Source organism: Carya illinoinensis, chromosome 15, assembly GCF_018687715.1.
Source record: "Carya illinoinensis cultivar Pawnee chromosome 15, C.illinoinensisPawnee_v1, whole genome shotgun sequence".
Taxonomy (NCBI): domain Eukaryota; kingdom Viridiplantae; phylum Streptophyta; class Magnoliopsida; order Fagales; family Juglandaceae; genus Carya; species Carya illinoinensis.
Window position 1 is genome coordinate 30,399,081 of NC_056766.1, and position 72,089 is coordinate 30,471,169.

General features: G+C 36.6%; 2 protein-coding genes across 5 annotated transcripts; one reads left to right on the forward strand and one right to left on the reverse strand.

The window, feature by feature from the left end:
• Nucleotides 1-29,351: 29,351 nt before the first annotated feature.
• Nucleotides 29,352-34,092, forward strand: LOC122295586. Of its 2 annotated transcripts, XM_043104663.1 has the most exons (5): nt 29,352-29,721; nt 31,161-31,206; nt 31,282-31,949; nt 32,035-32,199; nt 33,858-34,092. In XM_043104663.1, exons 3-5 carry the CDS (start codon nt 31,693-31,695, stop codon nt 33,919-33,921), a joined length of 486 nt encoding a protein of 161 aa, XP_042960597.1. In that variant the 5' UTR covers nt 29,352-29,721; nt 31,161-31,206; nt 31,282-31,692; the 3' UTR covers nt 33,922-34,092. The 2 variants fall into 2 exon arrangements, with proteins under 2 accessions (XP_042960597.1, XP_042960598.1); XM_043104664.1 differs by lacking the exon at nt 31,161-31,206.
• A 2,696-nt stretch (nt 34,093-36,788) lies between these two features.
• LOC122296073 (serine protease SPPA, chloroplastic) lies at nt 36,789-48,710 on the reverse strand. 3 transcript variants are annotated; one of them, XM_043105477.1, is made up of 13 exons: nt 48,196-48,705; nt 47,747-47,930; nt 46,457-46,594; nt 44,584-44,754; nt 44,406-44,509; nt 43,747-43,814; nt 42,886-43,052; nt 42,200-42,269; nt 41,028-41,182; nt 40,135-40,240; nt 37,801-37,888; nt 37,560-37,703; nt 36,789-37,312 (listed from the first exon to the last, which is right to left on the reverse strand). In XM_043105477.1, exons 1-13 carry the CDS (start codon nt 48,676-48,678, stop codon nt 37,082-37,084), a joined length of 2,109 nt encoding a protein of 702 aa, XP_042961411.1. In that variant the 5' UTR covers nt 48,679-48,705; the 3' UTR covers nt 36,789-37,081. The 3 variants fall into 3 exon arrangements, with proteins under 3 accessions (XP_042961411.1, XP_042961412.1, XP_042961413.1); XM_043105478.1 differs by lacking the exon at nt 46,457-46,594 and having other exon boundaries at nt 48,196-48,706; XM_043105479.1 differs by lacking the exons at nt 36,789-37,312; nt 37,560-37,703 and having other exon boundaries at nt 37,838-37,972; nt 48,196-48,710.
• Nucleotides 48,711-72,089: the final 23,379 nt, after the last annotated feature.

The following is a 72,089-nucleotide window of genomic DNA, read 5'->3' on the forward strand; positions in this document are numbered from 1 at the left end:
TTGGAACTGTTGAGGGCTTGGGAACCCTCGAACAGTTCGTGAGTTGCACCATTTGGTGCGTTCTAAGTGCCCGAACTTTGTTTTTTTAATGGAAACAAAGTGTAACAGAAAAAAGGTAGAGAGTATTCGTAGTAAGCTTGGTTACCAGCATAGTTTTGTTATTGAGAGTAGGGGACTAAGTGGAGGGATTTGTGTCCTGTGGAAAGACCAAATGGAGGTGGAATTAGTGACTTACACTCATCATCATATCTCATTAAAGGTGACTTGAGAGGGAGAGCAAAGTTCTTTTTTATTAACAAGATTTTATGGCTTTCCTGAAGTTGCTAGAAGGGAAGCTAGTTGGGAGCTCCTTAGAGCCATAATGCCTTTTGATAATATGGCATGGATTTGCATTGGAGATTTTAATGAAGTCCTACATAGCTATGAAAAATTTGGTGCTGCAGATAGGCCTTTCAGATTGATGGAAGACTTTAGAAGTGCTCTGGAAGATTGTACTTTGAGAGAGGTTCCATTCCATGGAGATTTTTTTACTTGGAGCAATAAAAAGGAAGGGGATCCTTTTACTAAAGAAAAACTGGACAGGGCTTTGGGTAATCAAGTTTGGTTTGATGTTTTTCCTGATTGTTCTGTGTTGACACTTGCTGCTCAATGTTCAGATTATGCACCAATTCTTCTCTCATTTAACAGTGAAGCACCAGTCAGAGGTTCTGGTTCAAGACCATTCAGATATGAAGCCAGATGGTTTTTAAGAGATGGTTGTGAGGATGTGATTAAAAGAGCATGGGGAAATACCCTCCTACTTCAAGGATTAAAGAATTTATTCAAGGTCTTAAAAGATGCAGAGAGGAACTTTCCAAGTGGAGCAAGGTTAATGGCCAAAACATCAAGCACTTGATCCTTACCAAAAGAAACCAGATTCAACAATTGCAAAATATTAATCAAGGGGACAGAAACTCTAAAATTTTCCAGCTCAAGAGGGAAGTTGACACATTATTAGAGGAAGAGGATTTAAGGTGGAAGCAAAGGACAAAGCAACAGTGGCTGAAAGAGGGTGACAGAAATACTAAATTTTTTCACAAGTGTGCTTCTCAAAGAAGGAAAGTCAACTCTATAAAATGTATAACAGATGATGAGGGGCGTGTGGTTGAAAATCCTGAAGAGGTGAGCTCCTTATTTCAATCTTTCTTCAAACATCTCTTTACTTCTACTGATCCTGCCAATTTTGAAGAATGCCTCCAGAATATGCAGCCTGTGGTCACTCCTGAAATGAATTCTGTTCTTACACAAGGAATTTCTAATGAAGAAGTTGAAAGGGCTGTATTTACTATGAATGGTCTTGGTTCTCCATGCCCTGATGGTTTTCCTGCTATTTTTTACCAAAATCATTGGGCAGTGATTGGACCAGACATATGTGCAACTGTCAGGAATGCTTTTCTAGCTGCTGAGTGGCCTCAAGATTTCAATGCAACTTATATTGCTCTGATTCCCAAAGTGAAAAATCCTTCAAGAGTAACTGAATTTAGGCCCATAAGCCTTTGTAACGTAATATACAAGATCTTAGCTAAGGTTCTGGCCAACAAACTGAAACTTTTCTTATCTCAGTTGATCTCAAACACTCAAAGTGCTTTTGTTCCCAACAGACTGATTACTAATATTGTTGTGGTGGCTTTTGAAGCTATGCATTCTATGCAAACCCAGATCAAAGGTAAAGCAGGATTCATGGCTCTAGAGTTGGATATGAGTAAGGCATATGATAGGATTGAATGGTCCTTTCTACAAGCTGTCATGATAAGGATGGGATTTGACTGTAAATGGGTTGAGGTGATTCTGAGATGTGTTTCTACTGTCTCATATTCTATCCTTTTAAATGGGATCCCACAAAGCCCCTTTACTCCTTCTAGAGAGATTAGGTAAGGAGACCCTCTGTCTCCTTACCTTTTTATTCTTTGTGCTGAATCACTAAGTAAACTGATTCAGCATGATGAAGGATCTGGTGCTATTACAGGTGTTCCTTTGGGCAGAAATCAGGTGAGAATTAGTCATCTGTTTTTTACAGATGATTGTCTTTTTTTATGCAAAGCAAACCCTTTGGAATGGTCCAGGTTATCTTATCTACTAGACACCTATGAGCAGGCAAGTGGTCAAAGACTAAATAAAGAAAAAACCTCAATTCTGTTCAGCAAAAACACAAAGGCTGAATCTACAGATCTAATCACTCAAATTGCAGGCATTCAATCCTCTCAACCTTATGACAAATATTTAGGACTTCCTATGGAGGTTGGAAGATCAAAAACCAAAACCTTTAGAAGTGTTATTGACAAAGTTAGAGGGAGAATCAGAAACTAGAAAATGAAGTACTTATCTCAGGCAGGCAAAGAAATCCTTATCAAATCTATTATCCAAGCTATCCCTACTTACAGTATGGGTGTGTTTAAGGTTCCTAAGTCCCTCTTATTAGAAATTGGTCGATTGGTTCAACAATTCTGGTGGGGTCAGAAAGCTGAGGAGAGGAAGATTCATTGGTGTCATTTGGGATAAAATGTGTAAGGCTAAAGTAGTTAGTGGGTTAGGATTCAGAGACCTTGAACATTTTAATTTGCTATGCTGGCTAAACAAAGGTGGAGATTGCTTCATTTCCCTGATTCACTTACTACAAAGGTTCTCTCCTCTAAATATTATCCTGATGGCCAATTTCTCAAGGCTACAATTACAAGGCACCCATCCCTTATATGGAGAAGTATCATGGCTGCAAAACCATTGTTAGAAGAATGATTATTTTGGCGTATTGGTAATGGTGTAGATACTAAGATTTGGCACCATAAATGGTTGCCTATTCCAACATCATTCAAAATTCAAAGTCCTATTGATTGGTTGGATCCTGAGGAGACAATTTCTGCACTTATTGATCATGAAGCCAAAACCTAGAAGACAGAAGTAATTGATCAAGTTTTTCTTCAAAGGGAAGCTGAGATAATTCGACAGATTCCAATAAGTTTATGCAATAGTCCTGATAAAGTTATCTGGAGATGTACTTCTAATGGGATTTTTTCTATTAGAAGTGCATATCATCTGCAACTTAAGCTTCATCAAAGAGATAAAGGTCAGAATTCTCAAGCCTTTGTTGACAAAGAAAACTGGAACAAGCTTTGGAGGATTAAAGTTACAAATGCAGAGAAATTATTTATGTGGAAAGCATGTCACAATAGCCTTCCAACAAAACTGAACCTTTTTAAGAGAAAGGTTGTTAAAGATCCTTGGTGTCCAATTTGTAATTAACAATAAGAATCTGTGGAACATGTCTTGTGGGAATGCATGGCAGCTAGGGATGTATGGTGTCTTAGTTCCTCAAAATTGCAGAAACAAAGTATGAACCAGATTAGCTTCAGAAATTTTTTGCTGCAAATGATTCAGGAACTCGAAGATGAAATTTTAATTGAACTAGTTGTGGTGGCATGGAAATTATGGAGAAGAAGAAATGATTTGGTTTTTAACCAAACTTTTTCTAGTCCTCAACTTATTATGAGACAGGCTACATAGAAAATTGAAGATCTTGTTGTTCTTTCCTCTCAGCAGACAACTAATCTTACAACTACTACTCCTCAGACTATCCAGTGGAATGCTCCCCCTGCTGATGTGTACAAAGTCAACTGGGATTCTGCTGTGAATAAAGTGAATTGCAAAGTGGGTGTTGGGACTATTATTCGTGATTGGAAAGGAAGAGTGATAGCTTGTATGAGGATGTGCAGACCTTTATTTCCTAACCCTTATTTGGCTAGGCATTCGGTGCTTTGCATTCTGCAAAGTTGGCTATTGACATTGAACTGAAACAGATCAAGCTTGAAGGGGATGCAGTGAATGTAATAAATGATATTAAAGGCAACAAAGCAAGCTGGAAACAAACTGGTTTGATAATTAATGATATCAAGCAAGTGTTGCAAGGTTTTGATTCATTTTCAATTGATTTTTCACCTAGAAGTTGTAATAGTTTGGCTCATTGCCTAGTTAGAGATGCACTAAACATTACTGATGTCCTTGTTGATATTGAGGATGTCCCTTATTGTATTGCATCTTTATTGTAATCGGTTGGTGATTAATACAATTGTTCCTTTCAAAAAATAAAAATAAATAAACAATATTTTTTATAAATCTAACACATTAAAATAAAATAAAAAGTTTGACAATTTTAAAGAACTAATATTCTATTAAACAAGCCTATCAAAGTTGTTATAAGTGGCGCATTCTTAGAGGAGCAACAACCTTTCCGTTCTCTCTCTTGCAAGATGAGTTCTTATCCTCTCTCTGTAGGTTAACCAGGCTCTTCAACCTTTTAGCCTTACATCTCCTCCCTTCACTTCCACTTTCCACAACAATCAGTCCCAATCCTCCACCCATACATCCCTTTCCAAACAAAACAAACTTTCCAACCACCGTTCAAAACCAAAGCAAAGTCAACCAATCATGGAAAAGGAAAAAGCTCACCCCAACATTGACCAACTGATTTCTCAAACAAAATCACTTTCCTAGGATGACATCATTCTTAAACCAGCAACAGATGAAGCTCAGCTCCTCTCAAACCGAACCCTCGTATGAAAGTTAATCTCGAATAAACCTCTCAATAAACACACCTTCCATTCCGCTATTAAAGCAGTCTGGAACTTCATCACTGGTCTCACCATAGAAGACTTGGGCACCAACACCTTCATCTTTACATTCCCAAATCCACATGATAAAGACAGAGTCTTCTCACAAAGACCCTGGAATTTCAAGGGGTTTCATCTGGTTTTAAAGGAATGGCAACCGGTTCAAAGTCTTCAAGACATAGATCTACAATTTTCAGCTTTCTGGAGGGTACACGGACTCCCCATGGAGCAAATGACTATGATAAATGCTGTCAAGATAGGAAAAGCTATGGGGAATCTCTTGGAGGTTGACCAAAATACTGTACTTCCTAATGTAATGAAAAACTTCACCAGAGTCCGTGTAGAAGTTGACACTTTCAGGCCACTGATTGAAGGAGAAACTCTCCCCAGACTCAACATGTCTCCAGCAAATATATCCTTTAAACATGAGAGGCTCTCTGAATATTGCTATATCTATGGTAACCTTGGTCATGTCCAACAACTATGTCCCCTCAATTACGGAAAAGCTGCCACCCCTCTCTACAGCCAAGACCTCAGAGCAGAAAATCAAGACACCAGTCGCACAACAAAAATGGAAGCCTTTACATCAATAGCAGGTTGCAAAAACCAGGCAAGAAACACCCCCTCTCTACCTCCAATACGCATCCAAGAACGAACACATCTCTCATTCCAAGAGTCAGCCATATATCAACCTAATCAAGACAAGGGAAAAGGGATCCTCATCCTTGGTAAACGAGCAAAAGATGATCACTTTAATCCTTTTCCTGCACCTTCTTTGGTCGACATTGGAGGTCCAAACCCTTCCCAAAAACTCAGCAAAATTTGCATGGAATCCTCAACTCACACAACTCGGTCATCTCCCTTAACTTATCCACGTGTCACTACCCCACCCAACCAGATGTTCAATTTAATGGAATTAAATGACAGCCGAATACTTCAGTCCATCCTGCCACCCATTCAAGCAGACAGTACCATCTTCAATCAATTCAATGTCCCCTCAACTCAAAACATAACCATCCCACATGTCACCCTATCCCCACAGCCACTGGAACCCTCTGAACAAATATCTCCCATGCAATACCAAGACAACATCAATTGGGCCCCCACACAACCACTAATCCACTCCATCAATAACTCTTTACTTCCTGCACAAACTCCCGAACCATCCATCTTCAAACAAATCTTAGCACAAATTCAATCCAACAAAGGCCCAATCACATATCAATCCTACAATCCCAAAATCTCCCTTCTAGTCAGTCCATCAGGCCGAGCCTGCTTCACATTTAACTCTACAACACCAGATTTCAACACCCAGACCACAAAAAAAACCAAACTGAACCAGCCCAACCTTAACCCCCTAACCCAACCTCACATAAACAACTTCTACCCAGTTGAAACGGTAGCCTCCTCTCAATCTCTCGAACCAAAACCCCAAACCCCAGGTAAGAGGAAAGTTCACTCACCTTGCGAGACAAGTGAACAGATCCAGAAAAAATGTTTCATTTACTCCATTGTAGAAGCAGAAGAGAGCAGCACCAAAGACCTTTCTTACGACATCAGCTCACATCCAACCGATCTCTCTCGAGCAACAATGGCTCCAATCACAGTCTCCCCCCAACGCTAACACCAAGGAAGAGGAAGATCACGCCCACCAGCAGAAAGAGTCTACGCTTCAATCCCTATTAGCAAATCCTTTCATCACTACCGGGTACAACTTCCTCAACCCAAGAGATGTCTCTCTTCCCTCTTAATCCAACGACTACTGTGGCAGAGTCAAAACTGCCACAAAAAAAGCCATGAAGCTCATTTCTTGGAACTGTAGGGGAATAGCCCGGCCCCGTGCAATTTGTTCCCTTAGGGCAACCATCAGGACTCACAATCCTGAAGCAATCTTCCTATCTGAAATTTTGCTTTCCTCTGTTAATAATGTCAATATTGTTAATAGATTAGGTTTTTCTCATCATGTATATATGCCCCCTAGCGGTAAAAGGGGAGGTCTTTGTTCTTTTGGTGTAATGGTCTGGATGTAGAAATTGTAAATGTTTCTAGCAATATTATCACTGCTTTAATCTACTCAGATCCCTCTCATTACCCTTGGATGCTGATTTTGGTTTATTGCCCAGCAAATTTCAACAATAAATCAAGCTTTTGGAATGATCTCACCACGATCACAAACTCCTTTTCTGGTCCTTCCATTATTATTGGTGATTTTAATTCTATTCTCAATCAAACTGAAAAACTTGGTGGTAAACCATACGCCAGTACCTCAAAACCAAAAGATCTAAAACTCTTCCTTGAAAACACAGGTTTCACTGATCTAAGGGCTTTTGGTACACCTTACACTTGGTCCAACAATAGACAAAAAACCCACCACATAAAGGAAAAATTAGACAAGGCAATCACCAATCTTAGCTGGAATTCCCTCTTCCCTGATGCCTACATCACAAATTTGCCAATTAGTGCTTCTGATCACTCACCCATCATCCTTGAAACATCCAAATTCATGAACCAAAAGAAATCCTTTAAGTTTGAGGAATTTTGGAATAGAGATCCCACATGTTTCTACACTATCAAAAAGGCATGGGCAACTCATTTTGTTGGCACCCCAGCTTTCATCCTGCAAAAAAAATTAAATGCAACAAAAATTGCTCTCAAAATGTGGAATAAAAACACCTTTGGTCACATTCAAACAAACATAAAAAATCTGTCTGAAACTCTAAAAAAACATCCAATCAAAGGAACCAACCTCTGAATCTATAGATTTGGAAAGTCATATCAAGGAAAATCTGAATGAACAACTCCAAAGAGAAGAATCCCTCTAGCATCAAAAATCCCGCAACATCTGGCTCACTACGACAAACTTAAACACAAAAATTTTTCATGCCTCAACAACCATAAGACGCAGAAGGAATGCAATAAATTGTTTCAAACTGGGAACCAATCACTGGACTTCTGAAGCAGCAGAAATTGCTATAAACTTTCAAAACCATTTCACAAACATTTTCAAGACATCCAATCCAGAACTCACAAGTGACCTTGACCAACTTTTCCCTGAAAAAATCTCTGAAGTGGAAAATGAAACTCTCTGCAAAACCCCAACAGATGAAGAAATATTAAGCAACTTAAAACAAATCTCTTCCTCAAAAGCCTCGGGACCAGATGGCTTCACTGGTCTTTTTTATAAAACATACTGGGAAGTGATTAAACATGATTTTCTTGCTTATATCAAAAATTTCTTCACTCATGGAAAACTTCTCAAATCTCTAAACCACACCAACATAGCATTGATCCCAAAAATAAACTCCCCTTCCCAAGTTCATCATTACAGACCAATAAGCTTGACCAATGTCTGTTATAAAGTCATCGCAAAAATCCTAGCCAACAGACTTAAATCTGTCCTTCCTTCAATGATCTCCCCAAACCAAACTGCCTTTATCCCAGGTAGCCTGATCCAGGACAATACCATACTGGCTCAAGAGGTTTTTCACTTCCTCAAAAAGGAAAAAGGAAAATCTGGCCTTATGGCCATCAAAATTGATATGGAAAAAGCATTTGATTATATGGAATGGACCTTCCTCTTAAAAAATTTTGAGATTCAAGGTTTCAGTCAAAAATGAATTCGATGGATCAAAGAACGCTTATCCACTGTGACTTATTCCATTCTCATTAATGAAACTCCTTCAGGTCACATTCAACCCACTAGAGGACTCAGACAAGGAGATCCACTTTCCCCCTTTCTTTTTATCCTTGGAAGTGAGATCATTTCTCGCCTCATTCTTAGGGAAGAAAACCTTAACAATCTAGAAGGGATAAAAATCTCCAGAGGTGGGCCTTCAATCACGCACCTCCTTTTTGCTGACGATCTCATCCTCTTTGGGAAAGCAACCTCCACAACAACAACATCCTTTGCTCAATGCATTGAAACATATACTGCATGGTTAGGCCAAAAGATCAACCACAACAAATCCACCATTCACTTCAGTAACAACACATCAATCCAACAAAAAAGAGAGATCAAAAATTTGCTTGATTTCAAAACTGGTCCTACAAAACTCAGATACCTAGGCCTTCCTCTCTTCATCGACTCCTCCAAGAAAAATATCTTCAAAGAAACCATTGAAAAAATTGAAAATAAGCTACAAGGCTGGAAATCCAAAATTCTCTCTCAAGCAAGTAGAACAACATTGATTAGATCAGTGGCAGCTTCAATCCCTTCATATATCATGACCACACTCACAATGCCAAAAATTGTTGCAAAACACATTGATAGCATGTTCAGAAACTTTTGGTGGGGAAAGGATATCAACTCTACAAAATACTTTACCCCAAAGTCATGGAAAACAATCTGCTCCCCTAAGTCCCGAGGAGGTCTTGGCCTTACAAGTTGCAATCTTTTCAATAAATCCCTAAACCTGAAATTCCTCTGGTCAATGGTGAACAACTCCAACACACTCTGGAAAGAATTTCTTTCAAAGAAGTACTTAAAAGGCAAAAGCTTTTTTGAGATTCAGCAAAAACCCTTTGATTCTTGGTTCTGGAATAATCTCCTAAAACACAGAGACTTCTTTAAAACCAGCACATGTTTCCAAATCAATAATGGAGTCTCTACCCGAGTCTGGCTAGACCCATGGGTTCCTTCAATTCCTAACCACATTCCTGACCCAAACCCAGAATATCCAACAATTGATGAAAACCTCAAAGTTGTTGAACTAACACTTGAAGAACCAAGAAGATGGAATAATCTTCTTCTTCACACTCTGTTTTCAATTGATTCAGTCCACGAGATTCTCAAAATTCCTCTACAAAAGCATAACTTCTCATTCTTGAATGATAAAATCAAGTGGACTCATCACTACTCTGGTAACTTCTCAGTCAAATCAACCTATGCAGCCTTGGCTAACAACCCAGTCACAAACATCCCTCACCTTTCTTGGAAAAAACTGTGGAAACTGAAAAGTCAAGACAGACTCAAACTTATCATTTGGAAAACAACCCGCAACATCCTCCCGACCAAATCTCTTTTAAAAACTGACATCAATATTGACCAAGAACAAGCACTCTGCCCCCTTTGCAAAACTTAGGAAGAAACTCTTCACCATCTTTTCCTCATTTGTCCCTTTACCAGAAGCTTATGGAGACAATCAAAATGGCCTTTAGACACAACAAAATTCAATGATTTACCCATCACTGTCTGGATCAACAATATTCTTAACCCTTCTACCTCTCTTCAGATCCCGGAAGATGAAACTCATCACTTTCAACTTTTTGCTTCCTTAGCCATGGACAACATTTGGTTCCTAAGAAACAAGGTCATTCATCAAGCCATCAAACCATCACGCAATGACCTCATAACAGTGACTTCCTCTCTCCTTTTGGAACACACCTCAGCTTGGACACAAAAGAACAATACCACCCCAAACTCCACCCCAAAAGAAGATTTCTTCTTGATACATTTTGATGTTGCAGTCAAAACAAATGGAAGCATCATGTCAACTGTAGGCAGAGCAACCAATGGTACCCCCATCTTCATCCTTACCAGCTTCATCAGCAGCACCAATCCAAATGTAGGAGAAGAGGTCGCAGCATATGAAGGGATCCAAGAAGCATTCCACATAAACATAAAGAATATTTCAATAGAAGGTGATTCGCAGCAAGTCATCAATGCAATTTCATCAAGCCACTCTAACACAGACTGCGAAATCCAAGGCATCTCCTCAGATTCAAGATTTCTGCTTCAATCTTTTGAAGCCTGGACAGCAAGGAAAATAGATCGATCACAAAATCGATGTGCGCATGATATTGCGCAATGGGCAGCCTCCAATCAAATGTTTGGAAATCTGCCCCTCTTTTATTCCCCCTAGTCTTTTGTTTTTTCATAGTGGTAAAGACCCCCCTATCTTGTAATTACATCTACAACAGACTTTGTATTTATATTTTATCTAATGAAGTAGTAAACCTTGCCGAGAAAAAAGTGGCGCATTCTTAAAAAGTTGTCTTACGTGTTAGCTGTCTGCATCGCTGAGGAACCAGCAACTTCGAGGAAAGATTGTACACCAGAATTTATTAATGGTTCACTCTCTATCTCTTTTTTCTTTTTCTTTTTCTTTTTCTTTGTCTTTTTCTTTTCTGTTTTTTTTTTTTTTTTGGTAAGCGGTGTACACTATCTCGATCCGCCTATAAATATACGATCGACTCCAGTGTGGAGGCCGTGTGGCCTTCTAAAAAAGTAGTACTTCTCACCAAATAGTGAGAATGGAAAATCCTTTTGGGGCATTCTTCAGTGGCAGTATGACATATTTCCTACGGGTTTTCTCTAAATTTAACCTACATCTAATTCCATGGCCATCGCAACCTTCTACTAATCAAGTTGTTGACTTAGAAGCAGGAGTTCCACCAGCTGTTGGCTTGGTGGTTGAACCTGAACGCCACGACATCATGGACTAGGCAAAAATTTTCCTTCCTTTCTGCTTGACAACAGCCATCGACGTAGCACTTGTCTACGTTCAAGTTCACTCAAAATTATCCACAATCTTCCACTGTCTGAATATGGCCATCTTACTGGCATTTTCTTCTTTCTCTGTTGGTGGGTTCATTAATCCCAAGTACGTGCTGACAACTAAAGTGGCTGTCAACTGTGGCGTGTTCTTTACATATACGGCATTTTTTATAAGGATTACCATTCCTCTTCCATCATCTCTTAAGGCTACTAGTTGGCTCATATGTGTCATATCGCTCCTTACAGTTTTGTTAAGCTTCAAAACTAAATTTAAAGAGTTTTATGACCAGGCCAAACGGCTAAATACGAGGAGTACCGGTGACCAATAGGTCAAATATACAAGTCACAGCGCGACAAGAATGCTAAAGAATATATGTTATTCAATAAGATGTCGACAGAACGTAATTTGTAAGTTGTGTAAAGATGAGCATGTTGGTCCGAAGTTTTATAGGTTTTCATGAAAAGTATATATGTTTGAATAATGAATTTGTGAGAAATATTTTACAAAAGAGACTATATATAATATAAATAATAAAAAAGAAGAAGAAACAAAACGACGACAAGAAACATATGACCATGACAATCAAAACTTGTTAAAATGGGGTGATATATTTTTGAGTGAGCTATGTTTGAGTATATGTTTGAAACAGAAACTTGGAAAAAACCAAATATACACTTAGGGCATGTTTGGGCACAGAGAATTCACGGAACTTTTCAAAATTTGATTACCAAACGTACCATGACTACTTAACAAATACAAAACAATGTTCAATTTCAAAAAATTCTCAACTTTTTATTATCTTATATCACCTATTCATTATTTAAATACGGACATCAATACAACTTTTAGAAACTTCGAAACAAAACACAAAACTCAATACAATTTTTATAAACTTCAATACAAAAATAATATTAAAAAATTATATTCAAACAATTTTTAATTTTATCAAATTTTTATTCAACTTTCTCTCTTTTTTTCAAAATCCAAAAAAAATATATCCATTCAAACTATTTCACTACTATTTACAAAATCTTGAAATATTCTAAATATTCAAACATGACCTTATAAATCTAACGAGTCAAAGTTAGAATCATCCCAATTCCATATCAAAGAGAGACGAAGGAAGTTGTACGTTTCAAATTTTATTGGATGGTCGATCTTTGCATGTTATGTAGTTTTAGTTGCATTTTCATTTTGCACCCTTTTAGTACTTTTGAGAGGATGAGAAACAAGCATGGGCTGCCATTCCAAATTAATAATGTAAAACTACTTATATCTAGTGTTGATGCAAGTTCTAGTACACTTGCACAGATTATGACAATCTGCCACCAGAAAGAATGGCTTGGGATTTCCAATGAAGGATGTCTTCGATATCTAAATCAGTGACAAATTAGGATATCTCTATTACTCAAAGAAAAGCCCGTTGATGCATAATTGGTTCGACAATTATAGAAGTTGACCAACCTAATACGGCAAGACTTCCCTATAGGTCATATGATTCTTTGAGCCCAATTTTGGTATGTTACCTTCTCCAGCATGATTTGACCGTTAATAGTCTATCCAATGTGGGTATCTTGCTTTGGATATATCTAGACCCGAATCTCATCGTGATACGATTTGTTAAGTTTCCATGTTGCATCCTTTTAGGGTTTAATACTTTGTGAAGGATCTTGACATGATAGAGATGTATATGACAGGTTCTCATCTTTGACCCAACGCAATGTGTTTACTATACTTCTGTCCTTAATTGCACTCTACTTCGTGAGCCTCACGTGACAGTGGTCTTTAGTTGCATGTGGTTCATCCCTCACCTATTAAACATGATTGGGCCCAGCTGTTACTCCACAAATTCTTATCATATGTGTTTTGGATGCTATTAAGCACACTATTCACATGCTGCTTTTGTTTGAAGGTTAACCTCCCCTACCCACCCTACGATTCATTTGATCATGTAGAGCAAACTCTGTTTGTTTGGCGTAATTTCCCTGTAGCTGACACGTGGCATTTTTCCTTTGGTTTTGATTACTGCTCCCTTGGTTGTTTCACCTTCCCATAACCATCATCATCTTCCCCTTAAAAGAATTTTGTCATTCTCCTTCCTTAATTAATTAGTTTTTATGTTCTCTTTACTTTTGCATCTATTGAAATCTCTTTCTTCTTTCTTTGAATCCTCTTCACCTTTTTATCTTGGATGGCTCCTAGTAATACTTCTCATTTTGCTCCTTGGTCCTCCCATCCTTGCCAGTCCCCAAACGGACCTCGCGATGACAAATCCTCACAGTTGTTTACTTTCGAGGGAAGTCGTTGGTCTGCCACTACTACTCAAGTGGAGTTAGACTTACAAGACATTTGTAAGGGATTCTCAACTCTATACAAATGATCCTACCTGGTTCTTGCCATTGCATTGTCAACTTTAAGGGCATTGCAAAACATGTTGGTTTGTATATTAGCATAATTATGTTGGGATTAAGGCTTCCCTTCTGCCGCCCAATTCGTGACATATTGGATTTCTTATGCATGGCCCCAGCCCAACTCCTTCCAAATGCTTGGAGGATCACACTATGTGGTAAGGCGACAAGCTTTGTCCATGGCGTCAGGTGGCATAATCAAAGTTGTGGGTTCAAACTCTCACTATTCCCATATTAAGAACTGGGATAGGAAGTTTTTCTTTGTATCCAATGCTAGATGGGAGTTCCCAGTTGGTGAGGTTAGTCACCGTGAGTTCCCAATTAGGGCTTCGTGGCACTGCATTCCAAATGGCTATGATTTTGACATCACTCTCTCTAGGAGTGAGGCAAAGAGTCTGGGTGTGGTTTATTCATGGTTTGAAGAGAACCCAAATGCCGTTTGGTCTAATGCAATCCTCACCAAAGAGAATATAGATTATTATTTCTTGCAGTCAAAGGATCAGTCATTGTCCATTGGCCGTCTAGCTCCTAGTTAGGAGGGCCCAAGAACCACCCATGGGATAAAAAGATCTACCTCGTCTTGTCGGTAAGGGGAAAAATCCCTATACCGAGCATGTTGGTGCTTGTGACAATGTAGGGGCTAGAGGTGGTTCACTCACCCGCCACGACCCTGCTAATCCAAAGAGTGGTTCCAGGCATCCTTGATGATGGACCCCAAGATGGACCGAGCCTTAAAGATCCTTTACAAGTTCCAGATGGAGCAATCACAAATTCAAGAGCCAAGAAGATCAAGGAGACAATGCAAGGATTGATGCAAATCTACTTGGGAGGAAGCTAGCAAGAGCCCAACACTCAAGATGGGTTTGAATGAAGGAGAACCAATTTTGATCAATTTTATACAAGTTATGGAAGAGAGCAACAAAGCAACATGAATTGAAAGCTTTCAACTTAGTTCATTCATTTAAAAGACTTATTTTATTAGTTTAGAATAATTGGGTTTATTATGAGAATGATTTAAGGGCATGTTAGGAAATATTGAACTAGGTTTTCAAGGAGTTACTGTAGCATGACACTATTCACGATACTGTAGCACCGAACTGTTCACTTAAGGGTATTTTTGGAAATGTGTCTTATTTTTGTACTAGGGTTAGTTTTGTTGGGGAGTATTTAAACATCTTGTGACTGCCCACTTCAAGTTAGACAATATATGAAAGTTTATGAAAATTGATTAATTTTATTTATTATGAGTTAAGTTTATCTCATTTTGTTCTTCATTAAACGTTTAAACTTATCAAAGATAAATCACAACCGTTGTGGCGTTCCTCTTTTGTAATTTGGGTTCTTGAGACCTGTTCTTCAACGGGTCTAGATTTTAATATAATCTAAGTTCTTAAAACAAGTTCCTCAACAGGTTTAGATTCTTCCATCTATTGACTTGATTTTGGCTTTGTTGGGTAAGTTTTCAAATTGATTGTGGGTTCAAGGGATTCCAATTCCGCGGGTTCACATCATTTGGTATTCAGAACAAGGTTTCTAATCAAGTCTGATTTTATCTTTTATTTATTGCATCGTAAATTATAGGGCTTCAATGTTCTAGGGTTGCAAAAAAAAAAGTGCAAAAATTCGTTTTTCCTAGTGCTGTCAAATTACTCTATCATTTAGATTTCGTGTTCATCATCATAGGGTGGCTAAATTCCTTGTTTGAGGGCCTTCAAAATTTGCACTATCTAGGGTTTGAAATTTCTAGAGTTTCTTGCATCTCTAAATTTGTCAATTGCTTGGAGTGTCGTTTCATTGATTCTCTTTTATTCCTGTCAATTTCGGTGTTTTCAATTGTTTGATTTTCATGATTGAATCAATTTTTTGTGATTGAATTAGTGGAAAAAAAAAGAAGAGAAAATGAAAAGAAAAGAAAGGAAATGAAAAGAAAGAAAAAGAAAAGAAAAGAAAGGAAATGAAAAATTCGAAAAGAAAAAAAAAAACAAAATTTGATTGAGCCTTATCATCAAAGGGGGCTGAATATATCATTATAGTTGATATCTTATTTTATAATTACTCTTTTCCTTGTATAATTTTCTTGATTCTCGTATTATTTTATTCATTTCGTGCTTCTCTTGTTCTTGTTTTCTTAGACCTAATTATTAGTTGGAATAAAATAAGGTTGTATTGCCTTAATTGAGTTCAATTTAGTTCTTAAAGAACTTGAGCAGGAAATCTCTTGAGGTAAAAGGCAAGAGAGTGTGAGATCATTATCGAGAAAAAGCCAACTAAGAGTAAAACAGGAGTGAAGTGCCATTATTTGAGTGTAAATACGTAAGGGAGCATGTGAGGTCTTTTTCCACTAACATTCTTTTTGTGCAGCGCATATGATATCTCATAAAAGTGACTCATTACCAACGGGGATGGTAGATAACTCATTTGTGTTGCAGGCCATACAACAACAGTTTGAGCGGTTTAACATGGTGTTATGGGAAGTGAGGGATAAAATAGATCATCGAGATACAGTGAGTAGAAATCTGCAAGGTGGGAGAGATAGGAGGAGACGTGAGCCTAGTATTGAGAATGGGTATGAGTATGAAAAGTATGGTGTCTCTTATTACCAGACGTGCACTCAATACACAAATCAAGGTAGATGAAACAGAGCAATAGAGAGAGAATATTTTTCATACTAGATGCCACATCAATAACAAGGTATGTAGTATGATCAGTGATGGAGGGAGTTGTACTAATGCAGCTAGCACTACTTTAGTTGAGAAATTGAATTTACCTACCTTGAAACACCCTAGACCATACAAGTTGCAGTGGTTGAATGATTGTGGGGAAGTTAAAGTAAATAAACAAGTGTTGGTTTCCTTTTCAATTGGGAAGTACAAGGATGAGGTGCTTTGTGATGCAGTACCTATGCATGCTAGCCATATTTTGTTAGGGAAGCCGTGTCAGTGTGATAGGAAAGTGATATATGATGGGTTTAGGAACATGTACAGTTTTGAAAAAGATGAAAAAACAATCAAACTTGCTCCTTTAACTCCAACACAGGTCCATGAGGAATAACTAAAACTGAAAAGTAAGGTTGATCAAAAAAGAAAGAGTGAAAGTGAGGTTGACTAGAAAAGAAAGAGAGAAAGTGGGATTGATCAAAAAAAAAAAAGTGAAAGTGAGGTTGAGCGAAAAAGAAAGAGTGGGAATGAGATTGAGGAAAAAAGAAATAGTAAGACAAAAAACGAGAGAGATAAAAAAAATGGGAGAAAAAGGAAATGAGGGTGAGGCTAAAACCTTAAGAAAAAAAAAAAGAGTGAAAAGAAAGAGGAGAGTGAAAAGAAAAGTAAAAGTGAGAGAAAAATAAAGAGAGTAGTAAGTTTTTATGCTAAGGCAAGCTTTTATACTAATGAATTTAATGACTCTTTGCCTAGTATTGCTGTTTCTTTATTGCAGAGATATGAAATCATGATTCCTAGCAGTATGTTTAGTGGATTTCCACCTATTAGATAGATAGAGCAATATATTGATTTTGTGCTAAGTGTGACAATCCATACCCTACATCTCTTTGAAGAACATGAGTCATCGACACACTTGAAGGGACAAGGTAAGTTGTTGACTAAAATGCGTGCTAAGTGAGAGGAATCTATTGAAACTTTCCCTCATGTAATCAAATACACACAAGGCAAGGAAAATTTTGTAGTTGATGCTTTAGCAAGAAGATATGTCATTGTCTTCATTTTAGATGGCAAAGTTATTGAGATTTGAATATGATAAGAAATTGCATGCTAATGATGATGGCTTGACTAGTTTGTATGGAGTACATGAGAAAGCATTGTTTGGTAAGTGCAATAGACTAAATTGGTATTTATTTAAAAAAAAAAATAGATTTTATGAGCTTCCTAGTCTTATGCGTGAGTTGCTTGTGCAAGGGTGTGGTTTGTTGGGACATTTTGGTGTAAAGAGGACTTTAGACATGTTGCATGAGCATTGGTGGGAGTATTACTTGCCATTCATTGAGTTTGCATATAGTTGGAATGGTCACTTTGGTGTAAAGAAGAGTTTAGACGTGTTGCATGAACACTTTTGGGAGTATGATTTGCCATTCATTGAGGTCGCATATAATTAGAGTGGTCATTTTGGTGTTAGGAAGACTTTATATGTGTTTCATAAACGTTTGTGGGAGTATCACTTTCCATTCATTAAATTGTAGCATGGATGTTTGAGAGAGTATCGTTTGTCATTATTAGAGTTTGCATATAATAGGACCGTGCATACTACTATTTCTCATTCACATTTTGAAGTTTTTTATGACTTTAATCCACTTATTCCTTCTAATTTAATGCCTTTACCTGTTGATAACAAAAATAGCTTGGATGGACTTCTCCAAATTCTTGATAAAATTAATGATAATTCATATCAAGTGGATTTTCTAGGTAAGTACCATGTTTCTACTATTTTCAATGTTACTAACATTTTTCCCTTTGATGCAGGTGGAGAATCGAAGTCGAATCCTTTTGAGGAGAGAGGGAATGATGGGCCCCAAGATGGACCAAGCCTTAGAGATCATTTGCAAGTTTCAAATGGGGCAATCACAAATTCAAGAGTCAGGAAGATCAATGAGGCAATGCAATGATTGATGCAAATCTACTTGGGATAAAACTAGCAAGAGCCAAACACTTAAGATGGGCTTGAATGAAGGAGAACCAATTTTGATCAATTTTATACAAGCTATAGAAGAAAGCAAAAAAGCAATATGAATCAAAAGCTTTCAACTTAGTTAATTCATTTGAATGACTTATTTTATTTGTTTAGAATAATTGAGTTTATTATGAGAATGACTTAAGAACATGTTAGGAAATATTGAACTAAGTTTTCAAAGAGTTACTGTAGCGCAGCACTATTCACGGTACTATAGTACCAAACTGTTCACTTAAGGGTATTTTAAAAAAGGGGTCTTATTTTTTTGTACTAGGGTTACTTTTGTTGGGGAGTATTTAAACATCTTGTGGCTGCCCACTTCAGGTTAGACAATATATGAATGTTTATGAAAATTGATGAATTTTATTCATTATGAGTTGAGTTTATCTCCTATTGTTCTTCATTGAACGTTTGAACTTATCAAAAATAAATCACAACTTTTGTAGTGTTCCTCCTTTATAATTTGGGTTCTTGAGACAGGTTCTTCAACAGATCTAAATTTTAATATAATCTAGATTCTTGAAACGAGTTTCTCAACAGGTCTAGATTCTTCCATCTATTGACTTGATTTTGGCTTTCTTGGGTGAGTTTTCAATCAAACCCGTTGAGGAACTCATTTCAAGAACTTAGATTATATTAAAATCTAGACCCATTGAAGAACCTGTCTCAAGAACCCAAATTAAAAAGAAGAAATGCCACAAAAGTTATAATTTACCTTTGATAAGTTCAAACGCTCAATAAAGAACAAGAAAAGATAAACTCAACTCATAATGAATAAAATTCATCAATTTTCATAAACTTTCATACATTGTCTAACCTAAAGTGGTCAGCCACAAGATGTTTAAATACTCCCCAACAAAAGTAACCCTAGTACAAAAATAAGACCCCTTTCCAAAAATTCCCTTAAGTGAACAGTTCGGCCCTACAGTACTGTGAATACTGCCGCGCTACAGTAACTTCTTGAAAATCTAGTTCAATATTTCCCAACATACCCTTAAGTCTTTCTCATAATAAATCCAATTATTCTAAACTAATAAAATAAGTCATTTAAATGAATTAATTAAGTTGAAAGCCTTCAATTCATATTGCTTTGTTGCTCTCTTCTATAGCTTGTATAAAATTGATCAAAATTGGTTCTCCTTCATTCAAGCCCATCTTGAGTGTTGGGCTCTTGCTAGCTTCATCCCAAGTAGATTTGCATCAATCATTGCATTGCCTTCTTGATCTTCTTGGCTCTTGAATTTGTGATTGCCCCATCTGAAACTTGCAAATGATCTCTAAGGCTCGGTCCACCTTGATACCCATCACTTGATCACTCCTTGTCCCTCCACTCTATGGCCACAAAGAAGCTTAATGCTCTTTCCCATTGGTGCACCTTGAATGCTCTTCTCCAGTATGTAGGAATAGCTAAAGTGCTTATGAGTTGTGGCCTTTTTTTCACATATACATTGTTTTTCATAACCATTACAATTCCAGTTCCAGTACCTCTCAAGATTACTACTTGGCTCGTCTATGCCATATATGTCCTTGCCGTTGTTTTAAGCTTCAAAACGGAAGTGTAAGGGCTTATTTGGGAATAAAATGAGATGAAAATTTTGTGAATAGTAATAAGATAGTTTGTAAATAGTAGTGAGATAGTTTAAATTGAGTATTATTTGGGTTTTGAAAAAGGAGAGAGAAAAAGTTGAATAAAAATTATTATAAAGTTAAAATATTGTTATAATGTAGTTTTATAATATTATTTTTGTTTGAGGATTTAAAAAAGTTGAATTGTTTTTTTTTTTCTTTTTTTGAAAATTTTAGAAAAGTTGTAATGATTAGGTTGAAGATTTTATATTTGAATTATGTTTGGAAATAAGATGGGATAAGATAAGATGAGATAAGATGAAAATTTTGATATGAGATCTATTTCCAAACAAACCCTAAGAGTAATATTGTACATAATCTGGCCATACGGCTAAAATAAATATGAAACCTGGTGATCATGATCAATAGATTAACAAAATCGAATCTTACAAATCAGAATGGAGAACACGGAAGGCGTGATGAAACTAATCGGAGGCCTCTAACGACAGCAACGACTTGGGCTTGCCTGTACTTTACGAAGAAGATGGAAGGTGCGACGAAACGGATCTTGAAATGGATTTGGTTTCCTTGCTTTGTTTGTGGGTGTTCTTTTCCTTTTTGCACTACGACTAATTGCGCGTATGAATTGTCTTCTCCACCACTTGACCGTCTCTCTTTGTTTTGGCAAAAAGCGGTGGTTCCCTTTCATACGTAAACTACATGCCGCAAACTCTTATACTGTTCAAATCCTCATTTTTCTTTTCTTCTACTTTTGGCTTTGAAGTTTCTTCATCCGCCATTTTTGGCTATCGAAAAAAGCAGTACGGCGTTGATGGTGTGGTTTCTAGTTGTTTTATAGTAACTCGATGCAAACCACTTCTAGCCAAATGATTAATGAGGCGCCAACACGTATGATCATTTGGCTTTGCAGTTAAGCTGATTCGTGACTGAACCGTTGCTTTGGATTGAATCGAAATTCTACCTAAGTGTGGTTTGTATTCTTGCAAGCTCTGGCCTATTAGCATTGTTAACTTTGGATGAGAAGGCACTGTACACCGAAGGAAGCTCTTCCCTTCCATCGACAGGAACACAAAAATGGCGGAAGGAAAGGCAAAGAGTAGATGGTTGGCATAAGGATAGGGTGAATTGGTGTCTTTTTCTTTGATATCAACAAACAATATGAATCATCCAAAATAAAAATACATATATATTATATTAATAAAAGGTCCTCAAAGTTAGGTGAATGTTCATGGACTGGAAAAAAAAAAAACTGGAAACGTTACGCACCATTTGAAGTTGGGGGCTTGGCCATGCAAAAATGGCGACGAGTAGTCGTTGGCCTCGGTAGACGACGGCAGTGAGGTTTGACACCCAATGAGATGCCGACTGAGTGGAGCTCGGTGGAGGACTTCGACCAAAACTCTTACTCTGTTTTTTAGAAGTAAAACAAAGGTGGGCTTTTCTCTTCTTCTTTTTTCTTTTGGGGTGTTAAATAGAGGGGCTAACGGTGGTCCTAACCATGGTGGCTAGTGGTATGCAGGGGGCGTATCACGGTGGCAGAGAAGTTGAAGGATGAAGGCAAGATGTGCACGGTTTCCATGGTGGTTGTTACGTGCACAAATGTTGATTGTAATTAACAAGAGCAAATCGGCAAGACGTGCACAGTTTCCATGGTGGTTGTTACGTGCACAAATGTTGATTGTAATTAACAAGAACAAATCTGGCCAATTTGAAGTGGCAGTAACCTCCCTCACAAAGTTTCTGGATGAACACTCGATTCATTTCTTAATAGGGGACTTATGACTTTAAATAGGGAACTTAAATTACTGAATAATACCCAACGCAAATAACAGATGACTAACCCATAACTCAGAAATGCAAAACATGGCTCAATCGTGGCCCACAACACTTAACATAAGACCAATTCAATGATGTGGATTAACAGCCCACGACCAATGACCAAACAATAAAAAGAGACTCTAATGTCCACTTAATTACAATTGTTTCCACCCATATATAAACAACATAACCTAACCCTAAATCACCAGCTTCCCTTCAGACAATCTTCCCTATCTTCGCGGCTCTCCTAACATGCCCTTCTCCTTCAAAAGATCTTGCCCACAAGATCTGGATACTTTTGCCTGAGTTCGTCCACATCTTCCCATGTAGCAGCTTCCGCTACTACTCCTTTCCAATGTACCAATAACTCAACTCCAGCCCCGTGCCCCTTTAGTGCAAGTCTCCTCTGTAAGATGAACTATGGTTCAGGAACTAGGGTTCCTTCAGGGGTTACTTGAGGAAGCATTGGTATCGGCTATATCTTGTCTCCAATGCATTTCTTGAGGTTTAAGACATGAAAAGTGGGGAAGATTTGAGATCCTTGTGGAAGATCCAAGGTATATGCAACCTTACCTATTCTCTAAAGGATCTGGAGGGGTCCATATTAGCGAGACGACATCTTCAAGTTTCTACGCATGGCTACTGACATTTGGCGATAGGGCTTCAATCTCATGTAGACCCAATCTCCTTCCTCAAATTTTCTCTCTGTTTGATGCTTATCTGCATAATATTTCATCTTATTATGTGCTTCTGGCAGGTTTTCTTACACTAATTTGGCTATGAAATCTCTACTTCGGAGTTCTTCCTCCACGACTTGCACCTTGGTGGTTCCTTGTTCATATGGCAGCATCTTGGGTGGGAGCTGCCTGTAAACTGCCTCATATGGTGAGATATGAGTAGAGCTATGTTTGGTAGTGTTATACACATACTCTGGTAGCGGTAACCACCTTGTCCAATCCTTTGGCCTGTCACTAGAAAAACAGGGTACATAACATTCTAGACCTTTGTTAGTTACCTCTGTTTGGCCATCTGTTTGTGGGTGGTATGCAGAGCTCATCAATAGCTAGTTCCACAAATGCGAAAGAGTTCCTTCCAGAATTGACTTGTAAATATGGGGTCCTTGTCACTGACTATAGTCTGAGGAATGCCATGTAACTTAAAAATATTTTCCATGAAAACTATGGCAACAGTTAGAGCTGTGTAGGGGTGGTTTAGTGCAATAAAATGGACATATTTGCTCAATCGATCCGCTACTACCATTATGATAGTTCTATGAAATCCATGCTAATGTCATTCCAATTCCTTTGTGGTATGGGAAGAGGTTGATGCAACCTCGAAGGGTGGAAGGTTTCAACCTTGTTCCTCTAGCATACATCACATTCTCAGATGAAGGTTCTCACATCATTGCGCTGACTAGGCCAGAAAAATTCTCTTTTGACTCTTGAATTTGTCTTATGTACTCCTGTGTGGCCCCCTAATGGATTTCTATGAAAATACTGCAAGATCTTATGCTGGAATGGCACGAGGGTTCCTAAATGAAGTCTGCCCTTGTAAAAGAGTAGCTCATTGCGAACTTGGTATATTGCTGGATCCAAGGTCCCTTGATGTTAGAGGTTAAATAACCTCTACAACATTGGATCTTGGTGGTAAGACTTTCTTAACTCATCTAACCACGCTGCTTTAATCATACTAATTGCTTGCATTTCTTGGCTTCTGATAATCTGGTTACTGTCTGGTTGGGTGGTGTTTGGAAGGTTAGGGTCTATATGGTGGTTGTGGAATGGTGAGGCTAGATTTTGGCTTAAGTTTTCTGAGTGGGTTAATCAGGACAGGGCATCAGCTACTGTATTTGTTTTTCCACTCTTATATTCAACCACAAAATCATAGCCAAGTAGTTTAGAAACTCATTTTTGTTGGGCAGGTGTACCCATCCTTTGTCCCAAGAGATATTTCAAGGCACGTTGATCAATGCGTACCTTGAAATTGTGTCCCAATAAATAGTGTCTCTATTTCCTTACGGCCATCACTAGAGCAAGTAGCTCTTTCTCATATGTTGATAAAGAGAGACTTCTTCCCCTTAGAGCTTGGCTGAGATATGCAATAGGTTGTCCTTCTTGCATGAGAACGGCTCCCAATCCTTCACCTGGAGCATCACACTCAATAACAAAACATTTAGTAAAGTTAGGCAACCTTAATACTCGAGGATTCATCATGGCTTCCTTCAACTTCATAAAGGCTTGTTGGGCCTTTTCATTCCAACAAAAAGCACCCTTCTTTAATAGAGCTGTCAGAGGGGCAACAATCTTCCCATAGTCTTGCACAAACTTCTTGTAATACCCGGTGAGTCCCAAGAATCCTCGTAATGCCTTGAGGTTCTTAGGTTCCTTCCACTCCTACATTGCTGTAATTTTCTGAGGGTCAGCTTTCACACCTTCACTAGAAATGATATGCCCTAGATACTCCACTTCTTTGCTTCCAAAAATACACTTTGATGCCTTAGCAAAAAACTGATGAGTGCTCAAAACTTCTAAAACAGTTTGTAAATGTATCAAATGATCCTGCAGACTTTTACTACAAACCAGAATATCACCAAAGAATACCAGGACAAATTTCCTTAGGTAGGGCCGAAACACCTGATTCATTAACCCCTAAAAAGTAGCAGGTGCATTAGTTAATCCAAAAGGCATAACCAGGAACTCATATTGACTGTCATGGGTCCTAAAAGTATTTTTTGGAATATCTTCAGGGTTCATTCGAATCTGGTGATAACTCAAATGCAGATCTAGCTTGGAAAAAACTTAAGCCCCATGGAGTTCATCTAAAAGTTCATCAATGTTGGATATTGGGTATCCTTAATAGTATCCCTTCCATCGACAGGAACACAAAGATGGCGGAAGGGAAGGCAAAGAGTAGATGGTTGGCATAAGGATAGGGTGAATTGGTGTCTTTTTCGGAAGTTGGAATCGGAGTCGGTGTAGCTCCGAGTACATGTTCGAATGTCAGAGTCAGAGTCGGAGTCGGAGTAGTGAATTGCTCCAAATTCCAACTCTGAATTTTAACTTTTTTAAAATTAAAACAGATGCAAAACGATGTCATTTGTTTTGCATCTATTTTTTTTTTCTTTTTTAAATTTTACCCCTTTATTAAACAACGTTGTTCCATTTAAATAGGAACGACATCGTTTTGCTATGGCCCGTTACATTTCAACCATTTCTCTTCAATTATTCATTTCCCCACTGACCACCCAGCACCCCCACCTAGTGACCAATACTCTCCCTCCCCCTCGCCCCCTCGCTTCTCGGTCTCAGACTCTCAGCTCACAATGGCACAACCTCACATGATGGCCTTCAGTCTCCTCAGCACAGCCTCTCATTTCTGTCTTAGCTCTTCACGCCGCTGCAGTGCCGCTTTATCTTGCCGATATACAACATCTTGCATCCTGCCGACTGGTCAGTGCTGTCTTCCCAGTTCCCAATTGGTAATTTTAGGCTTTATTATTTTTCAAATAACGTAATGTAATGGTCCCTTTTTCTTCAATTTGAGAGATGGTGTATGAATTTAGTTTGCTGTATGTAATTAGGATGGAATTGCAGTAACGACATGATTGTTATAGGAATGTAAATGGGGTTGCATGCAAACTTTTTGTGAAAATGCCTCAAGTACACTTTAATTCGGTCATTTGATCATTTGATCACTAACTCTTTTCAAAGTTGGATATATAATTCGGTCAAAAAATTATATAAGTTGTTGTTCATCATGCATGATATCTCATTTGATGAGTTGAAAAACCAATCCATTCACATATGTTTAAGCAGTAGTAGATTACCCCTTGAAAATACATAAACGAAAAAGCATATAAGACACAAAACTCCAAACAAAATTTATACCCAAAAATTAGTTGTAAACTCGAAAAGCATATATGCAAACTGAAGACAAACTTCGTTAGATACTTCTATTAGCAACACAATGTCCTAGCAGACAAATAGCATGGAATAAATAAATGTAATTAGGCAAACAATTAGAAACCCAAGAATACTTTAAGTACAAAACCATTTTCTCATCATCATTTCCATTTGCTTACTCGTCTACCGTCTTTGTTGTGTTGCTGACTTGCATTTTCCCATTTATTTTTTCTATAGCTGAAACAATTTTATCTATGAGAGAAATAGGAAAGAGCAAGGCTGCAATGGGTGTGACTTGTGAGAGTTTGGGGCTGCTTTCAATTGAGGGGAGAGGGACTATGGAGTGTGGCTTGAGGGAGAGAGGGTGAGAGAGAGAGAGCAGATGTCGTTAGGCTTGAGAGAGAGGGAGAGAGGCGAGAAGAGAATCAGCCATGAGAAAGATCAGTACGTTAAAGAATAATATCCCATATATATATATATATATATATATTTTGTCATAATTCTAAAATATAAGAGTGGAAAAGAGAAAAACACTTGTAGAGTATCAAAATATTTATTGAGGTGTTAATATTGTCCATAAATCTTACTAAAGCAAGAATAAATAGATTTAATATATATATATATATATTAAACTTTAGTTGGCATGGTAAAAACTAAAAGAAATGATCTTTTTTTTTTTTAAATGTGAATTCATTTATTTTCTTTTATCTAGTGGTGGGCTGAACATTATGTAAAGATTACATAATTTATCACAATTCTAACTAGTTTGCAGATTGTTGGGCTGAACATTGTGATTTTAGTGGTGAGCTTTAAGCACAAAAAGCATGCTTTCTCACCAACCTGCATATACTCCTTTTGAAATTGCTATAAGTATCTAATGCTACTTCTCAAATTTGTGATGGTTTTGCAGATTTGCTCTAATTTTATTTTATTTACAGTATTTAAATTTTTTTATTTAACAACCAACTCACTGATTTTAATTTAATTTTTCAGCTTCTTTGATTTCAAATAGTATGGATGCTAGACCTAGTGGAAGTAGAGATTATGGAGACAATGTCAGTGCTCCTACACCGGCGGGGGCTTCCACCCCGACGACGGTATGTACTTCCACCCCTAGAGCCCCATCTAGGGCAACATCTAGACCAGCATTTAGAGCAACTACTTCCTGTGCAAGTAGTCGACTCCCAGTAGATATAAAAGGAAAAGATGAAGATATGTTCAATGAAGAGGAGGAGATGGCAAATGTGCCCATTGAGCATGATCAACCACCATGGCCTTCTAAAAAAAGGTCGTGGACGTGGGAACATTTCACTAAAATTCTTGGTGATTGCGTGAACCCCCAGGCAAGATGCAACCACTGTGGGCCACTTTGTGGTTGCCATTCGAAGAAGCAAAGCACCAGTGTATTAATAGCACATATTAATGGTTGCCAACGATATAAGATCGCAAAGGGATTGGCGGCCATTGGCATTAATCAAACCAAGCTCAGTTACGAAACTCAAATGGCAACTGATGATGGCGGATTACATGTTAAGAAGCTTATAATCCCTCAATATAGTGAGAAGATTTTGCGGGAATTACTTGTAGAGATGATCATTACTGATGAGATACCTTTTACCACAGTTGACAAAAAAAGCTTCAACAAATTTGTGCGCTATCTTGAGCCACGTTTTCCCATGCCTTCAAGATATACAGTTGTGCGAGATTGTTTGAAGAGGCATGTGATGGAGAAGACGGAAATGAATGAGATGTTTAGTCAGATTGGCCAGAGAGTGTCATTCACCATTGATACATGAACGTCCATACAAAATGTGGGCTACATGTGTATCATAGCCCACTTTATTGACAGTGAGTGGATGCGGCATAAACGGATAATTGGATTTAAAGAAATTGTTGATCACAAAGGTGCATCCATGGGTACAATGATAGATGATTGTATTCAGAATTGGGGTATTAAAAAAGTCCTTTATATCACAGTTGACAATGCCAGTGCCAATGACACTGCAATTGAGTGGTTCAAGAGGAATACAAAGGTAAAAGATGATATCATTCGTGAACACGAGTTCCTACATGTTCGATGTTGTGCTCATATCATCAACCTCATTGTTTCTGAGGGGTTGATGGAGGTTGATGATTCAATTACCAAAGTCCGCAATATTGTGAAATATGTGAGGGCTTCTCCCCAAAGGCTTGACAAGTTTAAGACGATAGCAGAATAGCTTCAGATTCCATGTTCTACCATGTTGTGCTTGGACGTTCCAACTTGATAGAACTCGACATATATGATGTTGGAGGTGACGCAGAAGTACAAAAGAGCGTTCTAACGAATGGAGGTCGAGGATGGGGGTCTGAGGTATGCTTTGATGGAGTCTACTGGGAGGATAAGGGGGCTTAGTGCGTCGGATGAAGTTGATTGGGATCGTGTGAAGTCTTTTGTTGATTTTTTGAAATTATTTTATGATACAACTATGCAGATATTTGGACCCAAATATTGTATTGCGAACTTGTACTTCGACAAACTTTTGAGGATTCATGTACACTTGCAACACATTTATGCTAATGGTGAGAGATTGTTATTTGCTACGGCTATGAGAATGAAATCAAAATATGATAAATATTGGGGGATATTGTGAAGATAAATAGATTATTACCTGTGGCTGCAATCCTTGACTCCCGATATAAGTTGGAAATTATACAATTTTTCTTTATTGACATCCTTAGGGAAGGGAAGGCTGAAGAGTTTATTAGAGAGCTGAGAAATGATACTGATGACTTATATAGCTACTATAGCAATAATGGTCATCCTACTCCAGTAAGTGGTAGCCGTAGCTCCCCACACCCAACTAGTTCAACATCTTCATGTGATTACACTGCTTCTGCTGCAGCTATTTCATCACCATTGGTATAGCGATATCATCAAATGCGTGCATCGAGAAATATTATGCAGTGTAAGTCTGAGGTTGAATGCTATTTGATGGAAGATGTCGCGGCACCTAGTGATGCATTTCAATTATTAACTTGGTGGAAGGTTCATTCTACCAAGTTTCATATTCTTTCCCGAATAGCCTGAGATCTGCTAGCTATTCCTATCACTACGGTTGCCTCTGAGTCGGCATTAAGTACTGGAGGTCATGTGTTGGATGCTTATCAGCGTTCATTGTCAGCTTCAACTGTGGAGGCCCTCATTTGCACATAGAACTGGCTATGTAAAATACCCATTGGAGTATATATCATTGATCCCGAGAGTTATAGGCTTGAATCAGGTAACTTTATAGTTTATATACTTTTAAATGATAATTTAAATATTTGTAATATTTTAATTATTCAATTTCAAATTTTTATGATTTTGTAGACCTACTTGTGAACCCTAACATAGTTGCGGATGAGTGATAATTACAGTGAGTTACAAGTTACATGGATGAGAAGTTGTGTTCATGTGTAGTAGTGATGCTATTCATATACTATATTAGTATTTTTAAATCATTTAAAAAATTATTGACCACTTCATAATTCATACTATATTTTTTAAAAATATTTTCATATATATTATTTTGCAGATAAAAGCTTATGAGAACGAATGCCGAATGGTAATGGCTACTGACTTCAACTTCAAGAATCAAAACTTTGTTCATTTCTCGGTGTTCAAGAATCAAGACTTTGTCAATATTCAATTACTAATTTACTACTCTTTGATTTTATAATATATAACTGTATGAAATTTAATCAATGTCATTTATATTTAAGTTTTTTATTATTTTTTTACATTATTTTTTTTAAATTGAAAGTCAATTAGGTGGTTGAGCCTTAAATTACGCATAGGCATTCGGAAGTGGGCTGAAGCCCAACCATACTCCGATCGGAGTTGTTCGGACTAAAAAAAATTTCCGACTCCGTCGGAATCGGAGCCCACCCAGTGTCAGTGTCTACTGACTCCTGAGCTCCTCTCTCTCTCTCTATCTCTCCTGAAACCCTAGCATCCCTAAACGAGATCTGTCGCCGCCGGTGACTAGTAGTGACCGTCGCTCAAGCTATAAGTTCTCAACGGCAGTCTTTTAACAGTTGATCTTCGGCAGCGTTTCTAGGTTTGGCTCGATTCTTCTTCAGATGCGCTGCACAATCGCTACCCTCATTCAGAGGACTTCGCTCTCTCACCGTTGTCTCTGCCAAAGGCTATAAGATGAAGACCTACAAGGTTTCCCTCTCTCTCTCTCTCTCTCGATTTAGTTCGTTCCTGTTTGGTTACTGAGAAAAGTTGGGAGAATAGAGGAAAGGAACTTTTTTAAGCTTTTATCCTTTTGTACGTGTTAGATAAAATATATGGAATGTGCAGTTAGTAACAAATGGGTTTCAAATGCCATGGAATCTGGGTTTACAAATGAGATTTAGTGCTGGGTGATTAAATCCAAGGTCACAGACCGAGGCCGAAAGTGGTGGATTATTCCTGTTTATTTTTGTTCGTTTAATCTTCTCTCTGTCTCTCTCTTTCTCTCTCTCTATCTCTCTCTCTCTCTCTCAAATGTTCTTGATCTGGGATTTGGTCCCTTGTTATTGGAGAATGTAGTAGTTATAGTAGTAGATGAGAATGAACATCTAGATTTAAAACATTGATGGTTTATGTTTTTTGTCTTTCAAGAAAAACGCTGCTAAGCTTCACTTGCAATTATGTGTTTGACAAATACCCATTTGGCTATTTTCCGAAAGATTGTCAGATCTCTGTTTGGCAAATAGACGACGTGAAACCTCACCAATAGGATTTCATAGACAACCCGACCCAGTACAAAAAGAAAAAAAAAAAGAAAAAACGACGACCTACCCAGGACAAATTATCTTGGATCCAGTGGAATTCCTAGTGAGGAATCGAGCTTAATAGCTCTGCGTCTACAGCTCATCCCAAATAATTAGAAGTCATGACCAGAACAAATTTGTGAGGGAAAATGGGAAATACCCTATTTAGGCGCTATATCTTTGTGGTGCTGATTAGATTTCTTGGGTGATAGTGAAACTTATACATCAGATTAAAAAGAAACAAAAGATGCCAAGCAAATCATTAATCATCGACCCAACTCTTCTGGCAAGTACCTGCATATGTGTCCAGAATGCTTGCATATGTGTCCAGAATACGGCAAATATATCGATCTCCATGAAACTCCATATATGCCATGCTTTCTGGAATAGCATTTCTTTCTTGTTACTCTTCAAAGGTTACTTTATATAGGGCTATGGATTCTAATACGTATGCTTAGTAAAATCTGAGTGGTACGTATGCTTCAATACAGTTTTTTTTCTGAAGAAAATAAGTGTTCATTATCATTGATGTTCAAAGATTCTCTGCTGAAGTTTGGTTTCTTTTTTTTTTTTTTTTTTTTTTTTTTTTCTCTAATCCTATTTTGCTGCTGTTTTTGCCATAATTTCTCGAGTGAACATGGTAATTACTGAGTCTGGAAGCTTTTACCCTTCCATTTTTCATGTTCTTAGAAAGCATTTAAATGTTTATATTGGTGATGATCATGTGGTTGGCAATTTGATTAAGTTTTGTGCAGTCGGTCCATTTAAGTATTTTCTTCTTCTGTGTTCTCCTTTCTTTGTGAGAACTAGGAAACTGAAATTTTATCTATATTTTATCTCTTGCAGGACTGCAATTGGCACGAGCTTTGGATTGTTTTTTATTTTTTATGCAGTAAACTTCTTGTATTTCTACCTTAGTTTTTCCATTCAATTTGAGGATTGAAAGATATGTAATTTCTTATCACAGGTCCACATTGGCTTCAAAGGAAAATCTTTCACCTATGTTCTTTTCAAAGGGATTTGTCATAACCAGAAGGAGGCATCACAACAACAAAATAGCTTTGGTTTAGGGCAGAAGGAGGCATCACAACAACAAAATAGCAGCGCTACATACAGTCCATAAAATTGGACTCCTTTGCAGTCCAAACATTGGAAAGACGGAAAGGCCCCCATTTTAAAATGAACTTGACCCAAATACCCTTATTAATAAATCAAAAACTCCCAAAATTTGGAAAACGCATTTCGGTTCCCTCTCCCTCTCTGCGCCGTGCATCTGGTCCTCCCACCATTGACGACTCCTTCACGAGCAATAACATTCATCAATAATCTGAAAACAAGTGGAAAAACTTAAGTTAATTACTAGCAAACAACTGCGTTCATGCAGAAGTATAACCCACTGATTGAATTTCATAAGTTACCTGCTACTAGGATGTGTCATATCATCATCATCAACATTAAAAGGGCAAGAAAACTCGGAATCATCAAAATCATCGTGGACTCAGAATCATCAAAATCATCGTGGAAAGACCTGCTGGAGCTTCTGGAAAATGAAATCTGTGGTGAGCTGGTAGATGATATCTTCATTCCCAAATATTTTCTGGTCTCATCTCTCCCAAGAGAAAACAACTGCAACAGGTAAAAAGAAATCATAAATAAAAGAACTTGCTTCTTTTTTTTTTTTTTTGAAAGGATAAAATAACATACTTAACCTATAACTTAGGGTGATGAAATATCTACCTGCTCAACTGTTGCACCAATCTGATTTGGATCCACCTGGTTATCCGACCTCAAAGTACCAGACCTTGTACTTTTTATGGGAGGAGATGGAGGCAAAAATTGCTTGTTGTACAATGCTGGCCTGGCGAGTTAGCAAGCTTAGTAGCAGGTATGTTTAATGGGGTACTTTCACAGTTTCACTGTCTTAGGCTGCTCTAAAAAGATGAAATAAGATTTTTATCTTGGTGAAATGCTCCGGCTCCGTTTCATTTACCAATGAAACGGGAGCGTTTCAATTAGGCCCGCAATGTAGACTGCACGAAGAATTATTTAACATTAAAATATGCCATTGGCTTGTATTTTGTTCTTGCGTGTATTTTTTCAACATTATTTATTTCTTTATTCGTAAAAATCAGAATTGGCTATAAAGTTTCTTAAAAATTAAAATCTAGAAAAAATTACACAAAAGCATTGTAAAAAGGCTATTTTGCAAAAAGTGTTTAAAAACCTTTAAAAAAAGTTTGTACATACAAGCCCAGAAATTTGAATTTTTCAACTTTTTTTTTTTTAAATAATAAACATAAAAGACTAAAATAACATCTTTTAAAAAGAGTTAATAAGGTTTTTTTTTTTTTTTTTTTTTTTTAAAAAAAAAGATATATAACTGGATTTTAGGGTGCAATCCAGATATAAACCGGATATCTAGAAACAATCCGGATATTTGCCTGGTTCTTGACCGGATTTATCCGTGTGGATAATTGCCCGTTTTTCAAAATCTATATCCAGATTTGGTCATGGCTGTATACAGTTGCACACTCCTATTAATAATTCCAATCAATAAGTTAATTTCAACTTTTTATTTCTTTTTTTTATTATTTTTTAAACATCTTTAAATATTTTTTTATAAAGAATATATAAATTTAATAATATTTATTTACTTAATTATTAAGGAAAAAAAAAAATGGGTCAACTATCTGTCCATTGTCAGTTCAAACAGCCTCTTCTGAATACTCTTTTTGTTCCATTTCACTCTTCTACACGTTTTTATTTTGCTAAGCACTACACCCACCGCTCCCAACGGGTCTACCGTTGGAGCCAAATACCGCGGGGAGCTACCATTAGTGTGAAATTGTTTTTTTTTTTTTTTTTTGTGTATTTTTTTAACATTATTAAATTTTTTTTTTTAAAAAAAATACAATATCATTCAAAAACACTACTTTAATCATGAAATAATAAAATAAAAAATAAAAAACAAATTTTTTTTTTTGGCAGCAATGGGAGCGGTATGCTTAGCCTTTTCCTTTTATTTTCCTCCCTCTTCCAAAACAGTCGACAATTTGATCACTTCCTTTTTCCTCTTTTATTTCTTATTCCATTCTTTTCTTTTTACTTTCACTAATTCCATTCACAAAAAAACTCAAGGTTCAAGAAATAAGAAACATGTTTTTTCTTTCTATATAAAATATTCTTCATATTTATTAACTTTCTTAATTTATTGACGCACTTCCTTGATGATTTCCCCTATCAAATAATTAGAAAATCTCAATTTAAACACACCTATTTATTCTGGGGATGCACTAATCACATAAGTTCATGATGTTATATGTGGTGCCGATTATAAGAACAAAAGTTTATATAAAAATCTGAAAAAAAAATAGTCATTACTTTTATATATATTGATACCCATAATTCCCTATAATAGTTTTCAGTCAATTGAAGATTTCTACAATACTGATTTTTTTTTTTTTTTTGTTGAATTTCATCTTTTTATCGTTATTTATTTGTTTATTTACTTCTCTGTTGTTCGTGACCTACAAATTTCTGAAGAGGGAGGCAGATGATCCGGACAAAAGGAAGGTTACTGGGAAATCCTCAGTTTCAACCAATCTGAACGTACGCATGATTTCTCTCCATCCCTCAATCACTCTTACTCACTCGGGCTTTGCTAGACGCAGTCGGCAAATGCAGTCGGCATGCAGTCGGTTGTACGGAATAAATAAATAAAAAATTATAAAAATACTTTTTTTTCATGGTTGTACAGAATGAATAAAAAAAAGTTATAAAAATAATTTTTTTTTTTTTATATAGGTCTCATATTAATTCATTTTTTTCAAAACGACTGCACGCCGACTGCATTTGCCGACTGCACAAATCATTTCTCTACTCACAAACAGATAAAAATAGCCAATTAATTATGCTTTTCCTTTTATAGGAAAGGTAGCTTTGCTTTTCAGTTCTAGGACATTGATATGATTGGGTTTCATTAGAAAAATAAATAAAATGATTGATTCTAAGTTGCTCAATTTTTTATGAATAATAATGAATTGAGGTGTGGAATGAGTTATATGGAATACATCTAAGATGAGCTTTTTTTTTTTTTTTTTTTTCTTCACATTTGGGGAGGGAGTGTTTCCAACCCAAGACCTCCATTTTGGAGGCTTGGAGGTTATACCAATCAGGTCATAGGCCTTTAGTTCATCTAAGATAAGTTTAGATATATTTAGATGTTAAGATAAGTTTTGTACTATTTATGGACATTTAAAAAAAGTTGTGGGTACTACGTGTAAATAGGTGCTGAATTGAAAAAAGTTGTAAGTTCTACGTGTAAAAAGGTTTTGAATTGAGATGAATTTAGTAATTTAAGAGTTGTGTGTTTCGATGTTAGATTTAACTTAAAATTAAACTGAACTGACTTGATATCAGTGCATTCTAACAACCAAACTAGCCCTTAATCAGTGGATACTTGTAACCTCGAGTGTTTCAATTTATCAGTGAGGTAGACCACCTCACGCTCTGAACAAAACATGCAATGACAGTTCAACAGATATGGAAAAGAAGAAATACATGGGTGTTTGAAGGAAAATTTACACATTCCTGTACACTGGTGAATCAATCAAGCTAAGCAATAGGATAATTCATAAGATAGTCTCAACAGCTTCTCAAGAGGGCAAGAAAAAACACTGTGATAGACCTCCAATGGCATGTACCTTCCTTAAACAACTACAAAATTAATTGGGATGCAGCTATGAACAAAGTTTAGTGCAAAGTGGGAATATTAGTTATACTAAGAGATTGGGAAGGAAGGGTCATAGCAACATTGAGATCCACTCGGGAGTTATATCCAGATGCTCTTCTAGGTGAAGCCACTGCATTGCTCAAAACTACCATATTATGCATTGAGATGGGCTTGCAGCAAGTTATTTTTGAAGGAGATGCATTGACAGTGGTTAATGCCATTAATGGTTCTGAGGAGAGATGGAATTCAGTAAGGATCATTATAAGAGATATCAAGAAAATGCTAGAAAATGTGAACCATTGGCCTGTAAGGTATGTCCCTAGGAATGTCAAGAATGTCGCTCATACATTAGCAAAGAGTGCACTAGGACTCTCTAAGGAAAGTTTTCATAAGAAGATTATCCTCTTTGTATTAATTATTTGCTCTAATGAGAATCAATAAAGCCAGTCTTTTTCTATAAAAATAAAAATAAAAAAAAATAAAAAACGGTGTTTTTTTCCTAACTTTTTGGCTATATTGTTTTATTTCAAGGAAATCAAAATTTAATATTTCAACTAAATTATTTCACATTTAATTTTATTTCATATAATATTTTGATAGAGAAAATTTCAATTCTTACAAACATTTACTAAAAATAAGATTTACTTTTAAACACATTTAAAACGACAATATAAAAAAAATTATTTATTTGTAGTCGTCATTAATATATATTCTCTAAAAACTTTGTGAAGATTTTAAATCATGAGATTTGTTTTTAATGTTTGCTTATATATACTTTTTAATTAAAACTTTATATCCACTTTTTTTTTTTTTTTGTTATGATTTTTGTGAAATGACTATTTTCTTTAATTAGGTTTTTAATTTCTTACTCTTTACTCACATTTTTTTGATAAAAAAAAAAAAAAAATCAATGTTCAACTATTTATTCGCACCTAAAATACTTGACCCCACCAAAATTATAAATATTATAAATATGAAAAACTAAAGTACTTTTGTCTCCAAGCTGGCACTAGCAATAACTTCACTCTCTTATGTGCCGAACACATTTCATCAACTATAATCTTTTAAAAAATAAAATAAAAACTAAAAAATCGTTTATTTACTCATTAAAAATAGTAATCAAAGATATTTTTTAATATTTATAATCAATAATATATTTATATACAAATACGTAAATAACATAACAAATGCATGCCAAGGACGTTCTCGATTGGAATTTATCTTTAGTAAGGTTTTGACAAAAACTAACAAGAACATAAATCAGCACGTGACTCTCCAAATTAAGGTGGGAGTTTATTCTCAACATGGTTGGACTTTGAAAAGAAGAATTGTGGTATGGTTTAACCGGAATGAGTGTCACGGCGTGCTACAATGGAAAGGATTGAGTTTTGCACTCAGATCATCTTTATCATTTTACCAATGTACTTCTCATTCGCCCACCAGAAAAAAACAAAAAGGGGGAGAGTGGTCACTGGCCGTATCGAGTGAATTCCAACCAAAGACAAAACCCGGCCAAGTTAGAAAGAACAAAAGGAGAATCAATTTTAAGGGCAAAATCGTCTCACGGTAACATGAATGTACTATTCATGAGAGCAACTTCTCTTTATTTTTGTTCCAAGCAAGTGTTAACTCGTGCAAGATATAAAAAGAACATTCAAACCGAATAATTATTATCACATAATTCAAGGACACTCTTGTGGAGAAATCAAATCCAGAATATTTGAATCTACGGACTCAATCTGTAGTCATAAAAAATTATTTAACTTTGAATGAATCATTTACAGCAATATTCCTGTTGAGTGAAATACAACTTTGTATTCCCTGAATGCCCTAAATGCTTAATGCAAGTATATGCCTGAATATGTACATAAAATAGCATTGCCAAGACAATGGGAAACGAAAGGAAAGAAAAATAAATCTTACCATGTTTGCTTTCCTTTCACCTTCATATTTCCAGACCGTGTAAACAATCCTCTCTGTGCCAAAATTATCATAACTTTAAATAAATTTTGAGGCAGAAGAAGACGACATGAGTTTAGAGGGAACTCAGGTAATCCTTGAGCAAAGTGAAGATGGGATTGGCATAAGCATATCCCTCCAGTCTTTGAAAAATAATTCCATCCATCCGGGCTTGAACTCCATCAGAAAATGTCAATTCTTCCAGCAGTACTTTCAGTGTTCTGTCAACTCCAACAAGAGTATTCCCTATGCCACTTAAGATCTCTGGAAGACTAGGGGAGGGTCTTGAAAGCTCCACTACAGTAACCTGGCCCCCATCCAACCAAATGAATTAGAATACAATTTCTTCCTAGACAATTGAAGGAGCAACCAAACTATGTTTCCCATTTTTAATATGGACATAATATACACATGGGGATTATGTAGTCAGATCCAAAGTGTGCTAAAAAACATTGGTTGGAGAGTAGTTGTGTGATTTTTACAGTAGTAGTAACCTGCAGTAGATTTTGTCCAAATCGAATTCATTAAAAAAAGCAGCAAAATAGTGAACAAACCCGTCTGTCTTGAGGTATATTAGCCTTCAGTTTTGCTATAGCAATAGCCCGAGAAAGTCCACCAATAGCATCAATCAAGCCTCTGGAAGCTGCATCCTTACCCGTCCAAACCCTTCCTTGTGCAAACTCTTCCATCTTTTCCACCTAAGATGATGGAGACATTGGACAGATTTCAGATTTTGCATGAGGAAAAAAAATGGAGCGTCCAGAATTTTGTTGAACATAAAAATGATCAACATACCGGCATTGATCTGGAAAAAGCTGCCTTGTCCCGAAATTGCTTATATGCATTCTGTGCAGACTTGGCAAAGAGTTCTGCTTCATCCGGTCTGTATAAAAAGTTGGTAACTAGTTAATTGTAGTAGCATAGAGAGTTAAACTCCATGCTAAGGCAAAAGGCTTGAAGCAAGGTCCTGCAAAACGTAACATAACGAGTGGCATCAAAGTCATCAACGTTCAACAGGTCATAGGGACAGGACAGCTACAACACAGTGCAAGGCAGAGTCAGGATTGATTGCGCCACTTCATTTTTGTGGGATAGTGGTAAATTAAAACCAATAACCGACTATTTGGTACATCAGAAGCCAAAACAGATTTCTATGTAATATCAAACAATTTTTTTAGAATTGTAATATCAAAGATGAACTTTAGCGTTGTTATGGTTTACTGAAAGTGAAAGAAAAATAAAAGGAGTATGTGAATAACAAAATTAATACTTGCTTGTATTCTAAAAAGCCATATGGACATTTAGTGCTTCTCAGTCTAAACACATAAAAGATCATAGACTCAATTTATAACAAAAAGCATGGTTTACTACAAATTACTGGAGAGACAGAATAAATGAGATAGAGATAGGGAAAGAACTGTCCAAAAGTACAATTTCTCAAAATTTTGGGTTTTCACCAGGGAATGTACGGTATGCAAAATACACCTCTGGAATGGAATGGCTATTCCATGGGAATGATCATCATTTGGTTAGGATTTTACCACTAGGAATACATTTTGAGGATGCTTATTCCTCTCAACTTTGACGGAATTTAAAAGGTTTCTGTGAAAACCTACATTATTTTATTATAATCTTGAAAATTTTAAAGGTAGCTGGCCACCTCTTACAAAACCTGTGGTGGCACTACCGAAGACCCACCCTGAAAACAATAAAAACAATAACACTGGCTCCAGTTTCTGTCAAAAGGGGGAACTAGCTACCCATTGGCTTTTCTTAAAATAGTTTTCTTTGATAATATTTTAAATACTTCAGCTACAAAGATATTAAACAAAAGTAAACCCACAAACTAACGTGGCTTAACGTGATACGTCAAATTATAAAGTTACTTTTATTGTAAAGTAAATTTAACAAATCCCTTGAAGTAACGTCATTTTGTGGGTTTGTTTCTGTGTAATCTCTGTGTCTTTAGCATTTCTCTTCTTTCTTTTTTTTCTATCAGAATGTTATTTTTTTTAACAATAAATTTTTATAGGCCCAAAGATGTATATGTTGTTTTTATATGATGTTTTTTTAAAAAAAAAAAAAAATTAGGCCCAAAATATATTCTTTTATTACCTAGCATTTAAAAAGAGTTTTTTTGGCTGGCCATCCATTCTGTTCTATTTTATTCTTCCTTTTTAAAATAAAAGTGGGTTTTTTGGAAAATACTTTTTTGCATTCAGGTAATTTAGGAATTTTGATTCAATTTTGGTAGAACATAAATATTTAATAACAGGGAAAAAAAAAAAAACAAAGAATAGGAATGGTCATTCCATTTAGGCGACCTCCTACATTCCCAGTAATATCTACTCCTATTCCTAAGGAATGACCATTCTGCAAACCAATTTTATTGATCTATCAACCAGTTACTCCCCCCAACTCCCCAAACATAGAAAAGAATTGACAACCTAATTGGTAAAAATTAAGAAAACTCAACTATTGGTGGATGTTGAAGACCAAGTCAAAGATACAACTGTTAAGAGACAAAGTCAAGGAGGCTGCAATGGAAGAGGAGCAGATTTGATCTTGGGAGTTACCGTAATTGTAGTATATTCAAATGTAAATTTGAATTTTGAATTCTTGTTACATTCATATGTTTTCCTTTTTTTTTTTATAAGTTACATTCATATGCTTTCTGTTACAATCAGCTCTGGTATAAATCCCCTGTAATACTCACGTAAACAGATATGAGATAATAAAAAGACTTCTTTCACAATTTATCAGAATTCTGAAATTCTATATTTTGACGACATCATCATTACAGGACCAAGTTCGGCTGCTTTTGATCAGCTAATTAACGAGCTAAATTCAGATTTTGCAGTGAAAGATCTCAGGCCGATAAGTTTTTTTCTGGGTGTTGAAGCTGTGCCTTATGATGATGGTTTATTCCTATCACAACGTCGCTATATTTGTGTTTGAGTGATGTTTGGGAAGAAAATTATGATAAATTTTGAGATGAGATGAGATGAAGTATATTTCCCAAACAACCACTTAGGTCACATAGTAGGCAGAGATTCATACAGGTTGCAATGTGAACCTGAGACTCATGTACAGCAGAATCATCCTGAGACTCATACAGGTTTCAATTACCTGAAAGGCCTGTTTTCAGCTGCAAGGAGCTCAGCATATCTTCCCCTTGATATGATTTCCTTGTTGAAGCCAATCTTTTCATACAGATTTCCCAGGTTAAACTTCCCTACAAACAAATTACTGACACATTAGCATCAACCTTTAGGGACCAAGGAATGACTTGGGAGATTTCTCTTTCTAGCTTTATCCAAGAGTTATTTGTTCAATTTCAGCAACCATAAGAAGATGCAATTTGGATTTTACATAGAAGCAGTTCAGCTAATAAAATTACACATCTCCCAACATGTATATGAAGAGGTGTGTGTGTGTGTGCGCATGTTGTACTTTGCTTCAAGGCACCTGGAACCAGAGACATGCTGAGAGGCTAATTAACTTCCAAATGGAAAGCACATTCTGATCCAGGAGCAATGCACAGAGATGAGAAATTATTGACAAGTTACCCATATGAACTTCTTCAGTTACAGACCTTCTGGACCCTTTTCCGGATTAAAATCTTGAAAAGAATAAAAACGTTCAAGCTTAATCACCACAAACTCAGTCATGATTGGGTATAGAGTACTAATTATAAAGGTATACAGAAATTCTTGCTTAATGGGTCCCAATCTTTTTCAAAATAGGTTGTATGCTGAGTATAACCTGCAGATAAGATGCATCTGTGGAGATGCCTCAAGTTCCCTAACAGCATTCCCAAAGGACATTCAATAACTAAGATTTTTCTTTTAGCTATTTCTGGAGAATCTACAGGAGAAAAGCCAATTACAAGGTTTTCTATGGTAAGGAGGATTCAGCGCTAAAATTAACACTCACATAGCTCTGAGGTTCACTTCTTTATATTTTCTTTTTCTTTTTTTTTTCTTTTTTTTTTTTTTCTTTTTCATTGTTCTTGGCTTCACCTGTGACAACTCCAATAGAACCAGTCAAGGTCAGGTTTTCTGCAACAATAGTTCCTGCTGCCATAGCCATATAGTAGCCGCCACTCGCTGCCACATCAGACATTGATGCAATGACAGGTTTTGATGCAGCCAAAAGTCTGATTTCCCTCCACATTCTGTACAACATAAACACCACAGGGTAGGTTAACCATAGGACAGTTTCTTTAAAAAATTCAATACAAGAAACCAAAGGAGGGCCTCCCCTTGGTGGGGGTAAAAACCCAGGTAGCCTTGTGGCTGATTACTTTGGCTCAAAATGCCAATTACACATATAATAGGGTTGAAACTTTAGACACAGATTCAGGGAATGTAATTAGACACACACATAATATGGCATGCCTAAATGATTGCCTCTGCATTGCCTCATTAAATCTATTGCTAAGTCAAAAGTAAAGGGGAAAAAGGTCCGAAGTCCATAAATTTGGTCCGCATTGACTCAATAGAACAGAGAATGTTCGCCTCCACAATGCACCAATCGCCACAGTCCACACCAGTTTTCAGAGTCACAGAAAGCTTCCGTGGGAGGAAAATCAATCCTAGATTTTATTTTTTTAGCCACTGAGTGGTTAAATGCAAGTTTCAGGAGCAACAGCTTGGGCTCAGTGCCACAGTTTGCTCATTAAATGTAAAAACTTTGGTCATATTAATTGAGGCATAGAAGATTTTGGTAGATACATCCGAGATGGACACTTTTCTCATATCCATTATGGAGTATAATTGTTATGAATGGAACTATTATCACTCCTCAATAGCTAAGAGGCCTAAGCCAAGGTGATTGTTGCAGATTTTCCCTATTCTTGTTGGAGCAAAGTAGCACAATTTAATATCATGTTTTCTGGTTAGTAGAATTAGAAATCAAGTGTTGGTTACTTCAAAATTTCTAGCAGATGTAACTACTATTCTTTGGAGATGATATTAAACAGCTATGTCTCCTAAGGTGTGTACCCATGCCTTGTAGTAGTATAAATACTAGAGTTAAAGCAAATCAGTTTCAGTGTGTGCTGCTGAGAAGGTTTTAGGCTGCCTCTACCATCTTATTTCACATATCAAAGGATTATTTTCATTAATTGTTCTTTTGGATAAGTAAATAGTTTCAAATGACATACATGGAGGTAAAATATAGAGGCACTTACAAATCTGAAGCAAGAGCATCCCCTCCAGGGCTGTCAATTCGGATGATAGCGGCCTTATATCTTTTTGACTCTAAGGGCAAGGAGAAGGTAGAAAAAGAAAACCAAGATGACTGGAAAAATAACTTGACTGTGCAAATAGCTAGTAGCTAAAAAGGTAAGGAAAGAATACAGTAATTGGTTTCACACGAAGCAACTCCCAAGCAGATAAAGGCATGATCTTTCTTATACTTCTAATTAAGGATGGAGGTTTGAATAGAACACATTCCGGACCACACCCAAGCAAAGCTTACAGCTGCATGTTGTGGATGCATATGGATGTTGCCATTTTTTTTTTTTTTTCATTTGATAAATATATGGATGTTACTTATCAAAAAATAAAAAAAAATATATGGATGTTGCCATTCTTCAGGTAATTTAACTAAGTCCCGGTTTTCTTTGAGTTCCTCTGTGCTAGCAGTCTTTATATGCCTACCATAGGACTTCTTAAGATCCAAGCCACAGATGCCTACCATACTATGGAATAAGAAAACATCTTCGCATTGACATAACATGAACATATTTAGCATATCACAATCTCATAAGGCATGGTGACATGACTCACATCTTAAGAGCAAACTGTCAGATCTCCACGGTCAGAAAAAGAAGCACTAGATCAAGCAAATATGAATTATAAGATTCATCCATACCTCTGACACTACGAATCTTCTCAATGAACTGCTCTGCAGTAATACCCGAACTAGGGACACTTAGTGGACTTCGTACACGACTAATGCTCCCTGAAGCTCTGATCAAAGCTATTTGGTCTTTACCTCCTGATAAACCAAGAGTCCATTTTCTAACTCGAGAGTATTTTCTGCAATATCATGAAAAACAAATTATTCTTAAATTTATTATTTAATGTCTTTTAACATCCAAACGATTTAATTAGTGGCACTACTAGACCAGTCATAAATCACAGAGAGAAATATGAACTTTTTCATATTCATAGCACCAATTCAATAAAAGATCAGATGACAATGATTTTCTAATGTGTGCATGCAGAAAAAGTTACGTAGTGCTGTAAATAAAAATGATGATGCACATTGTCACATAAAAATGAATAATCTAATATTTGATACATACATCAAAATAATGAAGAGTTGCATGGTTTAAACGGAGACTAGAGAACAAGATAGTAAGATTTTGTCTACGGATGCTTATAGAAATTTAGATCGTGAAATTGTATAAGTATCATATGCAAGACAAGTGTAGCCTCACAACAAGGATTCACTCAAAACATAAACCTAAAATCAGCAGGATATTGACAAGTTTGTACATGATGTTGGATTATGATACAGCCGTCAAGTACAGTTGCATTGGCAACCTAAAGATTAGATGCCTGCAACAGAAAGTAACACCAATAATTTGTCTAGATGATAGAAAATGACAGCTCTAATTAGGACAAAGACGTTGTCGGGTTGCCAACAACAATGACTCTGCTGAAACAATATAATCTGGTAAACACCAAAGCATACATCATTGCAAGCCTCCATCAAGAAGTTGGCTACCTGTAATCAACCATAGGAAGATTTTTATCTTTCTGCATTCCTAGTCTCTCACTCAACATTGAAATAACCTGCAACAAGTACATGTTACTAAAACATCCTGAAAAACCATCATATCAATAAAAAAAAGGCTTTACCATTTGAAGGACACAAACCACTTCCACTAAAAATGCCTGTCACACTCGAAGAATGTAACAAAAGCTATAATCAATGACCAACATAAAGTATCAGAAACAATATTGGATTCGTGTGGTAGAAGCTCTACCAATAACTTATCTGAAAGAGCACGTAGAGGCAACCCTCTAATATTATACTAAACATCAAATGAACGGACATTCGAAGACAAGGAGCGTACATAGGCCATAGACGTAGACTTTAATGGTCTCGACTTTCATGACTTTCTTATCTCTATTGCTTCAACATAGATAGGGTCTACCTTTGTATATCATCTTGTAAACTTGGGCTATGCCTATCATTATTAATATAATTGTTTACTTAAAAAAAAAATCAAATGAGAATGTCATCTCACTCTATGAATATTCCCTAGTGTTTTTAATGGCATGCTGTAGCAGATATTGGTCCTACAATTACTCTATATTTTGTTTTTCAAGTTTTACATACTCAAGCCTAACTTCAAAGTAAACTGGAACATAAATCTGTACCTCGTCATCATAGCATATTTTTGTTATCCAACCCTCTTCTTTCAGCCTTTCAACTTGGAAAACGCCTTCATTGATGAAGTTCTCAAGATCTTCCCTTGTCTTCCCTACGGAAAATTTAAAAAAACCTATTAGTTTAGTAAATACTTGAAGATTGAGAAAAGCCTCAGATGCCAAGTACCTTGCGCAGAAGAAACTTTATCCAGCCAATCCCCATAGATGTTGTTTAGCAATGCAGTCAGCATCTCACAATTTTCTTCAGACATTGTAGTGCGTGTAAGTTGATCCCCAGCACTCTTGTATTTGCCAATCCTTACCACTTGTGGCTCAATTCCTATTTTGTCCAAGACACCTGCACAAAAAAACACTCCCAAGCTCTATTAAATATACAATTAGAGTCATGTGTTAGTACCATTTATAAATTGACAAATTAGGAAAGGATTTTAATGAATTTGTCCTTAAAAATTCAATTTTTTTTTTTTATAGGTAAACGATTATATTATATTAATATGGATAGGCTTAGCCCAAGTACACAAGGGGTATACAAGAGATAACACCTATCTAAGAAGAAGAAATAGAAATAAGAAAATCATGAAAATCCAGTCCATTGAAATCTACAGCTTTGGCCCAAAGAAACAGAATTCTAACAAACAGTAGTCTAATCTCCTCCAATGAACGCTCTTTGTCTTCATTGTCCTTAAAAATTCATGTAAGCACAAAAACAGTTACAAGATTTTATCCAAACATCTAAAAGTTGCATGTGTGAGCACATATGACATTCAGGATTAACCACAACTGCTATAAAATGCAGTATTGTCTCTCAATTCAAAGTTGCATGATGACAGAAGAGCCAAGGCCATGATGTCCATGTTAATTTATAAAACCATCAGTAATAGATATCAACCATGCGGTCCATGCCTTGAAAAGGGGTGCCATGCAACTTTGCAAGGATGGATTCTCAAAACCTTGTTTGAGACTTTACTTACACAATCTAATAATTGAATGTCTTATTTTGGCCTATAAACCTTAAAGAATACTCAAACCATTTTAAAAATTACAAAACTTTTAGCACATTCAAATTCAGATTTCTGAGGCAGAGAATAATAACATAAGCAAGCAAATGGTTCATTAGGTAGCTAAATGCTTGTGCTCAAGGTTTTGAGACTTTACTTACACAATCTAATAATTGAATGTCTTATTTTGGCCTATAAACCTTAAAGAATACTCAAACCATTTTAAAAATTACAAAACTTTTAGCACATTCAAATTCAGATTTCTGAGGCAGAGAATAATAACATAAGCAAGCAAATGGTTCATTAGGTAGCTAAATGCTTGTGCTCGTATATAGATTCCCTGTGTATTAACTAATATATGTCTGAAAATACAACAACAGTATTAATTCAAGATAACTAGAGCACATATGTTGAGTCCAAGCTCATCTAGGCATATTGCACAAACAAAAACTTCAGGTCATTCCAAACAAGCGAACAGAAACTGTCTATGAGGATTTGATCTCAGAACACTTGGGATGGTAAATGACTTAGAGACAGAGAATTAACAGTAAGAGGGTAGTTTGGAGCTTCAAGATACCCAGGCATCAGGTATAATAACGTTTACTAAAGGTGGTTTTGATGAGTTTTATACCTTATTTGGGAAAAAAAAAATACTCAAAACTCTTCATAAACATTCACAAGATATATCCTGATAGCCATATCAAAGCTTGCAAGAAAACTATGTGATAACTAACAAGGTCAACTTAACTCTAAGGAATGACGCTTGAATGGTAAAACATAACAAAGAAAAATAAGCACTTGCAGGAGCAAGTATCTCTTCACATGCACTGGCATGGTAATATTTTTTCTCACAGCATTCATTGCATACGCTACAATCTCATGTTTACTTCCAGCAATTGATTCTTTAAATTCCCCTCTGCCCTCCCCCCAAAACAAAAAAAAAAAAAAAAGAACCCCAAGAAAAGGAGAGAAACCTACAGATACACTAGCTCTATCCAAGCTTGCAGGAAAGCTATGTGAGAACTAGCAAAGTCAACTTACCTCTAAGGAATGATGCTTGAACAGTTAAACCTAACAAAGAAAAATAAGCACTTGGAGGGGCAAAAATTTCTTCACATGCACTGGCAAGGTAATATTCTTTCTCACGGCATGCGGGTGCATATGCCACAATGAATTTACCTACAAGTAAAGATCAAATTTAGTCATCCTCAAAATAAATAATAGCTTGCAGATCAGTATACAAAACTCTATGTTTAAAAACAATACAGAACTCAGCTATCAGCAAAGAAGGCATCCAATACCTTGGAGATAAGAAACAAAATCAATGACCTTGCAATGAAAAAGAGAGAGCTACCATAAATGAGAAATGGTAAGGGCTTGTTTGGACACCAAGAATATCTCAGAATATCTATGAAGAGTAATGAAATGGTTTGAGTTAAATGTTTTATTGGGTTTTGGGAAAAGATAGAGAAAAAAGTTGAATAAAAATATTATAAGTTAAAAAAATCGTTTGAATATTATTTTTGTTTTGGAATTTGAAAAAGTTTTTTTTTTCTTCTTTTTTTCTCTTTTTTTTTTTTTTTTGTGTGTTCTGTTTGGAAGTTTGGGAAAGTTGCACTAGGTCTTGTGTTTGAATAATGATTAGGTAATGATTAGATGAAAAAATTGAAATTTTGAAATTGAAAATTATTTTATCTTTGAGTGATGTTTGGGAAATAAACATTTGAAAATATTTGAGAATACCTTGTTACACAAAACAGGGCCTACATCTACTAAAAGATCCTACAACAGTAAATTTTAAAACTGAGATGAATTGATGTGGTACGTCAGATTATAAACATCATTATAGTGTAAATTAGATCTGATACCTTACATCATGCTACATCAATTTGTAAGTTTAATTTTGTACGCTCTCTTAATGGACCTAACACTTGTCACTAAAAATTGTTAAGCATCTTACTTTCAAGATTGGTTAATGCAGATACGGCTCCCATTTAAAAAATGGTGCATCTAATGTTCCAAAGATTTATTGTCTGTCATATAGATGAATAAAGAAAACAGGCCCCCTCCTCTTTGAATAGATGTAAAACACAAATCTACAGTTGCGATGGTGAATACATCATTGGTTCAAGCATGTTTAAACGAATTGATCACTGCCATGGGCTACATGTTTCATACGCATCAGGAGTTGGCACCTCTTCATTTTTGCAATTACAATAACCAGGCATACTCCATCCCAATTCTAGAAGCCCGAGAAAGGTCAATGATCCAATTCAACTTATTCAGAACATGCATATATACTCTACAAAATAAATATTTTTGTGACACTACCTGATTGCTTGAAATCCAAGATATGCCTTCGGATTTCTTCAACTTTACCCCAGCCACAACTCAAGGTTTCTACGTGGAGATAGATACCAGAAATACGAGGATCATATGTTGCCTTTACAATGTTCTCACAAATTTGAGGTAGAGAAAGTCCTGAAGAGAAACGGCTCTTCAGCTGATCGGATATCTAAATATGAGAAAAAGAAGAAAAGTTTCAATTTCTATCCATTGCCGAAATAAAAACAGGGCAATAACAAACCCAACAATGCTTACAATAATGTAAATGGACAACTGTATTCTAATGCGTGATAACCACATTTAAGATACTCAAAATACACTGATACAATTATGCAGCAAAAGAAGCTTTTAGAACTTAATCTCATCCTACGCTCTACTCTCTAAGCTTAATTTCTAGGGCATAGATTGGAAACAGCAGAGGGAGAATACAAAACCTGGCCGCGCAGCTTCATGGTCAAGACGGTGCCCTTGCGAACGCGCTCCCAAGGGAACGCAATGAGCAACTTCAGCTTCACGGTGAACTTCCTCCACCAGCTAAACTCCTCGAACTGAAACTCACCGGTCGGGTAGTCCTCGCGGAGACTTGCGAAAGTCTCGCCGCCATCATCAATCTTATTCACCTCGGGCCCAACTGCTTTTCCTTTGGTTTCCTCTTCGGATGAGTCGAAGGCGCGGACGGAGAAGGTCCGGCGGTGAAAGGAGCGGAGAGGAGAGGGAGGCGGTGAGAGGAAGAGAGAGGAGGGACGATGAAAAGGGAGAGCAGGGAGAGGGGAGAGGGTGAAGTGGGGGCTGGAGAGGATGAGTAGGGATGACAGAGTTCGGCCGTGGATGGAGGTGAAATGTGGGGAGTGGAGGAGGAGCTTCGACATTTTCGTAATCGTAGGAGTGTAGTAAGGTGGAGAAGGAGAAGTAGCCATTAGAGATGGAAAAAGGGGTGTAGTTTTGTCCACGTGATCATTGTCTGGACCGCCACCTTGTCATATCCTTTTTTTTCTCTTCTTTTTCTTTTTCTTTTTCAACCAACGTCATAATTCTTATTTATTTTAAAAAAATTTTTTTTATCATCCTCACACTTCACACATCACACTTATTTTAATTTTTTTATATTTTTTCTATAATAAATATGTAGTGTGTAGATAATAAATATAATAATTTAATTAGTTTAATAAGAATAAAATGAAATAAAAAATAAAAAATATTATTTTAATATATAAAGTGTGTAGTGTGGAATGATGTGTAACATTTCCCTTTATTTTAACATCAGCCATTTAAGAATAAAGCAGCTATCAATTTTGAGGGTAAACCGGCCCTCCTCAAAAAGGGTTTATTCACAATTAAACCTCAAACAATTCAAAATTTCTTAATACTCCATTTCATCTTAATATAAAAAATAATAACCTTACAAATGTCTTACAACTATTTTATAACTTTACATGAAATAGAAGGTAGTTTTGTAATATTAAATTTAATTTTAATAGAAGTGGCATGATTTCATTGGTTGTTTGTAAATAAGTAGTAAAATAATAGTAAAAAAAATTGTTAGTGTATGATTACTCTTTTAATATTCCATATGAAGTATGCTAATGTGGAGAAGGAGAAGTAGCCATTAGAGCATTCCCATCCATCCGAGCATTTCCTCTCTTTGGCCAAATTATGGTCAAGAATTTGAGGAAGTCACCCTTCGACACCCACGTTCGGCCGAGCTTTATTGGGTTTGTTTTGAGAATGTTATATTAGAGCATTCACATCCCATTCCCTATAAAATTTCCTATAATTTAACTAAAAAGTACATTTCCTAAAATTTTTCCCTAAATTTTACTCATCTTTCAAAAACCTCCTACATCCCATTCCCTATATTTTCCCTATTTTATTAAAATAACATTTCTTTATTATTTCTTTATTACATTTTTCTCTCACCTCCTTTTATAAACTTAACTACAAATAATTTCTCTCAATATAAAAATGGTTTGGGGACAAACAGTAGGGGACCTACTGTAGCAACCCCATCCCTAAACCCCAAAATGGGGAATGGGATGGGGGGTGGTTTGGGATGAAATCCCTAAATATTTCTTCAAATTATAGGGAATTTGATGTTTAGGGAACCGGATGGGGATGCTCTTAGATCCCATATTCGGGACGCTATAGTAGCATCCCATTTCCAATTGTTTATTATTTTTCTCTATTGTGTCGTTTACCCTCTTGCGTTTACTGTCTCTCATGTCTCTCATGCTCTACTTGCACCTGATTCTCCTTCCATCCATCAATAGTAGCCCCTCCAATTGTCTTCTCTGATAAGTTTCTCCACTCTTCCAAGAAACACACACTCACTCTCTCTCTCTCTCTCTCTCTCTCATGTTCTACGTCTCAGAAATTGAGAAAGAATCTCTCTTGCTGTCACTCTCGAGCTCTACTTGCACCTGATTCTTCTTCTCATCCATCAATAGCAGCTCCTCCAATTGTCTTCTCTAATAAGTTTCTCCACTCTTCCAAGAAGCACATGCCCTCTCTCTCTCTCTCTCTCTCTCTCTCTCATGTTCTATGCCTCAAAAATTGAGAAAGAACCTCTCTTGCTATCACTCTTGCATAAACACAAGTTTCATTTAATTTCACCAAATTTATAATCTACCATTTTACTTAAGAACTTGGATCTTTGTTTGTCCTTGTATAGGGTTTCTAGGTATGAGATTTTCTTATGCATTTGTGTGATTTGTGATTGATTGGTTGTCTTTATGATAGGTATGAGATTTTCGTTCTAATTTGTATTATTTGTGATAGATGAGTCTTTGTTCTTGAGTTTATATAGTTTCTCTCTATTTTCATTAACTTGTGAGTTCTTGTGAGTTATATGATCTTGTGGTTTATGGATTGAGTTATATGTTCTTGAGTTGCATATCTCTTGTTTCATTTTATCATTGTGGCAGCTATTGAGAGTGTGATTTTATCACTATATTGCATTGGTCTTGAATTTGTTATTAGAACAAATTTTTTGCAACTTATGGTGTTGATATGCATGGACTGTCATTGGGGCTGTACTTGTTATGTAATGCGGTTGTGATGATGGTTAAATTGAATATTGGAAGTGTAAAATCAACAGGTATTGTGAAATGAGCTCAATCTCTATGGCAGGGATAACTTGGATGACCATTTTTATTGTGAAATTTTTACACATGCAACCGGGGTTTGCAAGCATTCGAGCTTGTACTTCTCTCCTTTTACTCACCTTTGACAATTCTGAGCCCCGTGTTATAAGAGTATTATACATTTCTTTTGTTTTCTCCGTGTGGGTGAGTTGGCAGCTCCTAAAAATGATCACTTTTCCCTCTACTGTTATTCTTTTCTCCAAACGACTAATATGTTCTTGAGTTATACCATTAATTGTTTCTTGGGTTGAGTAGACAGCCAACTGTGCTCGTTTATTTTCCCTTTGTTGTTAAGCATTTTTGTTGCTGTGTTATTTGGCGATGTTGTTGTTGTGATATATTTTACCTAAACATGATCTTGAGCTATACCTTTAACATTTGAAGTTCTTGGGGGTTGTTATAATTTAGTTAAACATATGTTTCCACCTGTGTTGTTTTTTTGTTGCTGTGTTATTTAGCTCTGAGTTGTTATAATTTAGTTATGCATATTCTGGAGTTATGACATTCCCTCTATGTTCCTGGGGTTGTTTGGCATCCCCTTGTGCTTGAAACCAATCACATTGCTGTATTGTTATACTGTTATTGTGTTATTTGGCTTTGCTGGGATATAACAGGTATTGAATTAGCTTTCCAAGTGATATTAGAGTACTCTTAGCCCTTAGGACAACATCAATTATCTTATTTCTCCCCTCTCTAATTTTATTACAATTTTCGTTCCAATTTAATTTCTCCCAGATCTTTTTTCTTTTTCCTCAGCAAATATTACAAAGAAAGTGCGGGAGTTGGGAAGTCATGGTGGCTTGAATACTAAAATCGAGATCTATACGGTAGCTCGAGATGGATTGAAAGGGAATGCAGCCCATTAAATTATTGGTGACGGCCCATTTGGTTAAGTTGTGCGCAACAAAGTTGGCATTTCTATAGATTTTCTAAGCTTTCTAGAAAGTTCTCTCAACGTCTTGGTGATGTCTCTGATCACTCGTGAAATTTTCTAGTCCGACGTGACCTTGTCATGTTGGGTTGCCATGATCACGTGTCATCTTATAGAATTATGCGCTCCATCTGAAGCTTCTTAGCTTCATCAACTGCTAAAAGAACCTTGTTTTCCCCATACTAGGGTCATCATTTGGGTAGTCATAGGTTGTACATACATGTTGGAGTTTTTCGCTATCATGAGAAACGACTGCTAACATATGGAACGTCGGCTTGATAGTTACAACAAAACTCAGTTTCATGTGGTGGTCTCGGGTAAGTGGTACCTAGGCTTTACTGATCGTGCTTGTTTCCCTTGATCAGGACCATGCTTCACTGTGGTTTTTGTACATTCTTTTAACAGTGTTAATCAATGCCAGTATGTTAGGAGTGTCGTGGTTATGGGTCAGCTCTCTCCTTATAAAAATGTTATATCGGTAACATGCAATCACTAAAAACAGTAGAAAATTATGAGACTCAACAAAATGGAAACTAAACAAGTGGATTATATCATGGGATTAGCTACAAATAAGTGGGCAGATTTATGTAAATCTTATATGTTGGAGGCGGAGTGGTATTACAGCAGAAATACATGACCAAGCCTTCAAGAATACACTGAAAATGCATGGATTTCAATATAAGCACCACTTATACTGGTGCATTCTTTTTTCTTTATTTTTGTCACAAATTCCATAACAAAGGAAGCATTGGATTTATTGGAAGACTATCCCAATACAATTTGTTGGCAAGCACTAATTGTATGACTTATAGATGATCTCAGAACATCTAAGGTTAGCAAACCACACTATCCCAAGTCTTTCATTTATAAATTTTCAGACTTATGCTAGTGTAAAATGTTTATAATATTTATATTTTGGAACTCGGGAAGAGTTAGAGTGAGGTGATAATCCCAAAACAATTTAATGTTACATGAATGATATGTTGCGCCTCCGTCTTGTCCAAAAATCACACAAGACGATATTTAGGTGGTTTAGCAAATTGCCTACGTCTACTGAAACCTCTTTTATTGAATTTGTATGAGATTTACAAAAATTCTATAAATTCTCTTTTTCTCTCTCACGTACCCTCTTTCTCTCTTCTTTTCTTCTCCCCCCACCGTCACTTTCTGCACAATCAAGCTCTCTTATTTATAGGAGAGCAGGCCACTTACGGTGCAGTAATCTGCTGCAGAAATTTAAGGGGTGGGTGTCTAATAAAACAAAGCACCGAACGGTGCATGTGTAGCAGCTATACATCATTTGCATTCACATTTGAGTTGATTCAACAATCACCCCCTCCACCCAAGTGTGTCATACTAGGCTGCTTGCAAACTAATTTATTCTTCAAATGAATGCACATCTTTTTTTGACATGAGAGATTTTTGCTATCAAATGCATCTGCAGGTACGTCTTCAAATGGATGTCCAAATGCCTCTCCAAATGCATCTTCAAATACATTCGCATCGTTTACATCCACGAAGCTTGCAAGGAATTTTCTTCAGAGGAGATTTACAAGTACTTTATTGCACAATCCCAACTCTCTAGGATTCCTCTTTTGCTGGAGTTAATGAGTCCGCACTTATGTACACCTTGAGCAAACTGAGTTTCGCTCGAGCCACAACTGAGTGAACAATTTACCTGGTGCCTTTACAGCTTTCAAACCAGGCTCCATAATCCTACAATCACACCAATCTCCAACTTGGAGACTGGTTCTCAACATGCTAGCCTCTATCTCCAGCATGATCTCTTATACTATACAATTTTACAGCTCATGTCTTCAAGTTAGAAGACTAACTAAAGTGATGCATAACTTTAGTTCATCACGTCCAGTGCCCTTAATCAACACATCTATAAAGGGCAACACATCTTCCACTGCACTGGGAATCAATAGTCTCGCACGGACCTTGACACATATCAGAGAACCTGTTGCTGAGGTCTCCATCTCTTATCTGGGCGACTGACTCCACATCCTGCTGCTAACATATCCTATCTTCAATCGATGTGCCCATCTTGTGTGCAGTCTCTACTAACTTCAACTTGCATAATCTCCACTCTTGCAAGATTTTCTTCATACCATAATTCACTACCTTCATTCAGCAGGATATAGTTTAAGGTAGTAACCACCATGGAGGTCTGATCGTCTTGGCAGTCATGCAATCATCAACTTTAGGTATAGATATCCCTGGAACATCTGACGTTTTGTTCCCATCTCTCACACCTTTGCTTCATGTTGTGGTCTATGGAGATTTCTTCAGGTTTTAGATGAGGAAAAGTAAAATTGAGTTTCTTTTACTTCCTGATCTAATTCACACGACCATTACCATGAGCCAAGACCAATGAATCATTCGTGATCTTCCATGTCCTTTTTAGAAAAACATTACTAAATGACTGTTGTCTTTAACAGCATTGTGCACTGCAAGAAATGCAACGCCACGTATTTCTTTAGTCACCATATTCACAGCATCATTCTCAATTTTCTCTTGATTTTAGTAGTCTTTTTTGGCTTGTCTTGCCACAATTTCTAGCGAGTCATCTGTTGTCCAGATCTTGACTTACTTCTGTCCTTACTATCAACATTCAAGACCAACAATTCAAGATCTTGCCAGAATCACTTCTGCACACCTCCTCATCTAAGATAAGATCTCTTACATTAAGAAACTTCAATTTTGACTTCTTTTCAGAATTACTCATAGCCATTCTCATGACCTCCCAACCTTTTGACCACGGTCAAATGCTATTGGGCAATAATAGTACCTTTTGCCTTTTTTGAAATTGAACTGTTTCTTCATCTGCACTTTGTTATTTGCAACTGGCTTTTCAAAGAAAGCCACAATGAGATCTGTTGCGATTCTTCTCTTAATAACATTATGCTCCATGAGTTATATGACTGCAAAAACCTGCTGATATAACAAGTTAATCAGCATCGTCTAATGATCTGAAGTTTGCTCCTCAAACTTCACGATCCCAACTAGCTTAAATTAAGCCCAAACGAACTGAGTCTGACAATATTGAACTTCAACTGGCTGATATCAAGCCTAAAACCAATGAGTCTGGCACGACTCCAACTAGCTGAGATCAAATCCAAAACAAATGAGTCTGTCATGACTCCGACTGGCTACGATCAAGCCCACAACTGATCTGCAACTATGGACGGTTCAGATCGAAAGTACCAATGGCAAATCTCAACATTTCCACTGTACTGATGAGTCCGGAATGATCCAAATAGTTTGTCATCACTATTTGATCATCGTAATGGAACTCCAACTAGTATAGATCTAGCCCAAAATGATCTACAACTCGTGGACGGTTCAGATCGAATGTACCGATGGCAAATCTCAATATTCCTACCGTACGGATGAGTCTGAAATGATCCAAATAGTTTGTCACCGCTATTTGATCATCGTAATTGAACTCCAACTGGCGTAGATCTAGCCCAAAATGATCTGCAACACGTGGACAGTTCAGATCGAATGTACCGATGGCAAATCTCAACATTCTCACCGTACAGATGAGTTTGGAATGATCAAAATAATTGGAAAGCACTATTTGATCGTTGAAATCGGACTCCAAATGGCTTAGATCTAGCCCAACATGATCTGCAACTCATGGACGGTTCAAATCAAAAGTACTGATGGCGAATCTCAACATTCCCACCATACGGATGAGTCCAGAATGATCCAAATAGTTGGAAAGCACTATTTGATCATTGAAATCGGACTCCGAATAGCTTAGATCTAGCCCAACAAAGATTTGAAAAAACGGATGGTCCAGATCATCTGGCGCATGGGACGCACGCACGGCAGCAAGGCGTCTGAGGCCAATGGGGCGCATGTCCTACACGCGCCAGTGTCCTCTAGGGCGCGTGAGCGCGTGCCTTGCACGCATCTTCCACTTCCCCATGCACTTCCCCATGCGCATGGGGGCTCGTGGACGATTGTATCTCATGCGTCTTCTTCCTCCAGTCGCGAGTGGGGCGCGTGGGCGCGTGTTTCCCACTCATTTTCTTCCTCTGATGCGACTGAGGCGCGTCTGTGCACTCTCCAACTTCTAGAGGCGTTTTTTATGCCGTTTGTGGCAACGGATTCGTCTTGATGCGAGAAACATTATAGTGGGGTCAAAAGTTGATTTCGATCAACTTGATTTTTTTGGAGAGCGCGAACTAAATCTCTGATACCAATTGTTGCGCCTCTGTCCTGTCCAAAAATCACACAAGACGATATTTAAGTGGTTCAACAAATTGTCTATGTCCACTGAAGCCTCTTTTATTGAATTTGTACGAGATTTAAAAAAACTCTACAAATTCTCTGTTTCTCTCTCACGTATCTTCTTTCTCTCTTCTTTTCTTCTCCCCCCACTGCCACTTTCTGCAGAATTAAGCTCTCCTATTTATAGGAAAGCAGGTCACTTACGGTGCAGCAATTTGCTGCAGAAATTAAGAGGTGGGTGCCTAATAAAAAAAAGCACCGAACGGTGCTTGTATAGCAGCTATACATCATTTGCATTAACACTTGGGCTAATTCAACATGATATCAGTCCTAGTGAAAAAAGTGCTCGTGAGTATATAAGAAATTTCTTTTTAGGAAGAGGGACCGTACCTTTAATTTTATTAATAGTCTTCACTTTCAAAGAAACAATACCACATAAAAAACAAGAACTTGGGGATTACTAAAAGAGTTTTGCTACATATAAGTAAAATTGCATACTAATCTGTGTACCAATACTGATTCTTTCATACTTAAAATTTAAATTAGTACTGTTTTTAATAAAATCTACTTTTTGATCAATCACAATAAATTGGTACACATATTAGTGCATAATTATGCTTGCAACTAGATTTTTCCTTATTTAAAATCCCAAACCAATTCCTAAACAAACTAAAACTATCAAAATAGTACAAGAAAATCTAGTAGAAGTAAAGCACATGGAAAATAGTAGCAACTGCAATCTATGTCTAAATTTCGGAAAACGAGTTAGATCCAATTTTAATTCACCCTATTCTAATCTAGGCAAAAATGAAGATAAGAAAAAGAGTTTCAGAAAAACCCTAATTAGCACCAGCTTTCGCTTGCTAGTCCACAACTGAATTACCTTCCCTGTATATGTGCTGCAATGAGAAAGATAAAGACTTACCAAAAGTAATTATGTGATCCCAAATCCCTAAAAACTTCCAAGGTGGAGAGGAAGCTTGATTGAACTAGTGAACCAATTCTACAGTCATTAATTCAACAAACATATTCGACTCCTCTCCTAAATGAAGAGAAAAGCCAAAAACAAAACCTCCACTATCATCCCTCAATACACCACCGCAACCAACAAGGCCTGGATTTCTAAGAGATGAGTATCAATGTTAAACTTCATTTTTCCAGCTGGGGGAAGTCTCCAATGCACTAACAGGGCCTTTTTTATTTTAGCTTGCAGCTGATGAATTTGCAAACTCAACAAAGAGCATGAATCTTGGACTCTTAGAATCGTTTTTGGATTCAACAAGCCATTCAAATCATGTAACCAATGAGTAACATGATTTATTACCACTTGAGCCGAGGCACGACTCCGTTGAATACACAATTATTTCTTGACAACCACAATTCCCAAAGAATGATCATCGGTACCATAGCTGCCAACATACTAACTTGATCTTTCATTTTAGAAAGTTGCCACCATTGTAATATACGTGTTCTCCATGGAGAGCTTGACAAAGAGGAGTAACCAAAGATAAGTGCAAAATGGTCCCATACTTCAGTAGTTAATCTCCCATTTTTAAACAAGTGATCCACAAATTCTATCTTGGGTGAAGTTTGTCAGTAGACACACTTGGGAACTATGGGAATCCCACATCCTTGTATTGCTACATCAATTTGGACTGCATTATGAAAAAGTTTTAATTAAAAAATCGAAATCTTTGGAGGTAGAGTATGGTTCCATATACAAGCAGAAAGAGGAAAAATACCATATGAAATTCTAATTAAATTCCAAGCAGATTTTACAGAAAATTTACTAGAGTAAGTTGGCTTTCAAATTCTCAAATCTTCTTTTTCTTTTATCTGACTTTGGATTTCAATACAATATCCTTAAGTTGATTCCCACCAAGCTAAGAAATTAGACCAATATTTTCAGATAATGAACCAATTATCTAGGTGCTATGTTCCATGATAAAAGGTAAAAAAGAGTACACAGATTTCCACAAAGACGAATGAGACTTTTGCAGAGGATACTGATAAGGGGCAGTTCGGACTTTAGCATATTCTTAATGAATGAAATCAGTCCGGCCATAAAGATGAAGAGTTTAGAACTAGCCATGCAAGTTTACAATGTACAGCCTTGAAGACATACTGTAAACTTCTTAGCCCAAGACCCCCCTCTTCTGTCGGTTTACAAATATGATCCCAGGAACCCTTCATTATTAGCATCAGTAACCAAATTAGGAATAGATGAGCAAAAATCATAAGGAATTACCACCTCAAATCCGAGAGAATATGCTCAAATTAGTATTTTACTGCTTCAAATGAATCTCTTCTTGATTTTTAGATTCCCTACCATAGGGAAATATTAGACTTGAAATGCAGCTAATTTTCCTTCTTTTATAGGCTAGCATTTGATGAACGAACTTCCAATTAGGGGTGCTACCCGCACCATACGGTGCGGGGTAGCCCCCTCCCCGCACCCCGCTCCGCATGGTGCGGGGGTGGGGTTTTTCCATCCGTCCCCCGCCCCCGCATCCCCGGGGCGGGGTACCCCGCCCCGCTAGGCGGGGTGCAAAGCGAATACCCGCCCCGCCCCGCCTCATTTTCTCTTTAAAAAATTACTACTTTTTTTTATATTTAAAAATTATTTCTAAATCTAAAAGTGATTAAAAATATATTTTTAGATCCAAATTGTAAATTTAAATTTTGTAAATATGACTATAATTTAAAAATTATGTAGTTTTTAAATTTGCTAGTGCATATTTTATATAAGTTGTAGTGTAGTAGTTTTAAACTATATAGTTTTTAAATTTGTTAATGCATACTTTGTAAACAACTCTAAAAAATTGTAATATATATATATATATATATTTATATATACACAATTTGTAAAATATAAAAATATATTTATATATATACATATATTTATGCTTTTGAATATATATAAATATTTATGCTTTTATATATATATATAAATATTTATATTTTTATATATAATATTTATATATGTAGGGGGCGGGGCGGGAGAAATGCGGAGCGGGGTTGGGCCCTCCCCGCACCCCGCCCCCGCTAGGGGGACTAGATGCGGGGCGGGGGACCCCGCCCCGCCATGGCGGTGGCGGGGCGAACGGGGGCGGGGTAGCGGGGTGCGGGGCCCCGCTGCCCACCCCTACTTCCAATTTCTGTTGCCTTCTTTAAGCCATTTAACTTTGGATTTTTGTTCAGAAATATTTCCTCTTGAAGTAACAACTTATGATATTGTTCTCTTAACACACATATCTGGTCTTGTAATGTATCAGAGCTATTTTCTTCCAACTCAATTTCATCCTCCTGAATTTTATTCATATTGGAATGAACTTTGCAAGGATGTCCAATGCATACACCAGCATGGAGATGGGCACGACATTGAAGATCGCATAACTAAGGACCGAGTCTTTGCATTGCTTATTCATCTCATCTCTCTACGTAAAGATATATTGATGAATGACTGATATATCCACACGTGATAGAAGCTTCAACTTCAAAATTGCATAGAAATATTTCTTTTCTTTGTTCCTTTTTCTTTCTTAAACTTGGAGACTAGATCCGTTAAACGATAACTCCAGTCGTAAAAGTTTACAAGTCCTCATTATATCTAGCCCCGTACGAAAATACATGAAGCGAAAGCCAAACCAAAACAAGCCTGATATGCTTAGACATAAATAAGACAGGTCTATGGTACTATAGATATACTGCATGCTACATTGTTAAGATATAAAATAAATAATAAAATATACATCTTCTTATCAGCTTAAATTTTTAAAATAAGTGGTGATTTCACGTGTTATCAGAACAGAAATCTTGACTCTACACTCTATCCAATTTAATTAAATATTTTACGTATTGGGTTATCTATTGAGAGGTAGTACTCTAGTACACACTTGATGAGGAGTGTTAAGATATAAAAATAATAATAAAATCTATCTCTACCCTAGCTAGCTAGACTTCTTATTTCCCTAAAGGGCAAATCACATGGATTATTTTAGTACTAAAACCAAAAATAAAACATAAAAGTAGAGGAAATGATATAGAAATAAGTAATGTTACGTATAGTCATTTTTATGTATTATTTGCATACTTTAAACTAATAATGTGATTGATTGCATTACTTTTTTTAATATACAACCAATCACATAAATGGAATGCACAAAAAAATATATAAAAATAACTATACATAGAATTTTTATATAGGAATATAAAAATTAATATATTGAGAGAATAAAGAATTAATAAAGCCATAAGATTGAAAAAATAAAAATAGTATGCTTTGCTTTCAATTTTCCATTAGTTTGTCCAGTATGATTTCCCCTATTTTAACGGTGGATCAAAGGATCCACGTACCAAGCATTTTACTGAAATAGTCTTGTAATATTAGTACGTAGTTCCCTTGAACGCCCAATGTGCGAAATGTTTCGTTAAAGAGTAAGTTCACATACAGTTCTCATTTGTGAACTGTTCATGCAATTATGTTTAAAAAAAAATTAAAATTACAATAATATTCTTTTTAAAATAATTTTTTTTCCTTTTATGCTTATTTATTAATGGGACTGTACGAGCAGTCCCCCACTCAAGAGCAAATAGAATTTCTCTTCGTTAAATGAGTGAAGTGTATAGTTAAATTTATTTTATATCTTTAACAAAACTAAAGACTTATATCATCTCTCACAACGAAGCATGATTCTAATGAAGGTTAGAATTGCAATGACTTTTGGATAGCTATAAATACATGCTTTTTTTCTTTCATCCATTTTAATGAATTTAATTATTTTTGCTTTATTTGTTTTGAAATGTTATATATATATATATGTAATTATTTTACCTGGGAATTATTTTTCTTTTTATTTTTTAGGTCTAAGAAAGATATTGACTTCTCCCGGTTCCTTAGTAGCAAAATGTATGAGAAGTCAATCATATGCTACACAGCCTTCAAGTTAGCCCATATATAACATGTCAATTTCATATTTTGGTGGGCCCTTAAACGAATTTTAGGCCCAATAAAATCATGACGCAGAGCACACGAATAGAGTTCTAGCAATCTTCAGTACCAATTCCCTCTATCAATAGTTTTATACACAGTCGTCAATTATAGATGCCATGCAGTTGGTTGATGTGGCGTCATGCTACACACTACAACATTTTCAGCTTATTTCTGCGAAAACTTATGGCGGCAATAAAGATAACTTTTGCTACAAATAACCATAAACCCACAGAAAAGTATTGCCACAGGTTTGCAGATAATAAATTGCCAATTTAGTCACTACTTTTGGCAATATGAACTTTTGATGAAAGTACTTATATATATTGGCAAACTGCGCCGTTGCCATAAGTCATTTTTATTGTCACAAATAATGCAAACATAACCTCCCAATCTCGAAAACTTAACTCAATTCCCAGAAAGCAGGTTGGCCACTAATATGCTATGTCCTCAATTGATAACTTGGCTATTCATTAAAGACGACACATATATATTGTAGCAATTATATTTTATCGAGAACTTATGCTGACAAAATATAGATATATTGGCTACTTTGATTTGCCAATATAACTCAGTTACTATGAGTTTCGAAAAGTGAATTTTGACAATTTTGCGTCGTTTGGCACATCTACAAATCTATGTAATAGGTTTGTATTGGCAAGGGAGTTTTCTGGGAAAAACTTTATAGCAAGAAAGTTGGCTCATCCAGTCTGCCCTTTTTTGGCTGCCTATATTCCCCAGACTAACCACTTGTTGGCAATAAACCAAGTACCAATAATAACTCTTATTGGCCATTATTTTCTTGGATTTTGCTCAATGTAGGCAAACCAATCATGCACATATATAAATATATATAAACCGAACAGGACTAGCTACGTGCATTATACTGGCCGAAATTGAAGCGTGCTGATGACGCATTGTTGCCAGAAATAATTATTTCCCATAAAACCCAACATGCTGTATAAAGTAATTGGACATTATTTAGGCGATGCCCCGTAATTAATTGCTTTTCAACCTACGTACTTTAATTTCCTATATATACCTTACCATTTGTCAACCGGTACACAACTGCATGCCCCATATATGATCTGTAATTTATTTAATTATATTCAACACATGACCTATAAACCATAACTTGATCCATAAATTAACTGCTCAATAAGTATATAAAATATATAAATGCTTCCCATGCATGTTGCAACCGAAAATACCCAATTTAGCATACTATTATTTCCAACATTTGTGCGCCCAGCGGTATAAAACCAAAACAGAGAACATGCATGGGAAGTTTTATACTCCAACAGCTGGCTGATTTTCCCTTGAGCCGCTGTACCTTTCCATATATGTAAAATTAAATCAAACATACAGATCAGAATGTGATTCTCATGGCAAATGTATCAAACAATCGCCCAGTAAAGATCATCATCTATTACTTATATCACTTAGTTCTCCATATCCATACAATTTCCATCCAAATGCACCCTGTTAATTTAAACAATATCCAGCCAACATAAACCACATTTGTCATAACACTTGGTAACATATCACATAATCATCAATTCTAGTCTCATTAATTACATGATGACCACAACCATGACATCCTGTTGAAGCTGACATGCCCAGCCAATATACAAGTTCTATGAGTCCCATTTCTATGTCCCAAAACAAATTCCATGACATATAAGTCAACATATATTGATTGGTTTCTAATCTCTTCCCTGATCAAAGCTATCAGTGGGAAACTTCACTAAAAAAAAAAACTATATACCATCAGACCTCCAATTGTCCACACAGATGGCAAGGGTGGCTTCATGCTGTCTTCGTTTCAACATTCCTTCAAAGCTCCTCTTACTGCCAGGCTGCATACTCCCAGCACATATATCCTGGCATATAGTCATGCCAATCCATTTTCGAATCAAGAGTTAGTTCCAATAAGCTGGTGAGCTGATAAATTAGCCCAAGAATGACAATAGTATGACACTTACAAACTGTCATAACCTTGATCATGCAATTGACTCCACTCAAAAATAATAACTTGACACGGCTAAATATCCAACTCATGCAATATATTTATGTTAATCCTAAAGCATATGTATATATCTAGAGTGTCATCCATATAATGAAGGTACACAAAAACATATATTGAATAAATGGCATCTTTCAGGTCCAATAGTTTTACCTATCTGTTTCTTCCTACCCTAGCAGGGCAGATAGAAGAGACCAAACAATTCATTCTTGATAACTTACTAACTAAATTAGCCCATCATTAAAGTCTACGTACTCTCAGCCACCAGGAAATTCTTTTGTATATTTGCTACAATCATTTTTGCAAACTATTTCAGCTTATGTTATCTTCTGTACCATGGACAGTTTGAGTGTAAATCCAAGCAAAACCATAACTGACCATTCTGAGAAATGTCCATATGATTGGAGTCAAAATATCTCTGATTTTTGCAGGGTGATCATTTACAAAATGTAAGAAGAGTGTGGAAATTGCATACCTTACGTGTAGCTTCTCAGGTAGAATGCATGGCAGCAAGTATTTCCAAAACCAGAATATTTTACTAGCTGACCAGTTAATATAGACACCAACCAAACACTGACGCCACATCCATATATGTGTACAGCAAAAAGGACCAAAAGAGTCACTGGCTGAAATGTTAACCTTACTTGTATAGTTGTACCTGAGACTTCCCAAAAATCAAAAGCTGGGCAACCAAAAAAAGGGTAAAACCAGGATGCCTAGGCATCCATGCGAGTCTCCTGATGAGACTCTCTTCGATTGCATTCCAGGTCAGCTACACGATTGTTCATCGATTTCTCGTAGTCTTTAAATTGACTCTTGAAACAATGCAACTCATCTCTTAGTACCTCTAACTGGCTCTTGTACAAAGCAGCTTCATCCTTGTTCCTTTCATTCTCTTCAACAATCCTAACATAGTCCCTATTTTTGCGCAAAGCTATGGAAGGTTCAGGTATAACCGAGTGTCCAAGTCCTGTTGCATAGCCAGGTCTATGTCCTAAAACCTCCTTGAAAGCTGCATTGCACTTCTCATTGTTGTTTTCTGTATTCACCTCAGTCTCATCCAATCGCTCCAGCATTAGTTTATACATCCATAGATAGGAACACACCTTTAACTTTGGATTGAATACCTATTTTAACATCAGAAAATTAACTCAAAAAAACTAGAATTGACGTACGTAGTTCTGTTCTGCTTGGCCACTTATAAACCGACCCTTCTTTCTTGACCAATGCACGTCTTTGTAAAACTGTATCAAGTTCGGGTCTTCCTCATTCTGGTCGTCAACAAAATTTCCAGTTAATAAGTTAGGGTTGATAAGAAACCAGATGTTGTGTTAGATGATTTGCTAAAATTATCTTAGACTAACCATTTCCTCCAATATTCGTACGAATGGCTTTCTCCCTCCTGTATGGTTCACATTTTGTTTCTGCCTATTTCTATCGTTTCTCTTTGACGTTTTCTGTGGGGTATTGACAAGAAAAACATTATGAGGTGTATTTTTAATAATACATTCAGATTCTACAGTACCAAGCACAATTACTAGTTGCTGTTTATCTCTAAAAAATAAACCTAGGAAGTATTTATATTATTTGTGGGCTTTTCATACGAATTTTCTTAGACTTGGGTGTAACCTGTAATGCCACTACATTTAATCTATTACTTCCCCTAACACCCCTGTCATCTACAAAATGGATGTTCAGAGGTAGATAACTGAAACCTAATTGTATAAAGTATGTTCTACATGACTATTCTGGCTGCCATGTATAAAATATTCATGGACCAATATCCTTATGTATTTATAAAACAGTGCATACATAAGTTTACATAACCTTTGGTTGGCACTACATTTAATATATTACTTCCTTCCAACCTACTGTCAACTACAATATTTTCAAGCATTTCAACTGAAACGTAACTGTAATATTTGATGTTCTACATGACTAAATAGATTTAGTTCCACAAAATTTAGTTCAATTTTTGACAAAAAATAGTGTAAATAACAACCATCTTCTGATTTATTTCACTTGACATATTACACAAGATTGAGCTATACACATACCAACAATTATCTGGTATTTATGTGTCTTGTCCGAAATCAGATTGCATAATCACTCTATTTTCTATGGAGCACATTCCTCTCTTTTTGGTACTTTGTTTTAAGAGGTTTGCAAGTTGTAACACATTTAATTTTAAAGTATTGTCAATCCCTTGTCTATCTACCACTCTACCATGCATACATTTGGTATTCTCTATGTAATATGTAGCATCCCAAAAGACCATGCCCTTAACTCCAGCTGGAATTTGCTTTAACCCAACCAGTATCCTACTTTGACAGAAATACCTTCCACCAACATCACTATTGCACATGCTAAAAACCGCACTAGCAGCCAAGAACTTGAGTCATTTCATTATGTGTCATCTAAACAACCTTAGAATATATAACAATGTTTACGCCCATAGGACAACCACATAGAATCAGTACCTACTTGGCATACCGGACATGCCAACTTACCCTTGGTGCTCCACCCAGAAAGATTGGCATATGCAGGAAAATCATTTATAGTCCAGAGTAAGGATGCATGTAATCGGAAAACATCGAAACTGAATGCATCATATGTCTCAATACCAACCTCCCATAATTCTTTCAATTCATCAATTAAAGGACGCAGGAAGACATCGATATCATTTCCTGGTGATTTAGGACCAGGTATCAAACATGTCAGTAGAAAGTATGGGTCTTTCATGCAAGACCAAGGTGGCAAGTTGTAAGGCAGAAGTATGACTGGCCATACGTCACTCGCAAGTCCAAGACGTACATTACGAGCATCTTTGGCAAACCAATCATGTTTCCTGTCAAAATCTTTCCACACTTTCGAATCAGCTGGATGCCTCATACAGCTCGAATCATCAGTACGCCCCTCTTTATGCCATCGCATCGCTTGTGCTGTCTTCTTCGACATATAAAGTCGTTGGAGCCTAGGCTTCAATGGAAAATAACGCATCACTTTCTGAGGTACCCGGTGTTTACTTGTCATTGAGACCCACCTAGATGCCTTGCATCTAGAGCACTCATCTTTCTGAGCATCTTCTTTCCAAAATAACATACAGTCATTTGGGCATACATGGATTTTGGTGTAACTAAATCCCAACCCACGCTCTAGTTGACGTGCATCATTATAGTCTTCAGGCAAGAGAGCATACGGGAAGGCAGATTTCAATAGCTTTAGCACCATGTTAAATGACTTCACGTTCCAACCTCCGATAGTCTTGATGTAAAGCAACTTCACCATAAATGATAGCTTTGAGTAGTTGGTACATGTAGGATAGAGTGGACACCGTGCATCCTCTACGTATTGTTCAAATGAATGGTGTCTTGAACTCCCAACGTTGGGTTCTTCATACTCATCGTCACCACCACCAGCATTTAAACCGGTTGCCCATTCCACGAAGAATCCTACCCGGATGTCATCTAACATCTCATCAATGTCATCAATGTACTCACCAAAATCATCCCTATCATCCTCATCATCTGCCTGATTAAGATGAAAGGGATCATCTTCTCCATGAAATATCCATTGAGTATAGCTTATATCAATCCCTCGCAAGAAAAGATGATCCCTCACAACAGTAAACGGTTGAAAAAAATTATTTCGACATATCCGACAGGGACACCTAATGGTGCCACTGGCTGGCGCATTGGATTGAGCCATGGATAAGAAATGATTAACTCCTTCGGCATAATCATGGGACCGCAATCTATCTTCAATATGCATCCAAGATTTATCCATTCAAGTCTTGGTAACAGCCAAACAGCCTAATCAAAATATTCTTGAGGGAATTTAAGATGAAGCAAGCATTTCAAGTCCGAATACCATTATGTCCCTGACAAATATAAATGGGTAAAACGACTTTCAGCCAAGTAGAACAGTAACCAAAAAAACGTTGCGGAGGGAAGTTTCATAGGTGGATGACGACCGAGAATCCAATTAATAAGTTAGGGCACACACACACCTAGGCATTTTCTGAATGAAAATGCCTGAATCATATGATCTTCTACATAAAAAACAAACCCAACATGTGTTTAATATGCAAGCTAGCAAGGAAAAAAACCAAAAGGCAAACACAAAGGGAAGTATGACATACATGTGCACATGCGCACAAATGAGCATCAAAACCAATGGGATTCATTAAAGAGCATAGACACAAAATGGAAGGGTCAGTTTGTGTCTAGAATTTGTTATTTGAACCTAAAAATTTGCCAATATAATCTATAACTATGTGTAAGGCTTTCCATCAGCAGGGAAGTTTATCATAGAATATATAAACTACGATAAGGGGAAGCAGGTGGGTTGTGAGAATTCAGATGCTTGGCCTTAGTTTCAACATGCTTCACTCCAACTCTTGTTGTTGCTGCTATCAGTTACAATGGGTGTAATTGATAGCAGGTTGAGTGGAAAAGTTCAGGTTTGCATTTGTGTTTTTTTTTATCTGGAGAGTGGGAGTGTGAAAGAGTGCATTAATTTTCTGAAACCTAATACCATATGGGTATAGGTACTAGGAAGCTAGAGGGGTTGGTCTCGTATTAGAACAGTAGCTGCATATGGAAGCTTCAGATGTTCTACAATAGGACTCACGCAAGATTTGTAACATTTTTGCAAGGGGCTATTATTTTCAGTAGGTACGTGAGAGAACACGCATGGTGTTCTCAATCTTATTTCTCCAGTTTGAGGGTCAGCAGGTGGGAATGACCCTCAATATTCTAGCAGAGAAAGCATTCTCAAGAAGGAAAGTTATTCTGGAAGCTCACATCGTTATAGAAAAGAATAAGAATGTACAAATACATAGGCGAGCCAAAAACAAAAGCTCAACCAGGAAATTCATATGAAAAACTATGGAACAAAAACAAAACATTAAACAAACTGGAGACCAGAGAGGAGATGTCAAACCCAATAGCAACCGAGGAGGGATTAGGATAAATCAGGAGATGAATTGATGCATGCATGACAAACTGTTAAATGTAATTGCCCATTCAAAAAGGGGGGGAAGACAACAACAAAACTGAGCCACATATGTATTATTAAAGTTTGGACATTACTGAATAGTTACCTCTTTGTCACAAAATTGCAGTTTACATTGTGGAGGAAATGATTTTTAAAAAGTTAATAATAAGATGCTGAGGCACGCACTGGCTTGCGTGTAAGAAGGTAGAAGTCCATAAATGAATCCAGATTATTATAGTTTCTAATAATATTTTGTTAGAAACTCCAGCTGGAATATTCTATATACTATTCAGTAATCAACAATCTGCTTGCTACCTTGATATCCAACAAGGTAAGCAGAAGATGTAGGGGAAAGTAACGACTTAGCGAAGCCTATGCTAAATCAGTTCTATATATTACTGAGCACAATAAGTAATATCCATGTTGATGCAATTGGATATTATGTATTTATATAATGGAATGTTTAGCAATTAGTAACCAGGCAAATGTATTCAACGACCAAGTTACTAATTGATGAAGGCTTTAACTATCTCCTGTTACAGCCACACAAACAGGAGATAATTAAAGTTGTTGGCAAATGGTGTGTTTACGTCATAGTGGTATGGCTTGTTGAATGAGGACATTAAAAGGAGCTGCATAACTAGACCTGCTTGGCAAAGCTAAGTTTTAAAATAGAGAGGTCTAACTGAGAACTCCACTCAATTGATGGCTCTCCTTTGAATCAAAGCATGCTAGGGTTTAATGAAAAGAAAAACTAAATAGAGGTGTTTAGAATACAAGCGGACTATTAGCATTATAAGGATGGTAAGCAATTACATATTAGCCTTCAACTAAATAGCATGGTATGCAAATAGGGGAAGACTTCTAATTTATTAAGAAGTGATGAGTCATTTCTAATTTGGTAGATGATGATAAACAGATTCCATTAGCAAGTGGAATGTTAACAAATCTAGATGTAGAACATGGACATCTAGACAGATAAGTAAATGATTGGACTACCTATCTTAAAGTCTAAATAATAATAAAAACAGTGTCCAAGTTGCATGCCTATTTGTAGCATATTTATAGAAGTACTGTGGTCATTATGTAAATGACCACAGAAAAGCCACTGCATATATTAAACATCAATGAAGCAGCTTTACACAATTAAAACCAAGGTGCAACATATTATTTGGTCTATTATATCACTTAAACTAGGATGTTCTGAAAGAATGTAACCACACAAATGTCGATGATGGAGGCAAGAGCCCAAGCAAGCACAAAAGGTATAATGAATTGGAACCGGGGATATCGATGTCGAACCCTTGCACGCTACTCTGCAGCCAATCAAATGGGAAACTTCATGAGGTACAGAGAACAATAAAACAGTACCATATGTCGTTATAACTGACATGTTAGTTAAATATATATCCAAAACTAGAATTGTTGAGAACAGTTAGCGAATCCATAAAGTTACATGCAATATATAGTCCAATTCTAATCTCCCAAAGGCAAACTGTAACTTAGGAAAAAAAATGGACAAACCCCCATAACAGACCACTAAGATTAAAAATTCGATCGGAAAGAAGTCAAGGCATAAAGTTTTACAATATATACAGAGGGTTCAGTTTTGATCAAGATATCCACCCTGTAAATTGCAGGCACCAAAATTCTAAAGCCAAGAAAAAAAAGCCAAGAAATGAAAACAGACATGCCGGTGAAGAAAGAGAGAAAAACAGAGACTTGTTTTTAGAACACTAAAAAATAGCTCAAAACCGGATATTCATATTGAAATTTAGGCAATAAGCAGCGCTACAACGACAAAAACTCACAAAAACACAGCTTTAAAAGCTTCTAACTCATGCCGTGTCCCACACTATTGCCTATTTCGGATTTCTCAAGTACATTTTTTTTTTTTGGATAGGTAAACACATAAACCAGTGTAAAAACCGAAACCCAGATGAGGAAATGGGTTTCAGAGAATGTTTCATCATCCTATTAAAGATCCTCAGGCAAACCAGATTCACAAAATCAAGAGGATGCAACTTGAAGATGATAATGATTCATGATATTCTCAAGTATATAAAATGCCATGATATACGATCGTGTGATTACAAACTAGAAAGAAATATCGCCCAGCCAAAATACAATATGTGAACAAATGAAAGCTGAACAAACAGAGACTTATGCAATATATCAGGGGCAGGAAATAACCAAGAAATGTGCAGCTTCTTTACCTAGTCGTAGCTTCCATGGACGATTTGTTGGTAGGTCACAATGAATGGTCCCGCAACATAGGGGAGATTTTTGGAAGGATCAGTGAAGGGAAGGGGATGGTTTCTAGGAGAGACAGCTAAAACCCCCAAAATCTGCCGATACTACTGCGAATCGAGGGTAGGAAAATCAATCGAAAAGCTGGATTGTGCCGTCACCGTCGACCGAGATTCAGTGGTTGTTGGTTGAACACCTAAATTTTTACGGTAGAAGATTGCATTTACAATCTAGGGATTCGAAGTAGGCAGATTCGGAGCTAGGGCGTGGGTTTCGCCCAAAATTTGCAGCTGAAAAAGTTACAATTAGAAGGGGGTCGCGCGACTGAAGAGAAGGGAGGGAAAAGGACCCGAGGGCGCTAAGTCTCAGTTATTTATATAAGTCGACTATAATGATGACAGAAAGTTGTCACAAAAGGATTCATGGATTTATTAATGGGAACAAGCATTCCGTGACGACTAAACGTCGTTACAATAAAGCCAAAACGTGCAGATTTTGACTTATTGTGACAAAAAATTATTCGGTGAATATTTGTTGCCGAAAATACAGATTTTTATTGACAAAATTTCATTGATATTTATGGAGAAGTGAATTTTGTGAGAAAACATGTGTATTAGCTGCAATTTTTCTTCTGCCGGAAAAAATTTTGTGGCAAAAAGCTGAAAATGTTGTAGTGACATTAGCTGCTATTTATTTTAAAAAAAAATGAAAATGCAAAATGAAAGCCATTTCACTTTCAATTCCTTGCTTTTGCTTTGAGGGTGCGAGACAAATCCAAGAAGCTACAAGCTGGTTGATTCTTTCCATGGGCTTCTTCTTCGTGTGGGTCCAGACGATTAGGTGGGCGTGGGCATCTGCTTTAGGTGGGCCAATGTTGCATTGAGTGTTTGTGTTCGTTGGTGTGGGTCAAGGTCAAGCATCTGGTTGGGTAAGCTCCGTGGGCTTGGGTTGGGTCAGCATCGTGGGCTTCGGTTGCGTTAGCTCCGTGGGCTTCGTTTGGGTCAGCGTCGTGGGTCATCTGCGTTGGTTAGAGGCCTGGGTCATCTACGTGGGTCACATTTGCGTAGGTCATCTTTGTGAGTTTAATCCGTAGAAATGCTTTGTTCTTCAATCTGCAATTTTTACATTTGCTTAATGTTTTGGTTACTGATAAACAATCATGTAGTTTGTGATTTAGTTATTGTTAAATATAAGAATTTTGCATTGCAAACAATTAGACATGTAGAAATTCTTGGCTAAAAATATTAATTTTCTGGTTCCATATTGTGGTTTAATTATTGTGATTTAGTTGTTGTTAAATATTGTAGTTGTTTTTTTTTTTTTAATAAGTAGATGTAAACTTGTTTGTTATCGTAGACACAACGAATTTTATCTATAATAGTTAACTTCGTACATTAGAATAACAAGAACTCCAGAGTGAGCAACCAAACTTGTAGTAGTCTCATGATCTTGCTCAGAAGAAAGAACAGGGGGTGATGAAATTGGATAATAAGCAACATGTTTCTCTGCCAACTGCTGACCTAAGTTCTGCAACCAAGAAATCATGACATTGACAGACTTTGTTCAAAGTTCTGTTGATTAAATTTTGCAAAAAATTCACATCACAATTTAAGGTAATATTATGTCGATTTCTTCAGAGGTCTAAGAAACGATCACTCAATTTTTATGAACCCAAAGGCAGGCTATATTCCATTAAATAAATGGTGTAACAGAATATGCATATAAAGACCAATTCCGTAGGTGAAAGT

What these genes read in the sequence shown, in the direction of transcription:
- LOC122295586 (XM_043104663.1), top strand. Translation starts at nt 31,693, where the DNA reads ATGCAGAAGTATAACCCACTGATTGAATTTCATAAGTTACCTGCTACT. An exon ending in AGAGAAAACAACTGCAACAG is followed by an intron (nt 31,950 to 32,034) that starts GTAAAAAGAAAT and finishes CCTATAACTTAG; the next exon opens with GGTGATGAAATATCTACCTG. An exon ending in GTTAGCAAGCTTAGTAGCAG is followed by an intron (nt 32,200 to 33,857) that starts GTATGTTTAATG and finishes AAATTTCTGAAG; the next exon opens with AGGGAGGCAGATGATCCGGA.
- LOC122296073 (XM_043105477.1), bottom strand. Translation starts at nt 48,678, where the DNA reads ATGGCTACTTCTCCTTCTCCACCTTACTACACTCCTACGATTACGAAA. An exon ending in AAATATGCTATGATGACGAG is followed by an intron (nt 43,815 to 44,405) that starts GTACAGATTTAT and finishes TACTTGTTGCAG; the next exon opens with GTTATTTCAATGTTGAGTGA. An exon ending in TTCTATTGGAGTTGTCACAG is followed by an intron (nt 40,241 to 41,027) that starts GTGAAGCCAAGA and finishes ATTTGTTTGTAG; the next exon opens with GGAAGTTTAACCTGGGAAAT.